This window comes from Hibiscus syriacus, unplaced genomic scaffold (assembly GCF_006381635.1).
Source record: "Hibiscus syriacus cultivar Baekdansim isolate YM2019G1 unplaced genomic scaffold, ASM638163v2 tig00117056_pilon, whole genome shotgun sequence".
NCBI lineage: Eukaryota > Viridiplantae > Streptophyta > Magnoliopsida > Malvales > Malvaceae > Hibiscus > Hibiscus syriacus.
The window spans coordinates 3688848-3757609 of NW_024063539.1; the positions used below are offsets into that span (position 1 = coordinate 3688848).

General features: G+C 34.0%; 7 protein-coding genes and 1 non-coding gene across 9 annotated transcripts; 3 read left to right on the forward strand and 5 right to left on the reverse strand.

Annotated features, from left to right (window-relative positions):
- Nucleotides 1-7313: 7313 nt before the first annotated feature.
- Nucleotides 7314-9526, reverse strand: LOC120197800. Its single transcript, XM_039199197.1, has 3 exons — nucleotides 8946-9526; nucleotides 8233-8580; nucleotides 7314-8136 (listed from the first exon to the last, which is right to left on the reverse strand). The coding sequence occupies exons 1-3, from the start codon at nucleotides 9345-9347 to the stop codon at nucleotides 7552-7554; spliced, it is 1335 nt and encodes a 444-aa protein (XP_039055128.1). The 5' UTR covers nucleotides 9348-9526; the 3' UTR covers nucleotides 7314-7551.
- Nucleotides 9527-12933: 3407 nt separating this feature from the next.
- Nucleotides 12934-19569, reverse strand: LOC120198536 (protein ASPARTIC PROTEASE IN GUARD CELL 1-like). The gene is made up of 12 exons (XM_039199846.1): nucleotides 19239-19569; nucleotides 19028-19148; nucleotides 18275-18702; nucleotides 18023-18179; nucleotides 16947-17029; nucleotides 16768-16864; nucleotides 16507-16576; nucleotides 16098-16304; nucleotides 14957-15081; nucleotides 14187-14288; nucleotides 13993-14090; nucleotides 12934-13399 (listed from the first exon to the last, which is right to left on the reverse strand). The coding sequence occupies exons 1-12, from the start codon at nucleotides 19484-19486 to the stop codon at nucleotides 13228-13230; spliced, it is 1908 nt and encodes a 635-aa protein (XP_039055777.1). The 5' UTR covers nucleotides 19487-19569; the 3' UTR covers nucleotides 12934-13227.
- Nucleotides 19570-22523: 2954 nt separating this feature from the next.
- Nucleotides 22524-23105, reverse strand: LOC120198223. Its single transcript, XM_039199580.1, has one exon. The coding sequence runs from the start codon at nucleotides 23103-23105 to the stop codon at nucleotides 22524-22526; it is 582 nt and encodes a 193-aa protein (XP_039055511.1).
- Nucleotides 23106-26550: 3445 nt separating this feature from the next.
- On the reverse strand, nucleotides 26551-29989 carry LOC120197902 (metal transporter Nramp2-like). 2 transcript variants are annotated; one of them, XM_039199298.1, is made up of 5 exons: nucleotides 29282-29989; nucleotides 28920-29056; nucleotides 28176-28828; nucleotides 27658-27735; nucleotides 27069-27151 (listed from the first exon to the last, which is right to left on the reverse strand). In XM_039199298.1, exons 1-4 carry the CDS (start codon nucleotides 29887-29889, stop codon nucleotides 27697-27699), a joined length of 1437 nt encoding a protein of 478 aa, XP_039055229.1. In that variant the 5' UTR covers nucleotides 29890-29989; the 3' UTR covers nucleotides 27069-27151; nucleotides 27658-27696. The 2 variants fall into 2 exon arrangements, with proteins under 2 accessions (XP_039055228.1, XP_039055229.1); XM_039199297.1 differs by lacking the exon at nucleotides 27658-27735 and having other exon boundaries at nucleotides 26551-27151.
- A 1661-nt stretch (nucleotides 29990-31650) lies between these two features.
- Nucleotides 31651-31724, forward strand: TRNAV-CAC. Its single transcript has one exon. It is a non-coding gene; the product is annotated as a tRNA-Val (tRNA).
- Nucleotides 31725-31875: 151 nt separating this feature from the next.
- On the forward strand, nucleotides 31876-32740 carry LOC120198251 (MFP1 attachment factor 1-like). Its single transcript, XM_039199602.1, has one exon. The coding sequence runs from the start codon at nucleotides 31975-31977 to the stop codon at nucleotides 32428-32430; it is 456 nt and encodes a 151-aa protein (XP_039055533.1). The 5' UTR covers nucleotides 31876-31974; the 3' UTR covers nucleotides 32431-32740.
- Nucleotides 32741-43932: 11192 nt separating this feature from the next.
- On the forward strand, nucleotides 43933-45920 carry LOC120198405 (F-box protein At1g47056-like). Its single transcript, XM_039199755.1, has 2 exons — nucleotides 43933-44050; nucleotides 44122-45920. The coding sequence occupies exons 1-2, from the start codon at nucleotides 43972-43974 to the stop codon at nucleotides 45708-45710; spliced, it is 1668 nt and encodes a 555-aa protein (XP_039055686.1). The 5' UTR covers nucleotides 43933-43971; the 3' UTR covers nucleotides 45711-45920.
- Nucleotides 45921-49123: 3203 nt separating this feature from the next.
- Nucleotides 49124-51721, reverse strand: LOC120198406 (cysteine proteinase RD21A-like). Its single transcript, XM_039199756.1, has 5 exons — nucleotides 51208-51721; nucleotides 50243-50478; nucleotides 50012-50152; nucleotides 49480-49941; nucleotides 49124-49409 (listed from the first exon to the last, which is right to left on the reverse strand). The coding sequence occupies exons 1-5, from the start codon at nucleotides 51680-51682 to the stop codon at nucleotides 49329-49331; spliced, it is 1395 nt and encodes a 464-aa protein (XP_039055687.1). The 5' UTR covers nucleotides 51683-51721; the 3' UTR covers nucleotides 49124-49328.
- Between the last annotated feature and the right edge of the window lie 17041 nt (nucleotides 51722-68762).

The window sequence follows — 68762 nt, forward strand, 5'->3', positions numbered from 1 at the left end:
AATTGCGAGGAGAATGGGAAACAAAAGATCCCAAATTGTTGGAATATCAAAATTTTACCCTCGAATTAGTAAAAGAATTTGAGAGAGTCACCTTCAATTATCTCCCTCGAGAAGAAAATCAAATGGCAGATGATTTGGCTACATTAGCCGCTATGTTTCAGGCAACTAAGAAAATTGATATGATGCCAATCAAAATGCAAGTATATGAAATTCCTGCACACTGTTATAGTGTGGAAGAAGAGGTAGATGGTAAACCATGGTATTCTGATATCCTGCAATATATCAAAAATCAAAGTTATCCACAAAATGCATCTGAAATTGATAAAAGAACCTTGAGAAGAATGGCTGCTGGATATTTTCTTGATGGAGAGATTATGTATAGAAGAAGAAATGATCAAATGCTATTGAGATGTTTAAATACCAGCGAAGCCAGAAGCATCATTGAAGAAGTACACAATGGAATATGTGGAACACATGCAAATGGTGTTTCCATGGCCAGAAAAATAATGAGATATGGATACTATTGGGCTACCATGCACACCGATTGCATTGATTATGCAAGGAAATGTCATAAATGCCAGATATATGCAGACAAGATTCATGTACCCCCATCTCCTTTACATGTAATGACAGCACCCTGGCCGTTTTCTATGTGGGGAATAGATGTCATTGGTGCAATCACACCAAAAGCATCGAATGGACATTGTTTCATCCTTGTGGCAATTGATTATTTTACCAAATGGGTTGAAGCTGCTTCATATGCCAATATTAAGAGGTCCACAGTCTGCAAATTCATAAAGAAAGAGATAGTTTGTCGGTATGGCCTACCAGAAAGGATCATTACAGATAATGCTCTGAACCTGAACAACAAAATGATGACCGAACTTTGTGCACAGTTTAAGATCAAACATGCAAACTCCGTGGCATATCGTCCAAAGATGAATGGGGCAGTTGAAACAGAAAATAAGAACATCAAGAGAATTATTACAAAGACCACTGAAACTTACAAAGATTGGCATGAAAAGTTACCTTTTGCTTTATATGCATACCGAACTACTGTTCGAACATCTACAGGGGCAACACCTTTTTCTTTAGTCTACGGGATGGAAGCAGTCTTACCAATTGAAGTTGAGATTCTATCGCTTCGAATTTTGAGAGAAACAAAATTGGATGAATCCGAATTGACCCAAGCTAGATTTGATCAATTGAACCTTATTGAGGAGAAAAGATTGAAAGCTATTTGCCATGGACAGATGTATCAAAAACGGATGATGAAGTCTCATGATAAAAAAGTACATCCAAGAGAATTCCAAGAGGGTGATCTAGTACTAAAAAAGATCTTGCCTATACATAAAGATTTCCGCGGGAAATGGATGCCTAATTGGGAAGGGCCATACGTTGTGAAAAAGGCCTTTTTCCGGAGGAGCATTGATCTTGGCAGAAATGGATGGAAAAATTCTGAGAAATCCAATAAACTCAAATTCTGTTAAGAAATATTATGCTTGAAGAAAATAAAGAAAGAAAAAAAAAGAGAAAAAGAAAAAGGGGGTCAAGATGAAAACCCGCAAAGGGCGTCTTGTAACCAAAGGGAGGATTTGAGTTGAAAACCTGAAAGGGCGGCTCAAATTCATGTTGATATTAGGCATCTGGCAATTGAACTCTCTTAAGATTTTGACAGTTTGGGAGAAACTTCACATCTACAAGCATTCTGACAACATTTGAGATCTTCCAGACAAAAGCTTACATCGGTACTCTAAATTATGTCAATTTGATAAATTTAGAAATACTTATGCTAATAACTTGTTGAGTCATTTGAATTTTTATCATTCTTATGCTTGCCATAACTTTGAGTACAATTCTATCTATTTCAAGTTCAATTTATTTGAGATTCAATTTTCGAAAATTCAATTTATTCTTCTATGAATTAACATAATTTTGAAATAAGTTAAAGATTTCTGAATATCACTTTATGTTAATACTTTTAAAGGCATGGAATACAAAGTAAGCAAAAAATCATCATAAAACCATGAACAAGTCATTATCTGCACTCTGGTTATATAGGGTAACATTGGTTACGGTATTCCAAAAGTTGAAGATGACAAGTTTTACTGTCAACTAAACTGTTCCATGATTCCAAAGAATGGGATATATTGGAGCAGCAGAAGAGACAATTTGTTGTAGCAATCATTGCAAGTAAATACACCAACAAAAATCTTCAAGCCCATGAATGATGTTTATTTTTTCCAGTAAGGTTGTTAGGCTGGATGCCACCGATAACAAGATCAAGACCGTTAAAACTACTCATCAATTGCTCCAACCGATCATCATTCAGTTCTTGCACATCTATTTTCAAAAGTATGCCAAGATAGTAAAAGGCAACCTCTGCATCATTAATCCCAGAGAAAAGAGACAGGACTTTGATACCACCATGGAACATGTCTCTATACAGATCCTTGTATATGTTTTTTTTAGGGAAACCTAGAAGTATTTCCATCTCATCAGATTCAAGTAGAACAAGTGTCGTAGACCCAATAGCATCTTCTGGAAGTGTTCTTTGAGTTATCTGATCTGGTTTGGTATGAACCCTAAAAACCAATCATTGAATTTGGAAGATGAATGTGCTCATATCATCTTCTGGAAGTGTTCTTTGAGTTATCTGAACTGGTTTGGTATGAACCACAAAAACCAATCATTGGATTTGAAAGATGAATGTGCTCATAGTAGAAATAAGAAGACCCAATAGCATCTTCTGGAAGTGTTCTTTGAGTTATCTGATTTGGTTTGGTAGGAACCACAGAACCAATCATTGGAATTAAAAGATGAACTGCATGATCGTCTTCATTAAGAAGCTTCTTTTTAAGCTTCTTCTACTTATTTCTTTCCCAAAAATCATAGCCCAAGTTTCGCCTTTTCTTGTAATTGGGATCATTGCATAATGGCTTCCTACCTTTTACCGGAAGAAGTGCGTCAGCAGCCTTAGCCATTTGAGCAGCACATATAAAATCTGTCAATTCTGCAATTGATGAATCTGGACCACATCTCTCCATGGCTATTGAAGCTTCAGCCTCTGAGAATCCCATTTTTGTCAAGTATAACAGTTTATTCTCCTCATCATAATCAGAATTCAAGATTTCTCGGTATTAAAAGAACTATCGATATCTGTGAAATCATCTTGAAAGATCACTTCATAATCAGATGAGTTGTTATCAGAATTAACATGTTGCATGAATGCAAGCTTTTCAAGAGCCTATACTATTGAGTTTTATTCTCAAGAGATTTTGTGACATTATATCTACATCTACATTTATGATAGATTCTCTGATTTGAAGAAGAAAGATTTATTGGGTTTCTACAACTGAAGAAATACTCAGTTCACCAATCTGAAATCAAATAACTTAACATTCATGCATCATATTTAGGCATTTGCAAAAATAGGTGCATTTTCATTCATTCTCATCCATGTTGAATTTTGACAGGAATTTCAAAGATTTTTAGCAAAGATTCAAATCCATCAATTGATGGATCAACATTACCAGTTCGAGTTCATAATAAGAAGAACTCATCTGAAGAAGGAAAAAGAAGTTCATAATGAGAAGAATTTGTTCCACCTTTTGCTCAAATCCATCAATTGATGGATCAGTATTGACAGGTAGAGTTCATAATGAGAAGAACTCGTCATCTGAAGAAGAAGAAATTCATAATGAGAAGAATTTGTTCAACTTTTTGCTCCAATTCATCATTCAATGGATCAGCATTACCAGTTCGAGTTCATAATGAGAAGAACTCATCTAAAGAAGGAAAAAGAAGTTCATAATGAGAAGAATTTGTTCAACCTTTTGTTTGAATTCATCATTTGATGGATCAACATTGCCAGATAAAGTTCATAATGAGAAGAACTTGTCATCTGAAGAAGAAAGAAGAAATTCATAATGAGAAGAATTTGTTCAACCTTTTGCTAAATCCATCACTTGATGGATCAGCTTTTCCAGAGAAAGTTCATAATGAGAAGAACTCATCTGAAGAAGAAGAAGTTCATAATGAGAAGAGCTTGTTCAACCCTTTTGCATAATTCTATCACAGAAAGAGATAGATTAGCATCAACCTTCTCAGAGAAAATTCATAATGAGAAGAACTCATCTGAAGAAGAAAGAAGAAGTTCATAATGAGAAGAGCTTATTCAACCTTTTAAAAGACTCTATCACAGAAGGAAATAGGTCAACATCCTCCCCAGCGGAAAGTTCATAATGAGAAGAACTCATATGAAGAAAGAGAAGAATTTATTCAACATCTCCATATTAATCAAGTGAATTCAAATGGATAAAAAATATTATTATCTTTTCATCTTTACTCTATTCTTGTTAACACAAGAATGAGCAAAGAGGGGTAGTTGAAGATACTATTTTTTTTCTCCATTTACTATTATTTATTATTATTATTATTATTATTATTATTATTATTATTTATTATTATAAACGGGCCAAGTCCGGCCCAACCAGTTAACCCAAATACAGTGGCCCACCTAAGCTAGCCTAATAGAAACCCTAAACCAGATTAGGGTTTTCCTCTTCTCCCAGCCGCCTCAGCTTGCTACCGTTGGATCTTGCCAGATCCAACGGTCCAGAGATACCCAACAAGGAAACCCTAGGGTATCATAACCCTAGGGACACGTCCCAGCTGCCAGTGCCACGCCACGACGCCGCCGCCTCGCTGAAGAATCCAGAAGCTTTGCTGCTTCAATACCCGCCGCCCACGTCGCAAGCTCTAGGGGTGAGTCACCAAATAGCTCGGTGACTCACCGAACTCCACCTTTCGGACCGGTCCGAGACAAGCGCCGGTGATGACTATAAAGCCATCACCCAACCTGCAAAAGAGGAGAAGGGAGAGGTAGCCAACAGAAAAAAAAAGGAAGAACGGAGAACAAAAAGACGAAAACCCCACAACACAGCAAGGAAAGGAATGAGAGAGACTTACCGTGAAAGCCACCGCCTTGATCGGAGTCACCACCGGCCTCTAGACGTCACCAAAAACCTTCGAAAACCGAAGGTATATTTTTTTAGATTTGCTCCGATCGGGAGCCGTTTAAAAGAATAGACCATCGGAACCGTCATTAGGACGGTCCGATCTACGTTTTAATGTAAAAAAAGTTATTCCGACCACCGAAGGCGGTGGTCGGCGGCGGGATCAACGCCGGCAAGCGGCTGCCGGCCGGAGAGCTTCTCTCTTTTTTAGAGAGAAGTGAGAGAATTTTTTTCTCTCTCAGAGAAGAGAGAGAGAGGGAAGAGAGGAGAAATGAAGCTGGCCCTTCGGGCCAGGTGATTTTGGACTTAAATAGCCCTCCCCAAACGACGCCGTTTTGGGGAGGGGTCTGTTTGTAATTAAATAAAAGTTAAATCCTTTCCGCAGTCATCCTAATTTGTAAACTTTACATTTTAGTCACTAAATCAATTTATAATCCTTTTAATTCGGTTCTTTAATTTTAATTTTATTTATTTAAGTCCTTTATATTAAAATAATATATTTAGGGTAAATAACAGATTTAGTCCGTTATTTTAAATAATTAATATTTTAATCTGAATAGTATGTTTTAATTTATTTTAATCTAATATCCGAATTTTATATAATTTTATTTTAGTCACTAAATTAATAAATAAAAAATATAGCATGTTTAATCCCTATAATTTTGATTAATTATGAATTAGGTATTTAATTTTAATTTTACTATAATTTAATCACTAATTTTAAATATTTTCATTTATTTTACTGCTTTTAAATATATAGTTCTAATTGTATTTTTATTGTTTTAATTTTACTTGTTTATATATTTAAATATTTTTATTATTATTATGTAGTCATAAATATATATATAATAAATAATAATTTATTTTTTTAATAAAATAATTTTAATATTTATTTTTCAATATCAAAGAAAAGGGCAGTCTTAATACAACTAGATGTCATATTCTGGTATTTTAAAAATAAATGCTATAAAAAATTATTATTTAATTTTATTTAAATTAATATTTATTAATATCAAAGAAAAGAACTGTCTTAAGGCACCTAGAAGTCCTTTTCTGATATTTTTAAATAAATAAATAAATATTTTTTATATAATTTTGAAATAATATGATTATAAATTAAATATATTTTGAATTTTTAAATTTTTAATAATAGAGATAATTTATAATTAAAAAAGTACCAATTTTGGGCGTTGTAGGGGTGCTAATCCTTCCCTAAACGTAACCGACCACAAATCCCTTTTTATTATTAAAAAGAACGAATTTTTGGTTATAAACGCAGATCAGTTCATCTTTTAATTGATGTTTTCTTAAAACTCTTTTAAAAAATAATTTTTAGGTATTCGACCTACCTGACCCAAAAGGTCGATGGCGACTTCCAAATTATTTTCAAAACCATTTATTCACATCAATTTTTCCGCCAACCAAATATTTCGTGCCCGGACGAAAACCGGTTACGACAAGGAAACACTAACTTCCAAAACCAACAAGCTGTTCAGAATGCACAGAAGCAAAAGCAGCGTTCGTCCGAAATGGAGCGAAAGCAACAGGGAGCTCTTGTTAACCATCTACCACCGCCAAAAAAAAAACCCCAAGATAATCGTCGTCTAGTAGCTGAACAAGTTTCAGCTCAGGTATTCAGATGACTGGGATTCAGACTACCGAGCGAAGTCCAATGCCACGTGGACTGGAGAACACCACATTGAAGACAGTGAATGATGACAGTATGCGAAATTACAGTAGATGAGTAATCAACAGGCCAGTGGAACAGAGCAGCCAAATAATCAAGTGAATCGAGGAAAACGGGTTCCATTTCCTGTGCTGTTGCCTTCCTTACTGCCCCGACTTGATAAAGACAGCGCAATGCTGCCTCGCACTCTGTATGGTAAACTAAAGGCAGATTTCTAACCTCAATCCATTTGCTAAAATTACACTGTTTCTTGAGTAACGGATGCAATAGCCAAGGATTACATTAGAGTCGGAGTCCTATCTTTTATTGTTTACTGTTTTATTAAGCGTGTACTGTTTTAGGAGTCTTCCAAGATTAAAAATTCCTGTTATCTTTATTGCTAGATAAATCTTATCTTCCAGCAATTTGGAATCAGTTCCCATTATGTTTAATCATATTGATTGGTAGTTAGAAGGTTATGTGATTTACATGAGCCTCGAACTATAAAAACTATGCGTGCATTGAACCTAACAGCAATAAGCCTTATATGCACAGATATGTTTAGTAATTAGGGAATTTGGTTTTTTATTCGAACCTATAGTCAAGGGACTACTTGATTAATTTACCCTAAAGAAGAATACAGATAACTAATACATTTTCATCCTACGAAAAGTACCAAGATCACCCTGCTGTATTTACAAATTTGAAAGCGGCATTATCCAATACCAAAATTCTTACAGACCACTACAGTTTCGACTTTACCTTCTAATTAGTTAGTCAAGTAAAAAAAACTATTAAGTCTAGTCAAAAGCTACGTTGAACTTTGCCAAAAGCCCTCTTCTTTAAATCTCCATCTTATAAACTGTGTTATGAACTTTTATCTAGTTTACCGAGTTTGGCTCTATATGGTGCAGCAGCCACGGTAGTTTTTACACTCCGACCCTGAGAAAACTCACAGGCTTCAGCCATTGAAGCCAATCTTATTTCATCTGGAGGTATGAAACAGTCCGCTGATAGACCTGGAACATTGAATGCCACTTCTTCAATTTCCCATGCTTCTTCCATCCTGGTGCGAGTGTGGTTCATTGCAGTATCACCGAACCGGAATAGGGTCACCACAGAGCGACCCGAGTGAGCAATCATTATTCCTTCAACAGGTTTGTAGTCCTCGAGAAATGAATTGATTGTAGTCTCCCAGTACACAGCGTCTCCACCGTTGTTTTGTATTCGGGTTAAATGCGAGTCTTCCAAGTGCACAAGAAGGCCTGTTTTCTGGCTGAAGTAGCCGAATAAAACATGTCTGATGATCTCAGCAGGTCCTTCACTCCTGGCCTTCAATGTCGCAGGATCGGCACAAAGCTTGAGGATGAAACAGTCCTCACCGTTGATATTCTTTTCACCACTACATCTTGCATTTGTAAACATGCTCGCTGTTGTTCTCGGATCAAGACCCTGAACAAGGAATACAGTTTTGTTCCATTGGATGAGTGATTATGCACAGTGAAACAAATTTAGAAGAAAGAAAAGTAAACACGACATTGAAGTTACTTGAAGTGCTCGACGGAGTGGCCTAACAGGCCCTCTAGCAGCATGTGCACCGAGCCAAGGAGTGTACCGCCACACAAGCTTCCCATTGCAACCTGCCTGAACCTTGCTAGCACCAAGAGCAAGTTCGACATACCACATGTCTGGATTCATTTGCCACAAAACAAACCCACCGGATTCTGCAACTTTCGAAGAATTCCGGTTCTTGTTGACCTTGTTGGCCGTCTCAAACTCGGAAGCTACCATTCTCACCCTACCCATAGCATAAGCATTGTGGATGGAGTTTTGAAGCTTTTGCCCACCTGAAGCAGCAGTATACTGCTGTAATATGTACTGAGCAGATGAAGATTCCTGAAAATTTTGAACATAAAACAAATTACAGAAAATTCCCTCCATGGAAATCTAGAGCAACTAATCAAATTCTTGGTATTATTTCTCCTAAAATAACCACCCCTGGCATGCTTACAAAATTCAATAGCAGATCTAGATTGAAAAACACAACCCCATGTAGCCAGCCATATTATAATCCATCAAAATCCCACCTTTCTTCTCCTTGATCAAACACTATGCAAATGAAATCATCTCATTGATTTCATTAAATTTTTTAGCAAATTCTCTGAAAATTTCACCTGACTTTAAAAAATTATAAATGAAGCTTTTAAAACCAACGGAATAAATGCAGCATAAGGAGAGAGAGAGAATGAGATAAGGCTCACAATTGGGGTGTCTTTAATGCTGAGGTGAGGAAATGGCTCCAACGCACTAACATGAACCGGAGCAAGCGGCGCACCTAAGAGTCCAAGCAACAACCTCAGATCGGAGCGTTTACACGTCGAAGACGAAGCGGAAGGACCGCGTGACAGTTGACCTTTCATCCACTGGGCCCACCTACCTTCCGTCCTCGAATCTTCGCCGTCTGTTCCATCCGGATCGGGACCTTCTTTCAACGGCGACAAAGCTTCCGCCGGCCTCAATCCCCCCGACCTAAAGAAAAACGGCTCCGAGTGGTGGCTGTAGTTCTTCCTCCTCCGCCGCAATAAGCTCGACATTGGCGATGCACTCCTCGCCGGACTTTTAGCTCGCGACCGACTACGGGACAACCCCTGTTTTCCCTCCATTTCGATGACGAAACCCCGAAATTGATCAGAGTTTGTCGTTAAGCTTTGTCACCGTTGTCCCCTTTTCTGGTATTAAAGTGCGCCAAGTGATAGTCCAAAAGTATAAAAGAGAAGAAAGATGGGAACAGGGAGAAGAATTGCACAGTGAAGAAAGCAGCTGACGATAATGAAGGGGGAAAATATAGTTTGTAAATAAAAAGAAAATTGAGAGAATGGCGTTAATGGGAAGGAAATATGCTAAAACAGAAAGAAATAAAAAAAAGGGAAGAAAAAAAAAAAAAACTAATTTCGCAATCGCAGGTTATTCCCGCGAGTCAAGGCTGAGTTAGGTAGGCCTGTCACGCCGCGGGTTACGATTCAAATCTATATATTGAAAAATTATTAAATTAATTAAATTTAACAATTATGATTAAAAATTTTAAATTGAATTTTGAGTCTTTTGATCATTATTACAAATTTGCTTCTTTTACAGTTTTACCTCAAGTTAGAATTTGATGAGTGTATTGGTATTATTTTAATATAATATTTTATGTATTACGTGTAGTGTAATTCTGTTTTATATAATATTTTAATTGATTTTATATTTTTTGTGAGAATGAAATTGTGAAGGGTCAGACAAATGATTAAAACTAGCAAAAAGAGATTAATAATAATAATCAATTGTGAGCATGCTAAGCGTGCGAGGCTGGAGTCCTCATAATGTTGGAAATAGGTTGTGATTACAACGCTTCCTTTTCTCTTTTTTTTTCTTAATATAAATTTCTTTAGTTTAAGCAACTTAGTTTTTTTTTTGCTCATTAAAAAATAATTTAAAAATATTTCAATTTCTTTATCTTTACCTACTCTAAATGTTCGAGGTAATATCACACATTAATCAAATATTTATTCAATTACAGAATATTAAAATTAGTGATTTATGATTAAAAAGTTCACTTTATTTAGAAATCAAGTATAATATTAACATATTATATATAAATCTTTTACCTTTTCATCTATAATTATTTATTTTATAAATATATTATTTTATTTTATTTTTCACTCGCGATGGGTGTTATAAGATATAATATAAATAATTCAAAAAATTATTTTACTAGCAGCATAATCTTATTTTTTGGACCTTTATCGGAATCATTTTTTAATTTTTATTTATATTTGATATATTTAAAGTATATACATTATACAATAAAGCAATGATGGTAAACCATTAAAAATATAATTGTTTGTAATTTTATTTTGAAATTACTTTTATGAAACAAAAGTTATATACAACAAATATAAACCTTTTATTTCTTATAATATAAAATAAAATATCTAAATTAAACAAAATTGCATTTTCATTAGATTTTATATTATTTTAAAAATTATATAAAAGATATTATTTTATATCTTAATCTATTTAAATATAAAAAAATAACAATCAACCATTAAATATGAGAAAATCAATCTGAATGAATAGAAACAGGAATAAGACAGAAAACAATCATCTTATTATTATTATTACCAGTAATTCGTTTATTATTTTCCAGCAAACGAAATAAAACTACAAGTTGTGATTATATAATGAAAAAAATATATGGCAATATGATGGGGAGTGACCCATAGCCATTAATCAATGATTATATGTAATGCAACTGCTTAATTTAGACCTTTCGTAGCCATTCACTCCCACTGATCATGATTTGCCTAAACAAGCATACTTGATACACTTACATCCATTGCAATCATGTTCATTTCTTTATTTTATTATTGCATTTTATTTCACGCACTTATATATATATATATATATATATATATATATATATATAGAAATTGACACATAATTTTATATCACATTGAGTAAATCTTTAAAATTTTAGGAAAAACGAATTTATAAATTTATATAGACTAAAACATGTTATTAATTAAAAAATATAAAGAAGCTAACGAGTATAGGTACAAGTGGTTAGGATTCAAAATTTTGAGCTTGCAACGTCAAGTTCGAATCCTACCACCGTCACTCTTGATGGGCAATCTGTAAATTCCTATGTAAATCTCAATTTGGTCTTAAGTATGATATAGCCCTGGACTGCGGGACCCACTTCTGACCTAAATTTTTATGTACAAAAAGAAATAAAAATCTAAAGAAAAAAATCTAAAATATATAATAATTTGAAATATTAAAAAAATATAAGATTTTGAAGATTTAGATTTTTTTTAAATAGAAAAAAATTGAGTTTTTTTAATAATAATATTTTATTTTTAAATAAAATATTCAAAAAATATAAACGCGACATGTCATTTAAAAAAATTAATAGTCATTATGAATTATAAGCGAAAAATATTTAAAATACCTAAAATAATAAAGATGTATAATTTGGATACTTTATTTTTTAATTAAAATGATAATAAGCATAAGAAAAAAAATGTAAAATAGTATGAAGTGTATGAGTTACTTACCATTGTACTACTCGTTGTATGTGGACCCAACAATACGAAATGATGTCAGGTATCGCTCATGTAAAATGAGATCTTCAACTTGAATACTTGATAAAGAAGGAAGATAAAAACCAATAATTAAAAATAAAGTAAATAAGTGATATCTAAAATAATTTTAATTCGTGTGAAAAAATAATAGAAATATTGATAAACAAACTATCATACGATGAATAGATAAGCACAAATTAATACATACACATTTATACAATTTAATCTAAACAAATATTGATGAATAGGAAACTGAGTATTTGTTTATATATTTGATCATTTAATTATACTTAATGTTTCAACATTTTTTCTTCTAAAAAATTAATTGTAATCGATTATTTCATGTATAAAAATATACTTACTTCTTTATATTAAGTATTAATATATAAATGTAATATATCAAATAAAATAATATGAGATATAATATATATAAATAAAAATTTAATTATATACAAAATTTATTTTTTTGGTTATTAAATACAAAATTCAATTTTGCTAATTTCAAAACTAATGCAAATTTAATTATGACAGCAAACAAAGACCGGTAATTGGCAACTAAAAGGAAGAAACTTTAAAGATTGGGATCTGAGTTTGGATAACTTTAAAGACTCATTTTAGGTGTCCTTCCTATTTTTCATTTACCATTTTTCACCCTCCAAATTGGAAACTTTGAACCAAAGCTTTTCACAAAATTTGTCCATTGAAACTCACTCTCCCAATTTCTGGCCTTGGTATTTTGCACTTTTTGACATTCCACCTTGAATGATATATATATATATATATATATAAAGATCCATTTACACAATGTAAAACTCTTTTATATGAGTGGCTGAGATTGATTCGTTACTTTTTTCTCCGGTGAATATATTCTCATTTCCTAGTGTTAATTTCGATCATTTATTTTCGGTCACCTAAAGATCCTAAATTTATGTAAAACTAAAAGAGTTTTACATTGTGTAATAGAATCATATTCAATCTTCTATCTTCATTCATCCAACAGTACTAAATCTAATTACAGTTTAGGTGAATCCTATAATATATATATTTAGGGCAAGGGTTGTTTAGGCTATTCGTGAAATAACCCAACATTCTATCTTACAGCATTTCGGAAAGAAAATAGGTAAAAAGAGAATAATTGATCTTGTATTACTCAATGTGAAATATTTATTGCACATATTGACATGCATCACAGTGAAAAGAATACATATATTATCATCTTGTCAAATCATATATTCCTTTTTTCACCTCTAAAAAAAGAAGATAAAAAGCATTTTACAACAGGGGTTAAAATATTTCATCACCTTGTCTCGATCTGGCTGGAATGGACCATCATTCTCGTTCTGAGTAACTCCAAATGCATGCATTCTCTATGCAAAGATATAGTATACAAGAAAAATTTGTAGCAAATGTTTCTGAGTTAAGATTGAAGAGGCTGAAGCTCTTGCTCCGGAACAGGAGAAGCAACCGGCTCATAAGCTGTGATTGATTGCTGTCTGAATCGAAGAACCAACCATATCCCAATAGCTGACAAACTAAGAGTTGCTATAAATCCGAGTACCACAGCTAGATAGTGATGTCCCCACCATGACCTGTGAAAGCTCCAGTAAGAACCCAATGTTATTTCTGAAACTTACCATTGGAATCAGTATGTATCGTAGGTAAGAAACATCCCCTAAGAAAAATTCGGGTTGCATTGCTCTCAATCTTTACGGAAGTACAGACTCCTATTTCTAATGTTATTGCATTGGACCCAGGTTCGACCTTGAATCCGCACTAACATGATTCTTAAGACCCTATTTTCATAAAATTCATAGTACCTAACCACCCGAGTGTTACTCGCCTGCCTCGGTTCAGGTAAATATAGCTTCATATCCTAAACTGGAACCTTGACAAAGGGAAAAAGGAACCCCAACTTGTAGACAGGTATTAGATACTACTGCAAATAAAACAGGCTACTAAAATGGTTTATAAACCAAGGGGTGCATAGCTGCATTTATGTGCCCCTCATAGCTGCATTGGCATAACCATCCCAACTACAACTGTATGGCCCCAAATGCTATTTTTGCATGGTCGAAAATGCTCCAAAGATTTGTTCATCACAATAGAATACTAGCCATTTTAATCCACAGTAGTAAAAAGCATAAAAGGAATAATGAAGGCGGAATGGCAAAAGATAACATACGACTTCCTTTGAGGTTCAGCATTCCATTCAACCAATTTATAATTCCTAATTCTTTCAGGAAACTGCATACGGTGATCCCTTAAGCGCAGGATGATGCTCTGCCCATGATAAAGGAAAATAAGACACATGCTAAATAGATGGGAAAAAATGAATTTCAACTCGCAAATATGTATATCTCTGAGTAGTGGTAATACCAATGCAGTGGAATTAGAAATATAATTAGCAGATGAAGAAGGAAAAATGCCCCATCTAACAAGGTATTCATTACCCTTGGAAGTGACATTCAGCAGCCGAACCTGAAAAATTGAACCAATACCATAAATACGATGCGACAGATAAAGGTTAATTTATAACTGTCAAACATAGAGCTGCATACAGAGAAAAAATGGGAGTTTTATCTTTGTGCTTAGGCTATGTGCATATAGTTGATCACTATATGCCCACTCAAGAGTACCCACAATAAGAAACCCACATAATCACAACCCACATAATCACACGGCAAGAAGAAAGAATAATTCCAAGTTTTAAAGTTAAATACTAGATATGTTCATGGCCTAATTAGAGTTAGGTTCAAGGTGGCTTTATGCATAATATCTAGAGCTCAGGTCAGAAAATCTGTTTGGGCCCGGATGTTTTCTATCAGGCCTACATTTTTAGTCTAAGCCCAGACCATCCAATTTTGAGTGGGCTAGTAGGCTACCTGACAGGTGAACACATCTACTTAAATCTGCAAGTAAAATGTATTGACAAAACTACAAGATTCCAACAGTGATTCAATATATATGACATCATGCTTAGAAATATGATTTAGATTACATTGCACCAATAATAAAAATAAGCTGTTTCTTCCTAAAAGAAGTGAAGCAATAAATAAAATATTTTAAAAGCACTCCAATGCACACCCTCAAATCTAATTCCCACAAGGCCTAAAAACCTGGCCAGAGTCAAGGCAATTCAGCAGCACCTGTGACTTATCAACTTCCAGTTCCTTGGAAATCAATTCTCCAAGCTCCTTGAAGTTGAGCTTCGATTTGGAATCATTAGTGCTAATTGACATATCAAATGTTATAAATCCAACATGAAATGAACCTGGTTATCAAATTTGGGGAGAAAATATCATCAGAGGAAATGTACATTTACAATATCAAATTGTATAAATGCTTGCATCATTATCACTAAAAGTACTAAGATTATCATCAGCCTTAAGTGTCAAACATTAAAAAAAAAAGCACCGCATCGTGCAAACACCATTATTGTAAAGCAACCAATAAGCTTATTCTGCTAGACAAAAAGGTGATCACAGACTAAACAAGATTGTAAAAAAAGGATGTGATACAAAATTAGGCCATCTCAACTATGATAAGCTTTAAATGCACGCACATAATTTGTACCTGACCAGAAACCAGATTATAAATGAGAAACATGTATATTCTGTAAAGGATTTATCTTGGATACCTTGCAATGGAGCTTCTTAACACTACAAATGGGGTTAAAAGGCTGCCACGTGCCCCATTTATTTATTTATTCTTTTAATAATACCCTGAGGGATATGTTTCATCCTTCCAACCCTGCTTCTGGAGTCTAAATACTCCACTGGAAGTTATTAAATAACTTTTCATACATATAATATCTGTGGGGTTGCATTTAATGCTACTTATCAATAACTATAAGCCCTTTTAATCTACAAGACAAATCTATGCTTATTAGGAGAACAATCAAACTTCATGAATGCACCATCAAGATTACAAAGCAAACGAGTCATCAGCCTCCATACAAAAGGCAACTTCTTTCTAGAAAGAAAATAAATAAAAAGAAAGAGATCACCGTATGCAGTTTACTGAAAAACCAGGTGGGTCTAATTAGCAGTTAAAGTTGACAGACTTCTTGCTGCACCGGCAGAAGTTTCAAACCAAGTACAGCATCTCTGTTTATTTTTTGTAGTTTTTTGTCTGCCTTAATTTCCCGTTCACGAGAAAAGAGCTACTAACTTATATAGAAGAAAGTACATAAATTGTGACCATGATACATCAATTCGTGGAATGGTGCAAGGGAAGAAACCAAGAACACGGGAAACATTGTGAGGAAGCAAGTAATATGCCATGAACCTGGAAGAACATTTGGTGGCGATCCACTTGGGGTTGGTGTTGGAGTAATTTCCCTGTTAGTATCATTGCTTTGGGAGACTAAAGGAGCTGGTGCAGGTGCACCCGATGACTGCACTCTCCTCCACAGTTCAGAACAATTAGTTTTCAAAAAGCCTATCCTGTCATTACTCCGATCATAGGTCACTAAGGTGTTCCGAACAACAATTCCTGCCGTAAAATAAAGTTAAAAAAGTAAGAGATTATTTCTGCAGTCATGCAAAGAAACAAGATATAATGAATTGGAAAAGCACAAGGTCCAGACATGTCCATGTATACTGCAAGAAACTTGGACCTTTTCAAAACTATATACTGTGCTATGCACATACATAGAGGGATAGGAGGCTTTGTGTTTCACAAATGAAGTACATACCTCCTAAAAGAGTGGTCGATTCTGTATTTGGGAAAATTCCCAAGCAATATGCACCACTAAGCTTTGTGTGCTACAAAGAATGCCATTTAAGAGACAGAAACAGAGATACGTGTTAGATAGCAATTTGAAAAGCTAGCACAGAAAATAGATGATTCAAGAATGTCTTATAATCACTTAAATTAGCTTTGCCACCAAGCAGGGACCCATTTTGGTCTTCAAGCAAGTCAAGTTTTTTTCTTTGGAAAAAGAAATATTAATTACCCGGAACAGGTAGTTTTCTGGAGACAGTAATAACTTATTTCCATTGTTAAATACCATCTCAACCTCTGGGAAAACTTTTGATAGGTTTGAAACATCCCTGTATTACATTTCAAGAAAACGATTAAGATGAATGGAATACAATAAATTTCAGTATTCAACAAAAAGGTCATTGACAACACCTTCCAGCACCGGAAATACATATGTCATCAAAATTAGGGTCAGGACCATGAACCCTTTTGAGGAAATGAACTTCTCTTAGGATCTGCATTAACAAAGCCAAGTAGGAGAACAGGTCTGGACATTAGCATGCAGAAACACAGATGCTGACATTTATGTTAATAAAGGTTAAGCTTAAAAATTAAAGACAATTACAAATAAACTCAGTTTCAGGGAATATTTTGAGTTAGCAAGTATAGAACACACCAACGTAAGTATTTTTCAAAAAAAATAAATAACAGATTAACCATAGTAGCTGCCATAATTTTTTTCAAGATGGAGGCATAGACAAAGCAACAGTTGATTGAATACTAGACCCTAAATGGCCAGACCACAAAATCAATCTCCAATAGTCATAGAATATCTTGATTATTCAGGGATTCTACAATAACTTAACAAATGTAAATTACACTAAGTCACTTGATGGTTTACCGGTACTTTATTTTCTCTTGACAAAGTGTAATGGCCAGTTTCCATCAACAATTTAAAAGATGGACCATATATGCTTAAGGAAACAATCATGCATAATAGACATGCTTCAAACTTCAGAAAGGAACAGAACCCGTAAATGAAAGATCCAGAAGTTGGATGATTACACAGATCATACCAATATTTAAGAAGTAGCAGCTCCAAGTATTTGGAAAGAAATAAATAAAGCATTTTTCATATGGATGGACGGGTTATATGACATTGTAATAACTCAGATATATGAATATTAATATGTATATGTACTCAGTCTCTCCATAGATCACTTGTCATTTAAATCCTAAATGGTAAATGCATTAATTTCCAACTCTATCTTCTTGAAGTAACAAAGATAAAAAAATGACAAAATGAGTAGTGATTCATCAATTAAAGAACATGTAAATGCAACAAAACCTCATTCTTTTAAATCTCCCATGCAAAATCAAAAACTTCTTCTAAACCTCAAACAATAATTCTGGCTTCTGTAACACAATATTAATCGGAGAATAAAAAGGAGAACTTGACTAGCAAACAAACTACACATAGCATGAAGCTCAAAGCAATTAGATCTTACAGCAGATCGAAATGCAACAAAAGCATCTTCCGGTAAGTAAGCATATGTTGTGCCACTGTCCAAGACTGTTCCATGCCTTCCATCAAAGACCCCAGCTGGTAACTTCAATGGCTTTCCAGCAACATGCATTTCCTTTAGCTCAATGTTATAGTAAGGGCTGTTGAGATTCAAAAACTACAGTAAATGAATAAGAAATAGATGAATTCTTAGGAAAAATGCATCCACCAATACAATACTGTAAGAGAAGTGTACCTGCGGAAAGGGTCTGAATGGGAGAACACCATTTGAGGGGGAGGAGTGATATTTCCAAGAACCATTGCACCTCCGCCAACATCCATCCCACCGTAACACAAAGAAAATGAATCACCAATAACATTCTTGTCAACAAGTTGATCCATGATACTAAGCAGCCCCCGACCCAAACCCATTATACCATCAGCCCTTTGGCTGTAAAGGTCACCCGTTTCCCTATTTTCACAACCAAAAACAGCACGCTGTGGAACAAGTTCACTTTCATTCCCAAAAGAAATAACATCCTCCCCAAGCACGCCGCTGCTGGAACTCATCTCAGCATAACGTCTATCATAAGTGCATTGCTTCTGCTCATCATCACAATTACAACTCGGATTGCATTTTACAGGTTGATAAGTGCTAGACAAATCCGGTTGGAACCTTGGATCCTGGATTCAAACAAGATATTAATTTTGCCAAAATAATCACCAGTTCCCCAAATAATTTCTAACCAACAGATCCGTAAATCAAGAAATTAGACAAAGATTCTAAATATAACAATGAAACATAACTCGCTTCCTTATGAGAACGATAAAAATCTAAGACTCAAAATTGCTTAATTCTACTAAACTATTAACTCGCTAATTTCAAATAGATCAAAGTTAATTAATTACCTCAATCTCAAATTAAAAAAAAGGCATAAATTTTTAAGTTGGTTAATTACAATTGACAATTAGTAAAGTTGAACTTTACGACTTTGATAAGGAACCGAACCTGATGCTTGCCGCAATGTGCACAACTGGAGCAAGGAACGTAAGTTACAGTACTACCGGTGTCGACGATAAGAGCGAATTCCTGAGGAGGCGTTCCTATCCATAATCGAGTAGTATAATAACTGCAAATCGCCCCCCAAAAAAACTCAATATTTCGAAAAATCAAAAAAGGAAAAGAAAAGAACTAATCATTTTATTTATAGGAGAGGGACCCGTTGGAGAGGAGATCATCGTAGAGTCTCATGCGAGCGTTTGGAGTTGAAGGAGAGAGTCCCGATTGCAGGAGACGGCGGATGTTGTCCAAGTGCCTTTGCTGTGAATGATTGCGTGAGGATAGTTGTAGAGGGAGGAGCATTGGCCCTCGGTGATGATGTTTTGCATCGACGGAGAAGAGATTGAAGCAGATCACGGCGGTGAGAAATAGAAGGGAGGATGTTAGGTGAAGGCAGGTTGGAGCCATGGCGCGTTACGGAATGGGGTCAACGACGACAGACCACTGTAAGCAAAGGACCCGATACATAGATTGCACCCCCCTTTAGAAATGGAAATATGTTCTTTTATTGCTATTATTCTTGTTATAGTGCTATCCAATCACTAAAATCCACTTAACCACATCTATTTACTCAAACATTAAATTTTATTATTACCTTTTTATAAATTAAAATGTATTATTTTTTATACAAATTAAAATTCAAAAATTATTTTATACGAATTAAATATTAAAAAGAATTATCATATATATTGTTTATTTATTATTTTTAAATATCAATTAATGATAAAACGATAATTTTTTTTTGGTAAGAAAATGAAAACTACCTAATTACTTAAACCTAATTACCTTTTTCACTAAAGAGTTGGCTTATATCAGCAGGAGCTCCTTTAGGATTCTGGTTTGGTTATCTTCGAAATTGACGTTTCTTGCTAGTTTATCAGCAATTTTATTCCCTTCTCTTCAGACATGTTACATTCTGACGTTCCAATCCCGGTTTATCAGTTCCCCTATGTGCGATATTATGGTAAGATTTCCTTCTTTGTTTGTGTTATTCTTCAGTGTCTGTATTGCTTCGAGGCTATCTACTTCAACTATGAGTTGTTGGATTCCTTGTTCCCATGCACATCTTAGCCCTGTATATATACTCCCCATAATTTTGCTTCCATTCTAGAACATATTCCTATGGATTTTTTGAAGCCGATCCTCCATTTTCCATTCATATCTCTAATTACTCCTCCACATGCTACTTTTCCATCTGTATTTCTACGGGTTGCATCTGTATTAAGTTTCTCCCATCCCTCTGATGGAGGTAGCCAAACCGTTGGACCAACCAATTCAATTGGCTGTGATTTGTTCGCATGGTCTTTTTCTCTATTTGCATTGTTTATCGAATTTGTCATCCTGCGGTTGCGTTCTAATATTCCTGTGTTATCTTCCATAGGATTGTTGAAGACAATCGAGTTCCTCATGATCCATATGTTCCATAATATCGATCCGAATAAGATTTCCCAATCTTTACTATCTTTAGCAAACATGTTTGGTCTTGTTAAATTCACTTCAACCCAATTCTTTATGTCCATTATTAGGAAATTATGTAAGTTTTCGTCGTTTTTTACCAGTGTTGTCCAAATAAGGGTCACGGTAATACAGTGCCGAAAAATATGGTTTATATCCTCTGTTTGCGTCACACAGATTGGGCAATTACCATCGATTGTAAGATGTCGTCGAAATCTTTCTGCATTTGTCAGGATTTTACCTTTGCAAACTAGCCATAGGAATGTTTTCACCTTTTGAGTTCCTTTGTATGCGTGAATTACCTTCCATATAGGTTCTTGAGTATCTTCCCTTTGTTTTATTCTAACTTTATATGATGTTTTGATAGAGAATTGACGGTCATCTCTCTTTAACCATCCAATTCTATCGTTGTTTGATGTTGTGTAAGGTCTTTTAATTGCTGCCAGTCTCAGAAGTATATGCAGTGGTAGAAGATGTTCAATCTGCCTCCAATTCCAATTACCTTTTTCATCAGTCATGCTTTTTATGGTTGATTTTCCCACCTGATTATGGTCTCGTTGATTGACCAAATTTATTAATGGCCCTGTTTCTGCAATCCAGTGGTCTCTCCAAAAATCGGTATGTATCCCGTTTCCTATTATCCTGGTTATGTTGCTTCGGACATCCTCTCATGCCATGCTTATCCCTTTCCATAGTTTGGAGCAGTTTTGGCTTCTAATGTTAGTCGATATCTCATCTTTACATTTGTACTTCGCCTTGAGAACCCAAACCCACAATGCGTCTTTCTTTGCTATTAGATTAAAAGCCACTTTCATTATAAATGTTTCATTTTGCTCGTTTATCTTTCTAAACCCAAGACCTCCATCTGATACTTTTTGGCATACTTCCTCCCATTTTACCAATGGTAATCCTCCTTTTCCATCTATTTTACCCCATACGAATTATCTGATGATTTTTTCCAGTTCTCCACAAATTATTTTGGGTAATATTGCTGTCTACATGGTGTAAGTTGGGATGGCTGCCAAAACAACTTTGGCAAGTGTAATTCGACCAGCTAGTGACAATGTTTTTGCCTTCCACCTGCTTAGTTTAGTTTGAACCATTTGTACCAAGTAATAATAGGATGTTGAGGTGGCTCGGTAGTGTAATATTGGTACTCCTAAATATTTCCCTAGATCATCAACCATAGTAAATCCAAAGGATGTGCTTATCTGATTTCGCAGTGCTGTTTGTACATTATTAGAGAAGAAAATTGTTGTCTTTGCAATGCTTACCTTGTGTCCCGAAACTTCACAGAATCTTTCTAGTACTGTTCGGATGATATTGAGTTGGTCTAAGGAGGCTTCTGCGAATAGAATCATGTCATCTGCAAAAAATAAGTGGGATATCTTTGGGCTGCTTCTTGATGTTTGGAATGGTTTCCATCGTCCATTTTCAGTTTCTATTTTAATTGCTTGTGCTAGTCTTTCCATACATAGAACAAAAATATAAGGAGACAATGAGTCGCCTTATCTTATCCCCCTTGATGATTTAAAAGCATCTGTCAATGATCCATTCCATGATATTTGTGTCGAAGCTGTCGAAACACAATGGTAAATAAGATTACATAGAGCATCTGGGAAACCCTAAGTCCGTAATGTGTCGTCTATGAAATTTCATTCCAGTCTATCATATGCTTTCTCCAAGTCGATTTTTATTGCCATCCAGCCTTTTTTCCAGATTTCCTTCTCATAGAATGTATTACCTCTTGGGTTATTAAAATATTATCAATAATGTTTCTACCCATAACAAAACTAGTTTGGTTATCTGATATCCATTCTGGTAACAGGGGCTTCAGACGATTTACTATGATTTTTGTGACCGTTTTATATAGCATTGAACAAAGGTTGATCGGTCGAAACTGGTGCATTTTTTCTAGTTTAGCTACCTTTGGTAGAAGTATCAGTATTGTCTGGTTGAGTTGATCTGGCATTATTCCTTCTGTGAGTATTCATCGGATCATCATGGAAACTGAATTCCCAACTAAGCTCCAATTTTTCTGATAAAATAACGCATGGATTCCATCTATTCCAAGTGCCTTAAGTGGTCCTATTCCAAAAATAGCTTCCTTGATTTTCTCATTGGTTACTTCTCGTGTAAGGCTTTCTTTTTCATGCTCTTCTATTTTTTGGAACTTGCCTCTTATTTCATAATTGTATTTAGGATCCCCACTGCTTGAAAATAGTTTGGTATAAAATTGGATTGCCATTTCTCTAAGTTCCTCTTGATCAGTACTCCAACTGCCATCTTCACGTTTTAAGGTTTCGATTTTGTTTGCTCTTCTTTTTGTTATTGTTGAGGCATGATAGAATGCAGTGTTTCGATCCCCTTCCAGTATCCATTTTGTACGTGCTTTTTGTCTCCACAGACTCTCCTCTTGGTCTAGTACAGTGTCGAGTTCTGACCTCAATTGTTTATCCAACTCTACCAGAAATTCTGAGTGTGTTCGTTGTAGGGCTTTGTCTATTATTCTCAGTCGTGCCAATAAGATTTTTTCCTTTTTCCTATGTGTCCAAAGACGTCTGAGTTCCATTTTTTCACTTCAGTTTTGAATGTGCTAATATTTTCGTTTAGTTCCCCGTTTTCTTTCCATATGGAATCAATAAAGTCTTTAAACTCAGGGTGTTCCTGCCATGCTGCTCTGAAGCGGAAGGGTCAATTTTTATGATCTTGTTTGTCCGTTGTCAACCTTAGGATAAGGGGTCGATGATCTGATCCAATTCGATCTAGATGCAGTACCTGTGAGTTTGGGAATATTGAAATCCACTTTGTGTTTCCGAGGCAACGATCTAGTCTTTGTTGTAGGTTCCCACAATTCCATGTAAATGGTGGACCATGGAATCCTAAATCTAATAATCCAATAGAATGCATGAAATTGGCGAATAATCGGCTTCCATTTATGTGTGCCGTTGCGCCTCCTCTTCTTTCATCTACGCATAATATCACGTTGAGATCTCCCCCCAGGATCCAAGGTATATTATCGTTTGGTGCTAGTGCCTCAAGTTGGCTCCATAGATGTTTTCTTTTAGACCCGTTTGGGTTTGCATAAACTACTGTGAATTGTGACCATGTATTAACTTCCTTAAGCCGAAATCTACCATTAATGAATTGATTTGATATGTGGGTAACCTCAATTTCCATTGTTTCTTCCTATAGTAGCCAAATTCCACCTCCAAATCCATGTGCTTCTACTCGAAGTGACTGTGTGAATCCTAGTTTATTGATTATTCTGTCTGCTTTTGTTCCACTCGTTCTTGTTTCGAATAATGCAACCATATTTGGTATATGTTCTTTAACAAAGAGATTAAAGATTCTTCTTAAGGTTGGGCTTGCAGCTCCTTGGCAGTTCCAAAACATGAAACTAGTCATTTATTTGAATTTGTGAGGTTTTGAAACCTTGTTGTTCTACAATTAACCGAGACTTCTCTGTGTCTCCCTTCACTTCACTGTTCTTTATCTGTTGATCCTTTATCACCATGTTATTGTTTATTGGCACATTAACTAGTGCTTGTGGTTTAAAATTGACATGTTCATCATTCGAGGTTATGGACAACTTATTAGATATTGTCTGTACCCACTCTTTGATCAGGTTATGATTTGCAGGGCGAAAAGTTGTTTGTTTTTTTACTTTCAATCCTTTCACATTATTTTCTTTTCTCATCCTTCCAGCTTCTTCTCCCCCTTTTGGGAATTTAGTCTCATGTATTTTTTCCCCATGCTTGGTTCTTTTATGGTTATGGTTGTGTGGTTTCCGTTCCCTGTTATGGTTATATGTTCCATTGCTTCCATGTTCTGTCCTTCTATCATTGGGATTACTTCTATTGCGTTTTTTATATTGTTCGATTCGTGCATTTTCTTTGCTGGTTTTGGTACCATGATGTTCATGTTGCGATTTGTTCCCCTTGTTTGATGATCTGGTGAGTTCCTTTTGTTGTTTCTCTATTTACTAGTCCGGTTCTGTTCTCATTATCTTCTTTATCCTCTGTCCTTGTTTCTATTTCAACCATGTGACCATTCTCATCTTCACTAAATATAGTGAACCGAGAGCCCCCTATACCAGCTTTTTGTTTCACATTGTCTTTCTCAGTCTTTTGTGTTGTCGTTGTTTTCCTTCGATGATTTTCCACCACCATCCATGGTCCAAATAGTGTTTCTTTTGATGTTGTTGCAAGGTTATGGTTGTTTTTGTTCCTTTCATTAAGCTCTTCCTCACGTTTAGATTCTATATGTACTTAATATGCTACACATTGCTCTCTTGTATGCCCATAAACCCCACAATGAAAGCAAATCTGTTGTAATCCCTCGTATTCTAGGTTTTGTGTGAATCCATCTATTCAAATACAATGAATTAGTGGTTGGTTTAGATCTACTAAAACCGTAATTCTTGCAAACTTACCTCTTTCCCTCGCCTGAGTGTTATAATCTATTTTAATTACTCGTCCGACTACTGAAGCAATTAGTAGAAAAAGTGCTTTTATGTAGTATCTATAAGGTAGTCCTGGTAACCTGATTCATACTATCACTTGTGATGGATGTTTTTCAGATGTTGAGAATGATCTACTCCACGGTTGAACTGTCAAATAGCTTCCATATATTGTCCATGCAAATTTGACTAAGAAATAGTTGTTTTCTAGGTCGATGAGTTGTATTTCTCCAATTGGTTTCCATAGTGCTTGGATCCGATTTAGCAGGGCTTTGTATCCTATCATCCGTCTTAACAGCCGAACGATGATGACATTCCTCATGTTTTTATCAATTTGATCATGAACTTTTTCTGAGAATCTTATTGTTGGGAAAACACCCGATTTATCGATAACGTAGTCCTCCTCCAATACCACAATTTCATCATCATTAATACCACAACCTGTATTTAGCGTTTTCCTTGCCCTAAATGTGTTGACTACCATGCTTGCGTAAGTTGCCTTCCCTCTTATCATCATTAATACCACAACCTGTATTTAGCGTTTTGCGCTTTCAATTTCTTCTACTTCATTCATGCCGGATGCTTCGGCCATGTCTCTCCCTGATAGATTATCGGCATCCATCTCTTCTGTTTCTGTAGCACTATCGTTGATATTTCCATCCTTTGTGTTCTTGATTTTCTTTGGATTTCCTTGTTCTTCCAGATTCGCCTGATATTCGGTTCTTTCTAAAGCTGGTTGTAAATTAATCTCTGTCTTCTCCTCCGGCGGTCTTCCCCCAAAAGTTTCGTATAGACTTTGTTTTTCGATAAGATTTTCTTGCGAGAACGAGGGAATTTTCCCAATTATGTTGTTAGGACAAAACGATATTTTAATCTCCTCTAGAGTAAAAATAATTTTATCTATTACTATTAAATATATATATATATATATATATATATATATATTTAATTATCACTCATAAAATAATTTTCACATTAATAAATTAAATTTTAACTTCAAAAAATCATTACAATATATTCCAATAATTATGTATACATTAATAGCTATATATTAGGCACAACACAAATATAATATGAATACATTAATATCTCCAAATCAATGCAATATATAACTTATTAACCTCTCAAAATTTATATAAATATTCTATTCAAAAAAATTATATAAATACAAAGTATTTATATTGCTCCAAAATAAGGGTTGTATTTGCTCAATATATCAAGAGAAATAAAGAAATATTATGATAAGTGTTGGCTTTATTACCCTTAAACGCATCGTTTTAATTAAATATTTTTTATGCTTCAAAACCTATATCGATTTTTATGTTTTGGATACATCACCGTTCTGGTTTTAGGGGTTAAATCCCTAAATTGTGTTAGGGGTTGTTTTATCGAATGAATTTCTGAAAACTCTTTTCTTCCTCAATCTACTTGTTCAATTTCTTTCTTCTTTCTGTTTTAGTCTTCATCAGATTACAAATCAATGAAAAACAAAAGAACAGACAGCAGAGAACAAAGTTCTGGAATAGAGTATGATACATATCCTAATAACACGATAATCGTAAAATTCATTTCCTGTTGTAATCTATAATCCCTTCAGGGAAACAACTATGGCAGTTTATGGTACACGGGAAACTGTTAATATAGAACAAACTTCATCAAGAATTAAAGGGAATTTCAAGAAATGTTATCCTTACATGATTTATGAGATGAAAGATATCTCTGTGCAGGTTTGATACGCATGAATGTAGATCTCAGACGGTTTGATCAGCTGCGTTCTACGGTTCGGATATGTGTATACAAGCTCATTGGTGTACAAAAGAATGCTTCACTATTCGAACTATTGATAGATTTCCATTTTGAGGCTTATGTAAGCTATATGATTCAAAGAATTCGTTGTTCCTTGTAGCCATGATTGCGGCTTTTCCTTAGCTCTTCTAACATCCGATGGAATGTCGCTTGAACAGTTCTCTGTCGAACCAAGTGGAAGGAAGAGCATCGCCATGTAAAATGAGATAAACAATGAATGCTATATATGCAGCTGTCCATATACAGATCGTTAGTCCAAAAAAGACACCCTTGACTTCGGAAACAAAGAAATCAAACAAAAGATAGCCATTGATTATCATTACAAGCGCAGCCACAGTCCAGGCCATTCTCTGCAAAATAACACAACAGCAACCATCAAATTTAGCTATGTTTTAAAGTGATACATGAAACATTTGTTGGATCTATTAATTCACTCGAGTATCATCAATCACAACAGTCCAAGCAAATGCAAATGAACTGCAGGCACCACAAACAAACTCAAAGTTTCCATTTTCATTTTCTGAAACATTGAAATTTGAAAGCTTGCTAAGACTTTTTTACGAATTCCGCATGAAGTTGAAAGATTCATTTTGAACCTTCATTTTCCTATGAAGGCCTACATTTTAAACCTTTGATTTGAGAGTTCTTTGGAAATCTCTCCAGAACAAATTGCCATTGTTGTCTCCTCCATAAAACTACTCAACTTAGACACACAATTCTCATAATTATGGTACTAAAATGTATTTTGCAGATTAACATCTAAATGGAAAAACCAAGGATAGCAAACATGTACTTCTTAAGGTAAAATGGGATTACCCTCCAACAAATGTCATGAATACCAGTAAAGCATACATACCACAAATCAGCCAGCTTTATTGCTTTTCACTGCATAGGCCTAGAGAGTAACATTGATGACAAAATGAGGGCAATGACCCTATAGATCAGTGAATACATATGCAATATCAGTAAAAGGAAATATTATATGGGTCCTTTGGTTGCAAGTTTTGCATTACTTGTATCGAAACTTGATAAACTTTTGGTTCCAGGTTAGAAAAGCAATTCAGGTTAGCAGTGTTTAAATGACAAATAACTAGGCACAAAAGTGAAGCAAGCTGCTACAGAGATAACAATAGAAACTTGTGGTGGGCGCCCAAGTTTGTTATCATGTTCTATTTGCAATCAAAATGTTTGAAACAACAAAAATATTTATACTATACTAATAAATATAAGATGACTCGGTGTTGATTTCAAACATGGTAACTGCAGATACTCTAGTTAATATAACTTGCATGCTGAACTAAACTACTGACAATAGCCGTTATTGTGAACATAAAGTACAGATGAAATAGAAGATGAGTGAAACAGAAAGCTTACCTCAAGAATAGGGCCAATCCTAAAGACCCCCATGACCTGCTCCTTGGAGACCAAGGTTAGAAGTGGTATGAGTGCAAAAGGAATCTGTATTGACTGAAGTACATTAAGCCATTCATTCAGGATATCCAATGAGGCTTCAGATGTATTAAAGACAATCGCTACAATAATTGTTGGCACAATTGCAAAGCTTCGTGTAATCAATGCCCTCGACCACTTCTTCAACCGAAGATTGAGAAAACCTCCCATTATAAACTGGCCAGCATATGTCCCAGTTATTGTACTACTTTGTCCAGCTGCTAGCAATCCGATACCCCATATGTATAGAATCGGGAACAGTCCTCCACCATACTTCTCCTCTAGATATTGCCCTGCATTAACTAGTCCTATGCTATCCGCTTGTTTTGTACCATAGAATCCCTTGGCAAAGACTGTTGTTACAAACAAATTGATCATGAAGGAAACCAGAAGAGCAACAGATGATTCGATTGAGTAGTAGTTTAGTGCCTCTTGAACTTGGCCTCTCTTCTTCGGATCAATCTTTCTTGATTGTACCAATGCAGAATGCAAGAATACGTTATGAGGCATTATAACACAACCCACAACCCCCACAGCCTGCCGAATCGTTTTTGAGCCAAGTCTGGGTACCAAAATGCCTACAACAATGGCAAACATAAAATAATACTAAAAAAATGAAATATTAACTTCATACAAAATGATTAATTTTATTAAAATGCAAAAACAAACCTATTAGTAGTTCTTTTCCACTAGGTTTTGTATCACCAAACATCCCAGCAAATGCTAAAGCCATAGTTGCAATTAAAACAGCAAAAACAGCTTCTAGTTTCCTGACTCCATAATTTTCCAGGAATAGAAAGAAAAAACTGTAAACAGAACACTTGTTAGAGGTGGAAAAAAAATAAAGTTGAACAGAATCTGACTAGATAATCCGCAGCTAGCTACCAGAAAACCTAGAAAGGCTTGAACTTTGAATTCAAACAATCTAAAATTATACCATCCGATCTAAAGAACATAAAATCTGAAACATGGAAATCAATTCAAATTCAAGGAAAAGGAAGAAGAAACCCGCAAAAAATAAGGACATTTACCAATCCGATGCGGTAATTAAGACACCAGCCCATAGCGGTAAAAACCCATTACTCAAAATTTGGATAGCTATAGCACTCCCAATAACCTCTTGAATGTCAGCTCCTATAAGCGCCAATTCGGCCATGAACCATAGGACAAAACGAGCCCAAGTCGGATACTCCTCCCGGCAGAGTTCCGCAAGATGCCTGCCAGTAGCCACCCCGAGCCGAGCCGATAACAATTGGATCAGAAGACCCATGACGGTGGCCCACATCAACAACCAAAGCAGAGAGTAACCCGCAATTGCACCAGCCTGTAGATCACCTTCCAAATTCCCCGGATCTAAAAACGCTATACTCATTAAAAAACCCGGTCCCGTAAACAACCATAGCTTCTTCCAAGAAAAGGGAGGGACGTAATCGACATTTCCGATGGATTCCGGCGTTTCCACGTCGACGATGACGATTTTCTCTCGAGATTCGTATGCGACCTCGTTTTCGTCATCGGAAGACGAGGAGGAAGGAGACTGAGATGATAAGAGGCGTTTGGATTCGGATTCCTCCGCGGTGTCTTTTATTTTGCCCGGTTCTTCTCTCGATGACTCCTCCTCTCGGGTTAGAGAATCCATCGTCGGAGGAGTGTTATACTTGCGTGTCTAGATGCCGCGGATACGGCTCCGTTCAGATGCGGGAGTAGAGATCTCCCGTCGTGTGTTGTCTATTGTTGAAATTTATGTCAGCTTAAATTAAATACAATTTCCTCGTCATCGTTATTTTTGGGAAAAGGACACCAAAATTGGTAAATTTCTTGGTCTAATTTTAAGATAATTACACATGATATCCCTAAACTATAACCACTATTCTATTATAGTCCATAAACTTTAAAACATTATATTAGTTCCTAAACTATCATCCAGTTATAAATTAGTTCTTAAACTTTAAAATATTTTATATCAATCCTCAAACTTTTTTTTGTTTACATACCTAAAATATTTTTTTGTCAAAATAAATCCTTAAAGTATACCATCTTTCACCTAAGAACCTAAAATATTTTTTAGTCAAAGTAGGAACCTAAAATATCCAATCTTTATCATCTATTTTCTTAAAATTGACACATGACATTGATTATAAATCACTTTAGGTATTTGTTTGAAAAATATATATATATTGAGGGTATCAAATTTGAAAAAAAAACTAAGTATTTAGATGAAAAAGATGATATATTTTAAATACTTACTTTGATAAAAAAAATTAAATATTTAAATTTAAAAATATATTTTTAATTAAACCTCTCATTTTCATTTTAGTAGTAATTTGTAATTAAATATGATAAAATTTGATAACATTTTCAATATTTTTTAAAAGATAAAGATATTTTTAATTGCACTCACTTATAAAAAAATATGTATTCTTTTTTAAATATAATATTTAATATATTAATCAATTAATTCTGATTAGATTTTATAAAAACTCATAAATACGTATTCTTTTATAAATATGATATTTAATATATTAATCAATTAATTTTAATTAAATATTATAAAAACTCATAAGATGTGATTATTACAATTTAATTATAATTGATATATCATTCACGATATGGATTCAAAATATAAATCTTATTAAAGAAATTTAGTGATTCAATCCACTAAAGCAAATGATAATTGACGTATATTCATCGTTATCGACTTATTTTTATCCTTTTTTATAATTGAGAGAAGAAATACAACCTGGATCTCAACTGAAAAATCAAACATATTTAATCATTCAAACACTAAAATTATCCATGTATTTTATCTATTCTAAATTAACAATATTGATGCAATTATCTTAGTTATTTTGTTAATATTTTCATTATATGCTCGTAATATATACTTAATAGTCTTGGAATTAAATAATATAACGATTAAAATTCATCAAGCGATCTCATGGTTAAAGAATTATTCTCTCTAGAAGCTCTATGTTTAAGTAACTATGTTTGTAGGTATGAATAAGTTGTAGATATATCAATTATAAGTAACTACTTTATAATCATTCTAGACTATTAAAAAAATCATTACAATAACTAAAAATCATATATATATATATATATATATATATATATATATATATATATATATATATATATATATATATATATATATATATATATCATGAAGGTGAATCTATGAGTAGAGTTTCGGATTAGCACAATAGTTTTACTTTATCTCAAGAAATTTTAATTTAATATCACCTTTTTCAACAACAACAAAAGAATCTGACTTACTGTAGCAATAATTCTAGCTTCGTGTTTGGCTGTAAATCCTGTTCTTAATATCACTTAACCTACTTATAACAGAACAAGATAATACTCGATATTAGTTAGATAGAGATTACTGTAGACAAGAGTCGTCTGGGTGGTGTAGTTGGTTATCACGCTAGTCTCACACACTAGAGGTCTCCGGTTCGAACCCGGGCTTAGACATTAGTTTTTAAAATTTTTGGCGCCTCAATTCCTTGCTGGTACCACTCGTGTAGCTGCTGTTGGCTCACAAACAAAAACAAAACCACACGAATGCTCCTCTAAGCCCATTTAATTCAGACCAAATGGAATTCCCTTTTTTTTACACGATTTATTTGTTTTCATTTTTTATTCGATTAAAAAAAAACTCCTCCCAAACTCGAAATCCCCCATTTACTCTCCGGTCACTACCCTCACTCTCTAAGCAAAAGAAATGGCCGAAACTGAATCCACCATCGCTCAAGACTCAGCCGCCGCCGCAGCGACGGAGCCTCAAGATCAAGTAGACGACACCGCCGCCAAGCTCAATAACCTTACGCTCCGAATTTGGCCTCCCTCTCAACGAACCCGCGATGCCGTTATCAACCGCCTAGTCGAGACGTTGTCTTCCCAATCTGTACTTTCCAAACGTTACGGAACAATCCCTGAGGACGAGGCTTCCTCCTTGGCCAAGTCGATTGAGGAGGAGGCTTATTCAGTTGCTGGAGCAGATTTCTCCCCCCACCATGATGGCATTGAGATCCTTCAGATGTATTCCAAGGAGATCAGCAAGCTTATGCTCGACACTGTCAAATCTCGAGCTTCTTCCGCCGCCGCCGATGCCCCGTCAGGTACGGAAGCTCCGACTGGAGAGCAGATTTCTTCTTTATCGGTTAAGGAAGAGGCTTGAATCTTGAGGATCCTTGTTTCTCTATTTCTCTCTTTAGGGCTCTTGTTTACATTTATAATTGGTATTGCTAGGGTTTGTTGTTGTGATCTCTTCGTAAGGCTATGGATATTTCGAGATGCTTAATTGCTATAAGACGATAATAATATCTTTAACTGTAATACCCACTGTTTTTTAGGGTTTTCTGTATTTTGTGAAAATATGCTTGATCTTTGTGAGTTGTTTGGTTTTTGTTGCTCTATTCATTGCGACAATGCAAAATGCAGCATAGAGGGTGCTAGAATTTTCTTCATTAATGATTTTTTCCCACCAACTCAACAGCATTCCTTTGTTCCTTACTATAATAATATCCTTAGTGTTCCTCCACCATCTGTTTCAACAAACGAAATTTTTAGCTTCACAGGAATTAGGCAATGTTGTTTAGAATTTTTCATCTCTTGAAAGCTAAACAATGGATACCAGAGCTATCAAGTTTAAACTCGGCCTTGTAATAGTTGATACTTGATGTGTAGAAAGAGCTGCATGCACTAGAAGTTTCTATATTTTATATGGTCTTAAATCTTAATAATTCTCCGGTGTGCTTTTATTGCAATCCTTTTGAGGAACGTAATTGTTGATTAAAATATCTAATGTGTTAGGAAAGGTTCTTAGGTACTGAGGTTTCTGCTGTGAATTAGAAACTGCATTCTTGTGAACTTATATGTATAGTATCTCGCTCATCTAAGCAAACAATTGATATGAATTGAATGTAGACACATGTTTATACTAACTGTTATCATGTGCTCATGTCAAAATAACATAATTCTTTGAGCGAAGCTTCTGTGCTGTTTAGAATGTAGACACTTTACATTATATTTCCTTGAGTGACTTGAATACCATTTTCGTTTTCTGAATGGTGGATCTTTTTCCTTGCTGCATTTCAATGCTGAGTTGCATTTTCTCCTTTCCATATTGTTGCTACCAGTTATCAAAACTGCATTTTTTGCATTTATTATAGATGTCATCAAGGTAGCATGTGTAAGATCATGTTGTCATTACAATCAGTCAGATTGCCGCAGGCATTTTTGGTCCGATACTTGCAGCTAAAATCTTGTTTGAAGGAATATTATATTATTTTGTTAATGCCAAAAGCCCCAATTTCTCTTTTGATTTCTACAGTTTAGGTGGATGACAATCTCAATGGTGCATTTTTGTATGTAAATTAGTTAATATTTACATTGTTTAGATCATCCTTCCCTCGTAGTTGGAGTTTTCTGGACATTTGATACAGAACATCTTACTATATAAACAAAGATTTAGTAATTGAGATAGCTCCAAGTCCTTACTCTCGTAAAGTATATGTTACACTTGTATTTTTTCAGTTCTTTTCTTTTGCATTTGCATATATATAAGTTTTTTAGGAAAGAAGGAAAAGTATGTGATTTCTTTCAACAATGAATATGGGCAAGTAGTCTGAGGTGACTACAATATAGTGTTTGTTCAGAGTTTTTTCAGCCAATTGACAACGGATGTGCACATACCTTGTAGACTTAGTTGCTCGAACTCGGGACTTCTAGGGAAAACATCTGAAAGCTACATGCTTGTTTATGGATTGACCATACTTAATAGATTGCTTAGTTTTGGCGCAGTGTAATTTAATCTGCATAATGTCTAGTGTTGACCACATTCTCAACACCAATAACATTGAGCTTCTACAACTACAACCAGCACAAATCAGACCCGAAGATATAATATAACTTGAGCGTGGTTCTTCTGAGGAAATGAAGTGACATCTTATTTATAATTTTATAGTATATTCACTTTTCTACCGAAATTAACAGCCAATTATATTTAGGAGAACGGGGAGACAATCATGTTCCTAGTTGCTCATCTGCTTAGTTTTACACTTTAGTGTTCAGTTGAAAGACTGTTGTCTTTCCAGCCAGAGGACTTTGGGTACTGCGAAAATGATTGTTGTCCGTTGCTTTCGGACATTTTCTTTTTAATTAAGAGATCTCTTAGAAATAATTAAGTGTTCAAATATAAATATAAAGTAAAATTTCCAGAGAATTTGACCCTTCCTTTGTTTGTTTGTTTGTTATGATCCTTTTGTGAATGTTTTTGAATTTGGGAAAATTGTTGGATATATGGATATAATTAAGTGATTTTATTTATCATCATATTTTTTAATTAATATTTAAATAAACAATCAAATACACATGGCAATGAATTAAATCTACTCGTAAAAAACAAATTTAACTACTATTGTACCAAATAATAAAGATATAATATAGATGTTAAATATAATCTCTTAAGATTAGTTGTACAAACCAATTTGGTTTGGGGGTTTTGATAGCCAAAATATGATATTGTAGCTAGTTTCAAATCATGTCAAATTTGATCCTCTACTTATTGTCTTGTACGCAACTCACTTAAGAACAATCCGAAGAACGGTGGCTTTATTTTCAAACTGGATTTTGAGACTGCCTAAAATTAGTTTTTCTTGATTATGTAGCAAACGTGGATGTTTGAATGTGTTAGTTCGACTAAGGTGTCTATCCTTGCCAATGGGAACTCGAAAAAAGGAGTTTCATAAGAAAAGATGTTCGATACGATAATCACTTACGAAAAATAATATTTTCTTTATCATTAAGATCAATCTTTATATTCAATATATCTAATACTTCATTTTATATTTGTATCCAATATTTATATTTGAGTCTAAATAAAATATATCAAAATTAAAATGTAAAAAAAAAATACATGCTCCCATGTAAAATTACGTGTAATCATTAGTGTTTGGTATTATAGAAGGGAAGACCTTGTTAATATTTGGTATTATCAATCGCATCAGAAGCGATTGAATTCAAGTTTGTCATTAATGGGATTAAAGAAAAATTATTCCCTTGTCAACGTCAACTTATAATCATTAATAGAAATTTTCCAATTTGTTTAAGTATTAATCATAGAATTTTAATAATAGACGTTTTCATATTCATATAATATTCAACTTTTAAAATGCACTGCACATCCTTAAATTACGACTTTCATTTCAAGTTAGTCATTAAATATTTTAACATTCTAATTTCATTCTCATACTATAACTCTCATTCTAAATTGGATTCTAAACTATTGAACATCCTAAATTTATCATCAAACTATGACCCTCAATCTACATCATTTCTCAAACTTTTGAATCTTCTAATTCCGTCCCAAACTTTTGAATGCTTAGGGGGTCGTTATTGGAATGTTCAAATGTTTGGAGATCACTTTAGAATGAGGGTCATATTGTGGAGATGATTTTAGAATTTTTAAAAGTTAGGGCAACAATTTAGAATGAAAGTCATGCTCCAGGGATTAAATCGGAATATTAAATGTTTATGGATCAATTGAAAATAACGATCATAGTTTGAGGTTGTATAGTGCAATTAACTCTAAATAAGACCATTTTCTCCGGTGTTTGCAACTGTTTTCCTCTCTATTTTCATCAATGGCCGTTAGACTATTCTTGATCATTTTCTCATCTAACAATTTAATGATCACTACAAGTATATTTGATTTTTAAAAAAATAAAAATAATTTTGTTGAATGAAACAAAATTTTATAATTTTTATATCATATAATAAATTTTAATCTTATATATATTATGCATAATATATAATGTGTAAATTCGTATATATATCATCAATAGAATCAAATTGAATTTTAGAATCATCATTGTGTTATCACACGCGAGCTTATGACATATACAATTTCTAGCCTGGTGATTTTTCAAACGTGCGAACTAAGACTCATACGAATTTTCAGACACGTGGAGCATATCCCACGAACTACCAGCAACGACCACATGTCAGTCACTTATTACCCCGCGTATACCTTCTGCGTGCAATCACCATAGATCACGTATTGATACACGTAATCTCTTTCGATGCCAAACAAGTCTACGTCATCATTTTCTAGTACGATCAATCTATATCAATACCTAATAACTCTTTATCGATATTCGTTCATAGCATTATAAATAACCATGCAATGAAATGGAAGAGTACGTGTACTCTTAAATAAACAAAAGCCAGCAGCACAAGAAATTAAACATAGGAACAAAACTTGTTTAAGAACCAAATTATACAATAATAAAAATAGGAATGGACCTTTAAACTTGAATTTTTTGAATTTTGAGAAACAGGATTTGAAGTTTGAATGCCTCAATCATCGTGAAAACAAAGGCTGGAATTCTATGTGATGATGTTACTATAATTGCTGGATCTTCTTTCGAATATGAATATTATGCTTTTGTTGATACTTATTTATTACGAAGTATTTATTGTTTTAGCTTATATTTAATTCCTTAACATTTTATATTAAATAATTTTAGGTAATTATAATATAACATATGTTTAAAATAATTATTAACTATTAATAATCCACATATCCTATATATATAATTACTTGAATTCAAGATTCCAAAAGAGACAACACTTTCTGTAACAATTAAAAATTCAATTGAAATATAATATTATAAATAATTTAAAATTTTATCAATATGAAAGAATACCTTCTAACATTACTCGTTATCAAATAACTTTAAAAAAATAGTCCATAACATAAAGATAATATAAATAACGGTGATGATATCCGAATACTCCTTGGGACTCCTAGAATGATTTGTCTATGTTAACGCAACTACAGCAAGCACTCTTCAATTTAACAAAATGGATCCCATCATCTATGGCTTATCTTTATATATTATAATCAAATTCATGTCGGCAAGATTTTCATGGAAGATGAAACATGTATTTAAGAAAAAAAATATTTTATTTTTCTTTTCATCTTTTAGATTTTCATATTAGGACTGTAGGATTATATTGTCTGATGTATCTTACACTTATTTTAATGAAAGTCTAATTTTATTAAAAATATATAAATTATGTATTTTTTTTACACTTTTAGTTGTTTTTTATACAAATAATAGTCACTAGTTTTATTAAAAAACAGAATATATTTAAAATTATAATAAAAATTTACAATCCTAAACTAAAGACATAATTAAGATATTTCCTATAATCATTGACACAATAAATTAGTTGGTAGGCCTCTGGAACTTGCAGCAAAGAAACTAAACAAGCTTGAATAAGAAAAGCGTTCAATTATTGAAAATGAATCACTCATTCCTTGATTGCACTTACATTTATAGCTCTCTAATAATAGACTTTAACAGCCTAACAACCTGAAACAGATTCCTAACAACTTCACGTGATGGTTAACCAATCCATCACCATTTATTAGCTCACATGCATGACATGCACGAGTACATTGATTCACATGCATTAGCATATCTCAACATTCTCTCCACTTCTTTTTTTTCCTCCTTTTTAACACGATAGAACCCTCAACTTCCTACGAAACTACTCAAATATAGGTTTAGTCAGTGGTTTGGTGAGCCAATCTGTAATTTGGAATTCAGCAGGAACGTAGCTAACCCGAAGTGCACCGGCTGCAATCTTCTCGCGAATGAAGTGAACATCAAGTTCAACATGTTTTGACCGAGCATGACAAATCGAGTTCACACTCAAAGCCACAACACTTGTGTTGTCGCACCAGATAACAGGTGCTTCTTGTAGCGATAATCCAAGATCACACAGCGACACGGTAAGCCAGGTCACCTCTGCTGCCGACTCAACAACACTTCTATACTCTACCTCCATCGTTGACTGAGAAACAATCTTATGCTTTTTTGAGTTCCACACAACCAAACACTCTCCGAGGAACATACAGTACCTAGTCATGGACCTGCGATCACTGGAATCACTTGCCCAATCAGCATCCGAGAATGCCTTGACACATAACCGAGCATCACCCTTTGAAAACTTCAAGCCATGATCAAGCGAACCCGCCAAATATCGTAGGATACGTTTAACAGCTGCAAAATGACTCATTCGGGGAGACTGCATGAATTGAGCAGCTTTATTGACTGCAAACGCGATGTCTGGCCGTGTATGGCAGACATATAAAAGTGCACCCACAATACTTTTATATTCTCGGGCATTTGTCATCAGATCACTTTGTTGATCAGTAAGTTTTACTGCAACCATCGGAGTACATACAGGTGTAGCTTGACTCATGTTTGTTTTCTTCAACAGATCACATATATAAGCACGTTGATTTAACAGCAGACCATCACCAACCTTCTTAACTTCTATCCATAGAAAGTATGATAGTTCACCAAGATCTTTAAGCGATAACCGAGAGCTGAGTAAATGGACAACCTGATCAACAATAGAGGATGAAGTTCCAGTGATGATGATATCATTAACATACACCAAAGCATATGTACTACAATCATCTTGAATTCGAACAAACAATGACACATATGCCTTTGATTCTACAAACCGAGCTCTAAAAAACATGCTTTAAGCTTATCATTCCAGTTGTGTGGAGCCTGTCAAAGGCCATAGAGAGCTTTTTGTAACTTACACACTAGTGGAGTATCATCTTCAGCACAACGTACAAACCCGGGTGGATGTTGCATGTATACTGCCTCGCTCAAATCATCATTCAAGAATGTATTATTGACATCGACTTGTCTCAAGACCCAACCTCTCGCAACAGCCACGGCTAGAAGAACATAGACAGTCGAAAATTTTACTACTGGGATAAACGTGTTAGTAAAATCGAATCCAGGGACTTGAGTAAACCCTTTTGCCACCAACCGCGCCTTATACCTGTGTACAAAATCATCTAGATTTTGTTTAATATTGAATAGCCACTTACATCATACGACACTCATTTCAGCATGTAGAGGGACAAGACTCCATATTTCATTTTGAATCAACGCCGAATATTCAGAATGCATCGCATCTGACCATGGAGCAGGCTGAAAAGCTTCTTCAACAATTATTGGAACAATATCATCAAACAATGTGGTGTACATTTTTTGTCTGAACACTCCACATTTACTCCTAGTTAGCATAGGATGTGTATTGCCAGTTATTGTTTCTGTTCTGGCAGCATGTGGTGGTTGTGCTTCTACAATAGTTTCAACGGCTTCAGTCTCCTCAGGTAATGCATCAGTTTCATTGTCTGTACCAGGCCACGCATGACTATGCACAGGAGTGTTTTCAGGTGAGTCAGCGGGCTCTGGTTGTGAAACAGTAGTAACACCCAGTTTATTAGTATCAATTACTATGTCAAGAGTTTGGCTCAGCTGCGGATAAACTCGCGTTTGTTCATCAGGACTAGTCTAAGCAAATGGAAAGCAACACTCATCAAACTTCACATGCCGTGACACCATAACACGTTTGTCAGGCATGAGACGTAAGAAGCCTTTGTGTTGAGGACTTATACCTAAAAATGTACAGGGTTGAGACCGAAAATCAAGTTTGTGATTGTTGAATGGTCGTAGGTGAGGGAAGCACCTACACCCAAACACTTTAAGAGAGCCATAGTCAGGTTTCTTGTTGAACATACACTCGAAGGGTGATTTTCCAGCTAATACCTTCGAGGGTAATCTATTAATTAAGTGAACAGCCATAACCACAACATAGGACCAGTAGTTTGTAGGCATGGTCGCTTGTGCTAGTAGAACTAGGGTCATTTCAATCACATGATGATGTTTGCGCTCTGCAATACCGTTTTGCTCGGACGTGTGTGGGTAGGTAACGCGATGAGATATACCCACTTCAGCAAGTATGCGAGACAATAGACGATATTCACCGCCCCAATCACTTTGAGCAGCCAAGATCGTAGACCCAAACTGTGTTGCTACAAGCTGTCGAAATAATTGAAATGTCTGAGTGGCTTGAGACTTATCCTTAAGAATGTATAGCCACTTATGTCGAGTGCAAGCATCAACGAAACTAACATAGTACTTAAACCCATTCGATACAATAGGCAATGTCCCCCATAAGTTAGTAAACACAAGCTGGACAGGAGATTCATACAACGTGGTTGAATCCGAGAAGGGAAGCTTATGACTCTTTCCCATGTAACAAGCAGTGCAACTTTCATTACTTTGTTCAACGTTTACATCAAGAGATTTTCATATTCGTTCGAAGATACCATGAGCAGGGTGCCCAAGGCGTCTATGCCATAAGCTATACAAATGACTCGAGGCAATAATTTTATTAGTTACAAAACAAGTACTTCTAGTAAAACTATCATCAACTTGGAACAGGTACAAGCCATCATTCTCCTATCCCTGCAGCTGAACCTCTCCAGTGGCTTCATCACGTACACAACACCGTGAAGCATGAAACTCGAAGTACACCTCATTATCCTTAGAAAGCTTAGAGATCGAAATAAGATTTTTAGTAACCTTGGGTACATGAAGAATGTCAGTTAATACTAAAGCTCGAGAATGAGAGGACAAGACTGATTTACCAATGGCCTGAAATGGAAGTAAACCACCATTACCAACCATTAATTTACCTGGTCCAGAAAACTCCTTTTGGCTATGAACATTGGTCGAGTCAGCAGTAGCATGATGCGTGGCCCCATAGTCCAGCACCTAATGATCCCTCGTACTTTTGGTGACATGGTCTGTGGTTGAATCAAATAGCACTCATGTGCTTCATCCACATTAAGATAAGACAATTGCACGCTAGAACAGTTCACAGAACCTGAACCACCATGACTAACAGCACACTCAGTTGATCGACCAGTGAACGACTGGTCGAACCTATACCAGCAGTCAACAACGAGGTGACCGTTTTTGCCACATAACTGACATTGAACCCGTGGTCGACCACGGCCTCGTCCTTCAGCTCGGCCACCAACACTGGTTCTAGATCGTTCTAACGATCGATTATGAAATGCTTGAGTAGTGTTCTTCGAGGTGAAACTAGACTGAGCAAAATTGGCACTCATAAGAAGAAACTCCTCTTGAGAATCAAATCCAGCGAGTTGCGTTTCTGCATCAATCAGCATCGAGCAGACCTGATCAAGAGACAGGGCCTCTTTCATGGTAGTTATAAACGCTATGTAAGGTTGATACTCCCGGGAAAGTCCCTTTAGAATGCTTGCAACATGCTCAGCCTGAGGTATGACACTATCACAAGAATCAAATGCATCACACATTTCTTTGATACGAGTGAGATATGTTCGCATACTATAACTCATTTTTTTAGTGATTGAAGTTTATAGTGAAGGCTGATAACAGCTGTGGTTGAGCGACTTGCAAAGAACTGCAACACCTTACTCCAAACCGCCGCCGCCGTCGTCTATGCTCCAACGAACTGGGACAGCAAGTGCGGGTTGATCGTAGAGAGAAGCCAAGAGGCTAGTGCACTGTCTTATGCAACAAACTCCTCATGCATATCATTTGTCACCATATTTTCATTCTTAATTTCGATTGTTGCAGGAGGAGGACGCATGACTCTTGTTAGTAACCGTTCCAGTCGGTGACTGCGAACTGTTAAAAGAATATGTTGCTTCCATAACAGGAAGTTGGCTTCATCAAGGATGATGTTAACCTTCTTGTTTGTGAAGGTCTTGCCAGCAGAAACTTCCATGAGCAAGAGATGATCACAGCGCGTATAAGGACCTCAAGAACGTCCAGCGAATGATACCATGTTAGGCATCTGGAACTTGTAGCAAAGAAACTAAACAAGCTTAAATAAGAAAAGCATTCTATTATTGAAAATGAATCACTCATTCCTTGATTGCACTTACATTTATATATCTCTAATAACATACTCTAATAGCCTAACAACCTGAAACAGATTCCTAACAACTTCACATGATGGTTAACCAATCCATCACCATTTATTAGCTCACATTAATTCACATGCACGAGTACATTAATTCACATGCATTAGCATATCTCAACATTAGTCACTTGAGATCATGTAAGAAAAATGTAAAAAAAAAATCCAAAAAAACTCAAAAAAAAATATAGATACGAACATATCTGACTGCATCGATAAACAAACCATAATATGAGATCAAATTACTAAAAGACAATCGAGAATTGCAAATGAGAGTAGAGTATTGTGAGCAAACTATTTTCGAACACAAATCACGTATCTAAATCCAATCTAATGGCAAAATCACCCAAGTGACAAGCTGAGAAAAAGTCTTTCTCAGATATTGCCATCTTCAAATTATTTTTGAAGTTGTGAGCTGGGCAAAATCACCCAAGTAGTGAGTTGAGGAAAAAAGAAGAATAAGAAAATATATGGATTATTTTTTATTTTCAACTCAAACTTTTGTTAATCGATTAACGAGAGTTAATGACCGAGGGACTAAAACTGAACGAATCAATAACGTAAGTGAAAAAAAAATCATTTTTTTAACTGATGGCTAAAATTGAACGGGCCAAAAACATAAGGACCGTTCATATAATACATCCACTAATTAATTATTAACAGACTAAAAAATTATTTTGACCACTAATAAATTGCTTTCTATAAAAAGTAATGCTGGAAAGTGGTTGTCCTCTATGCGCAACCTCATCATAGCCAGTTTAGTTCTTTCTTCTCATTGCATCATCACTGATTTATAACATTGTTTGACTTTGAATTTTCTCAAGCAAAACCAATATCAAAGAGTGGGCCGAAGACTATGGTTTTCAGAATCGGATCGGTTAACGAACTAGTCATGCTATCAGTTTATTGGTTCAATCGGTTAAATTGATTCGATCGGTCGGAAGAATCAGACGACGTCATAATTATTTAAAAAATCAAATAAAAATATCAAAAATATTTAATAAAAAATAATTTTTTATATCACAAGTCATATTTAAAGCAAATCATAACATATATAAGTTAAAAACCATAAAATTAAGTGAAACAAAATTATTCAAATTAACTATAACATAATATTTAAGGTAAAACATATTAAATAATAAATATAATTATATAACTATAATTAAAAAATAAATTTAGGGTTAAAAAAATAATAACAAAAAAATATTGTTTGGTTTAATTTTTTTTAAAACAATCACACATGACAAAGAAACATAGAAGAACATCCCAAAAATCTAAAGAGAAAATATGAGAACAAAACGATCCCACATGGCTAAGAAACATAGAAGAACATTCCAACTAACTTCTATAAATAATAGAGGTAATTTGGAATTCAAAATCATGGAGCCTTTTGGTGAGCATTGAGTGGACTATTCTTTCACTTTAATAAAGCTCGAATTTTAGGCTTCAATCGAGCTTCTAAATTTGTTTTAGTTCAAGCCTTTTCGAGTTCAAATTTCAATATTATATTTCGAGTTCGAGTTGAACTTGATAATTTTTAGCTCGTGAGTTTAAGTTGAGTTGAGCTTACTTTTAAAGTTTTCAAGTTCGAGTCGAGCTCAGCAATACTAGAGTTCGACATAACTCGTTTAACAAACAACGTCGTTTGGTTTAATTTAAAAAAAAAATTGACGATTTTTTCTAGTTTTCAGCCGGTCTGGTTCGAACGATGCAACAATTCCGATCGATTCACTAGTAACGGTTCAACCTGTATAAATTAAACCTGACTGGACAACGATTTTCGGTTGAACTGGCCGGTCCGGTTTTAAAAAAAAATGCGAAAGAGCAAATAAATAGTAATAAAGTTGAGAAAAAAGCCAAAATGAAATCCGATTTTGAAGTCCGTCGCTCTGGGCATTTCCAAGAAGAACAAAACCGAAGAGCCTTAAATCTCATTTATGGTTAGATTTTGAAATCCATTATTCCCTGTTATTGTTTTTCTTTTCATTATTGTTGTTGATGGGCCAATTAGTTTCGGCGGCGAAGCTGAGGAGCCGTCGAGATTGGGACCATAGCCAACGGTCAAAACCGAAATCAACGGCCCTGATCTGTCCGATGCAAGCTGAGGAAGATGAAGAGCTTGAGCGTAGTAGCATAGATGGATCCTCGGATTTCATCTCTGATCTTCCCGACGAGTGCTTAGCTTGTATTTTTCAATCTCTTAGTCCCGGTGACCGTAAACGATGTTCTCTCGTTTGCCAGCGGTGGTTGGTCATCGAAGGACAGAGCCGTCACAGGCTCTCTCTCAACGCACAAGCAGATCTGCACCCTCTGATTCCTTCTATCTTCTCTCGCTTCGATTGCGTTACGAAATTGACTCTCAAATGTGACCGTAGATCCGTTAGCATCGGCGATGAAGCGCTTGTTCTAATCTCCGAGCGTTGCCGGAACATGACTCGCCTTAAGCTCCGAGCTTGCCGTGACTTGACCGATGCAGGAATGTCCGCGTTCGCTAAAAACTGCAGGAGTCTAAAGAAGCTCTCCTGTGGTTCTTGCACATTTGGAGCTAGGGGCATGAATGCCGTGCTAGACAACTGTCCATCTCTCGAGGAACTCTCCGTGAAACGACTTCGGGGCATCACCGATGGCGCTGCAGCTGAACCGATTGGGCCTGGTGTGGCGGCAGCGGCGTTGAAAAATATTTGCTTAAAAGAGCTTTATAATGGGCAGTGTTTTGGTCCGCTTATTATTGGTGCAAGGAATCTGAAATCTTTAAAACTTTTTAGATGCTCTGGTGATTGGGATAAGCTTTTCCCTCTCATAGTTGAACGGGTCACGGGTTTGGTAGAGATCCATATGGAGCGGATCCAAGTCAGCGATGTAGGTCTTGCGGCCATATCCAACTGTTCAAACCTGGAAATTCTTCATCTCGTTAAGACTCCCGAGTGTACTAATGTCGGACTCGCAGCTGTTGCAGAGAAATGTAAATTGTTAAGGAAGCTTCATGTTGATGGATGGAAAGCAAATCGGATAGGTGAACGAGGATTAATTGCTGTTGCAAAATCCTGCCCCAATTTGCAAGAATTAGTTCTTATTGGTGTTAATCCAACCAAACTGAGTTTGGAAATGTTGGCTTCAAATTGTCTGAATTTGGAACGATTGGCCTTATGCGGTAGTGATACAGTTGGTGATGCTGAGATATCATGCATTGCCATGAAGTGTTTAGCTTTAAAGAAGCTTTGTATTAAGAGCTGCCCTATTTCAGATCATGGAATGGAAGCACTTGCTACTGGTTGCCCTAATTTGATTAAAGTGAAGGTGAAGAAATGTAGAGGAGTTACCTCAGAAGGCGCAGATTGGTTAAGAGCAATTAGAGGATCGCTAACTGTTAATTTGGATATCGGCGAACAATTAGATGCAAGTGCTAGTGATGTTGGGGCACAAGATAATGGAGTTGAATTTCCTCCTATTGTGGCTGGTCAAATTGGAGTTCCTAGTATTGCTTCAAGCAGCACAGTTCGATCGACATCGTTTAAGTTTTTAGGACTTTTGGGTGGGAGGAGTTTCGTGGCAGGTACTTTGAGGAGGTTGGCAAGTACTAATGGCAGTTCTCGGAGTTAGTTTGGATGGATGAAGCGAAATTTCAATGACAAAAAAAAAGGGTAAAAAAATGAAAGTTCTTGGTCTTGAAATGTTTACATCATTTTTTGTATTGTAGTTCTCCCTTGTTTGTGTATTTAATTCAATGCTGTGAGCTGATGATTTCCTTTTGAATTCAATCTTCAATTCAACTTAATAGTTTCAATTTATCTTCTTTAATTTCTGTTGGTTCTAAGTTTCTTTATTTAGTAATTAGCAAAGCTTTCTGGGGTTTTCATTCTTCACAACTGTAGTTATCCTGTACTGGAATTTAAACAACAGTATTCTGATGCACTAACTAGATTTCTTTAATGTTTAGCTTCCAATTCTTTTGTTGCATATTGATATGGTAAATATGATACATATGGCTATTTCTGTTACTGGATCGCCGGGCAGGTTAGTTTTCTAAAGTATTAGTGTTTGATACCTATGTTCGACACATATTTGAACATGAGTATGTGGTATGATCCCCCAAATATACGAAAAGAACTTATAAACCGAGTATGCTTGTATTGGATGCGTACTTGTATCCAATACTTTAATGCTTCATTGATAGAGATTTCTGCTTTATATTCAATTTATATATCGAGTTTAAATAATTTCAATCTTCTGTTGCTGAAAGTTTCAAACATGATCGAAGGTAGAGATCAGGAGCTGGAACTATGAAACCAGTTAGACTTTTTGATTCGTGATTTTCATATTTTTAATGCAAATCAAAGCCAGATTTAAACATTTATGTTTTGATTCTATGGAAAGTGTTTTTTTAACGTTATTTGTGGTTTGATGATAAAAGATTTGATGGAGTGAATCTTATCAGTATTGCTTTGCAATGACTTGTTGATCTGTGAAGTGGCTTAATTGGTTAGAAATTGGTTTAGGATCATTCATGGAGTAGGTTATGGATCTTTAACAGATGAGGCATTACCATTACGAAGTTTTAGGTCGGATTTCATTCTGCTTTACGTGTCGATTGGATCTTGATTTAGTCTGTTGAATTCGAAATATTGTTAGGTCCAGGGTGAGTATTGTACAACATCTTTAAGGTGGGGTATGCCTACCGACTAATAATTCTAAACTCTGGGTGGGCTATCTCTTGTTTGAATTTGTATATTCCATCTTTAAAAAAACAAACAAAATTCAAACTTGGCTATGAAGATTGAGGATGCTTTTCAATTGGAGCCTCTCGCTCCTGCCCCTAGTGTCATCTCTTAATTCCCGCCTTTGGAATACAAAACTTAAAAATTTCTGGATATTATTAATTAATTTGCTTCTTTGTTAGTGTTCATGTTGAGATTGTGGTATCTAATGCTTGGGTGAATAGGGCAAGTTGAATTGATAATGGAGATCGTCTCCTGCAAGGCATTTCCACAATCTTTTGTCGACTTCTGAGGTGTCTCAATCCCTGACCTAACCCAATAATGGCCAACACTCTATTCGGTATTCAACCTAAATTACCATTCTATAATACATGTTACTTAAATTTTATTATAAGGGGATAGGATCTAATAAAAGAGTGTACTTTTTTTAATTTTATATTTATTTATGATCCATGGATCAGTATGAATTGTGGTTGAGATTATTCATTTCTTTTAAGTATTTTTTTTTTTATTTTCAACTTCTAATTTTAATAATCAAATTATATGACTTTTTTATTAATATAAGGTAAGTATAAGGTAGTAATTGTTCAAAGAACACGCTCGTTTATGGTGTTCGAATCCGGGATCTCAAAGAATAACAATAATTTCTTTACCACTGAACTCGTTTGGTTCGTGTAAAATGAAAAAAAAAATAACTTATGTAATTAGATCTTATATATTAAGAATATTATTATTTTTAATAATTATTGTATTTGAATTTAATAATTATTGTATTTGAATTTAATAATTGATTAGTTTTGATAAGATATTACATAAAAGCATTATTGTGACAATCTTTTTTATATGTTTAGCTAAGAGTTTTACGTTGTCAAAAAGAATTTCAGAACTGGGACGTGTTGTGATCTACTGGTTTCAAAGGAAATAGTTTGGTTCTAAAGAGAAACTGAGCTTCCCAATATTACTCTGCATTCTGCAATGTTTATTAGATACATTATTGAAGAGAAAGTTGCAACTGAACTTCGAAAAGAATAGGATCAATTTGACCAGCCAATATATATACAAAAGGTAAAAGAAACCATTTCGTCCCCCCTACATTTGTATATTTTTATGAATTTGAACTTTGATGTTTAAAATTAACCAAATGTAGGGGGACAAAGCAAGCAATGTTCAATTAAAGCTCAATGGCGTATATAATATTATCAATGGCGTTGTTTTTCCTGTATTCTACCTTTGGTTGCAGGTGTGACTCAAGGGGGTGAACCAATTTGGAACAAGTGTGAAGCTGATGAACCATGATAATGGGGCTCCTTGCGAATGGAGCTTCCCTGTTTTGCTGCAGAAGGGTTGTTCTCGTCAAAGGTCGTCATGGGGGCTCGATAGTCGATATTTGGCTGTATGAGGGATGGACTTTCAAAAGCAATCCATGAACCTGGGTATTGGTGATTTGGGGCAAGCTTTGGGAGATTTTAGCTCTGTTGTGTTTCTCTGTGTTAATTCGGATGTAATATATTCAAAGCTGTATCGAGTATTAGTAATTTAATAAAATTTTATGGACACTATTTTCCTTCTTTCGATGTTTGAACGTAATTTTAAATTCATATATGGAGCTTTTTAATGAGACATACTTTTCTTTCAAAAATAAATTTATTAGAAATAGAGGATTAAGAAAATCAATCATTGAGTTATTTTGTGTTTTTGTAATTGTTAAATCAGCCATTAATATTAAAATTGATCAAAACAACACAAAAGGATTAAGATTTTTAAATAAAAACAGTATAAAGATTTAATGTCAAAAAATTTAAATATGAGGAACTTTGAAATAGTTTAGGGGGCTTTGGCATGTTTAAACTTTTTTTCAAGAAAATAATAAGGTCAAAATGTTCTATAAGTCCTTATAATAGTATAAATTATATATTTAGTCCTTCTACTCTATTTGGTATTTTTAGTCATGTCCTCAAATTTTATAATTCCAGTTCTGACTTAAACGATAGTTATTAAATCTGCTAAATCATATTATGCCAATAGTTTATGTAATATACAGAAGTTTAACATTTAATTTTTGTTTTTGTTTAATTAAACATTAAATCACTATAATTTAATTATATTATTTTCGTACCATTTGGATTATGACTTAAATTTTAAAACTCAAAAGATATAAGGACTAGGAGACTATATTTACAACTTATTTATAATACAGAGACTAATACGCAATAAAAAATACATAATTGAACAAGGATAGATTAATGAACCTGTTGAATCCATTGCTAAATGATGATGACATAATATACAGAACGTGGAAATATTCTATATATATCCCAAATACACACCACCGATAAACATGAAACTATATACATAACTGGCATCTAGGTAACTTGTATAAACCATCTGACACGAGGGCTGGCAGTGTTATTGAACCAGAGAGACTGTTAAAGCTCAGTCGAGCTTCCTTCATCTTCTCCCTGTAAGCCATCAGCCACAGCATTGTCATACCACAGGCTACAAATTAAGCGATGTTCTTTCTGCCGAAATTTCCAAGTGCCGGAGTGCGCTTCAGTGCCTTCACTGCCAACGGGTTGCCCTTGCTCTACAAAACAAGAATTAGTAACTTCCAACAGGAATAAATAGAAGGATCGGCGGTTTGAATATGAGCGTACCATCAAGCAGGTGCCTTGTTTGACGTTGCAGATGGGGTAGTCATGTGGGCAGCAGCTTTCGTGGTCGTCGCAGCAAGTGGCGGCGTCGAGCGGACAGCATCCCCAAACGAAGCAGTAATTGTCATACTCGTAAAGGCAGCAACAGGTATTCTTCCGGGGACAACTATAATAAAGGTCACAGTCGATAATCGGCGAAGGGGGAGACGGGGGAGATGGTGGGGTTGGACCGGGATTCGGAGGGTTTGCACTTGTTTTGATCGGATACGAGGGATCCATTGTGATTCCACATTTGCCGGTCACGGCGTTGGCCACATTTCTCGCCATCCTGACATAGCCAGCCTCTCCCCAGTTGATTCCCCATGAGTTCTTTACAAGCCAATAGTCTTTACCCTTTTCTGAGCCGTATCCAACAACAGTCACACCATGGTCTAGTTGTGTTCCACAACTTCCATCAAATATACCCTTCAATAAAACAGTAAACGCACTATGAATTGTGTTGAAACCAGTTATATTGATTGACTCTGAGTCTTACCGATTCATATAACTGGAAACTCCTGCCTCCGGATTCAATGGCGACACTAATAGGTTGATTCGAAGCCGCCTTCTGCAACGCTCTCTCGTTATTTACCGGAACATCCTCATAACCATCGATCGAAACGACATTAGCTTTTTTCTGCAAGGTGATTAAGAGCATCAAGAGTCGGTAAGTAAAATGAAATTCTCTCTCTGTTGCATGTTCCAACTTGAAAATTATAAACTCTACCCTGTAAGAGTCACATCTACCGTCACGACCGGTGTAAGGGTAGTTTTCTTCGGTGTCGATACCTCCGTTTTTTATGATGAATTCGAAGGCATAGTCCATGAGACCCCCATTGCAACCTTCATTGTAGGATCTATCACAATCTACCAACTCTTGCTCGGATAGTGAAATGAGTTCGCCTGTAAAAAGCTTGTTTATCCCTTCAACTGCTGCAGTAGCCGAAAAGGCCCAGCAACTCCCTGTATTTAACATTGAATGGTCAGTAAAAAAAAATTCCTATAAAAAAAATTAATATTTGTACATATAAACTACAAACTTCCAGCTGACATATCTTCCATGGTGCAATTTACAGTGGAATAAGCCGTGAACCTTCGTGCAAGAGCAGCAAGACACCTTACTCTTACCCCACCGTAAGAAGACAACTCAAGTACAGACAGAGACTAGACAGACAGAAATACAACAAAATCTTTTATTGGCTCAAATAATTATCATTTCACTGAAAGTTAATTGCTACTTTTGAAAGAGCAGTAGGGGTGTACAGAGGGGTTAGCCGCTCACAGTAAAAACATCCCTTGCAAATGAAATACAGATACTAAGAAATTAAGATTGTATGACAATAGTTAATATAATTAAAAAAAAATTAAACTACCCCATCTATTATTTAGTTTATGTTTTAGTCACTCAACCCTTATATTTTTTTTAAAATTATACTTAATATTAATATTAATTTTATTTTGGTCCCTCGCCATTAAAAAATAGCACTGATACTAACTTGTCACATAATATAATGTCTCATCAATATTGAAAAACACTACTCCAGAATCACCATAAATTTTTTAATGGGAGTGATTAAAATAAAATAAAAAAATAACATTAGTTATGATTTTAAAAATAGTTTGATGACCAAAATCCAAATTAAGTAACATGTGGTGACCAAATATGTTATTTCTACAAAAAAGGGAACTTACCGCAAGCTCCTTGATCTTTGATTTCAGCGACGGCTCCTTTTTCTCTCCAGTCAACAAAATCAGGCAGCTCTTCACCGAGAATCGGCGCGTATCGATCACTCGCCTTTGAAAGCTTACGTCGGGGTTTCTTGACTCCCAAGTACGTGGCTCGGTACTCCTCGTTGGTCAAATCGGCGAACCGGTTCAACCCAACCTTAAAGCTGTAACTCTCATTGGCGTTGTGTTCGTCGATGAACCTAAGGTTATCCTTAAAAATCTGGAACCTCTTCTCTTTCTCTCCCAACCCGTTGTATGTTTTGCCATGCTTTACTAGCCATTCCTCGTACATGGCCCTAACTTTATCGTCTGTTCTCCAACTGGATTTTGACTTGTCGGCATGAGTTTCATCGTAGGATACAATGGACATGTTCGAAGCTGATGACAAAGTGAACATCATCAGAAAAAGCATCGCCATAGTCGACTGCTGACAACCCATGTTTTCTGAAAAGAGAAAATAAGGGATCAAAGTAATCAGATTTTGATTGTAGGGTAGAAGAAAAAGAGACAGTAGGTTTATAAAGAAAAAAAATTATTCTAACTGTAAAAACAAGAACTTAATAAACAGTTTAAGGGTAAAGTATAGTAATGTTCACTAAACTTTTTTAAAGTTTTTATTTAGGTTCTTCAACTTTTAAAACTTGTAATACAGTCCTCTAATATTTAGTCCGTTTACAATATGGTCCCCGACGTAATCGGCCATTTGACATCGTTACACTACCGCTAGTACGTTTGCAATATGATAACTGAACTTTTCAGGTGCTTGCATTTAGGTCCCTCAACTTTTAAAACTTGCAACATAGTCCTCAATTTTATTTTAAACCCTAAATTCCAAAATAATTCAATTATATTTTAAGCCCCAAATTCTAAAATACTTCAATTTGGGGTTTAAAATGTAATTAAAATATTTTGGAATTTGGGGTTTAGAATGTAATTGAAGTGTTTTGGAATTTTGAACATGAATTTGTTATTTGACAGTGTTTACTTCAATATAAATTTGAGGATTGTTGTATGCACATCCAACGGCTGTCGCACTTTGGACATGAAAAGTGCACCTATCACGTTTATTGCATAATCCGTTGAAGTAAAAGTAACAATGCCAGTTTGTCTTGTTCATAGCTGTCACACTTTGGTATGACAATCTAACAGGTTTGGATGGAACTTGAGCATGCACATTCAATGACTGTGAAAATAGAAAAGAGTTTTAGTTCATAAGACTACAACATATAGCCAAACAATAACTAAAATAAACCAAGAATATCAATTAATAACTCATTCAAAAGGAGAACTTAATAAATAAAGGGAAAGAGGTTCGGTCATAGTCACTCCAAAAGCTAAGAAGTCAAATGAGTTGTTTAAGATAGACATTAGATGCCAAATACAACATTACCAGTTGCAAATGCATTAATGACCTACCCTTTTAACATATAATTGCTTCTAATGTTCCATGTTTAATGTTCCTCAATAGCCAAACATGATGAGAATCTAAAACAGATAGCAGAACTAAAATCATAGGACCTCATAATTCTTGTAAATTCATGGCATGTCAACAATAAAAGACATTGTAAAACATAGAGGACACTACAACAAACATATATGTGCCAAAAATGAATGTTCAAATGTGCAATGAATAGACAACATATCAAGTAGTTGCTCCAAATATATTACCCTGTCATGATGTCTTTCGAGTTACGTGCATACATAATTGTCTTCTAAAGCTATAATTTAATACAGATTCAACTGTAAAATTTCCAAAACATGTAAAAAAATTCAATTCGTTCGCGATATATCAGTCACATAATCAACATGAACTTATTAAAAAGAATACGAGATCACAGGACACCAAAAACCACAGGTCGAATCAATACAATTCCAGTAAACTAATACCAGAAGTCTCTCGGATTGAGCTTGGCGATTTCACTATGTCGATACTCACAGTCAATTCCCTGATTTAAAGAAAAACCAAACAAGAAGATAAAAAAATTTAGCCGATGACCCTCTTTCACTTCTATTCTGATGGACTGGATATATTTCACAAGGAGTACTAAAAGTATTGATTAAGAAGAGTGAAAGAAAATTAAATGGTTTTGGTTCAAAACTAACACTGAATATCGAGATCCTTGACATGCAGTTCCATAAACATAAAAATTTCAGCAAAAAAACACACAATGCGAATTGAAAATGGGAAAGTGCGAAAGGGGAAAAGCTTACTTCCAGATAGCCCAAAAGAGAAAATAAATACCTTCTTGCAAGTGAGGGGAGAGGCTAAGAAATAAACACAATCGGTGTTGCGTTCCAGTAATTCTTCCTCCATTTTTTTCTTTGTAAATAAAATGCTGAATGATTGGGTTTATAAGTTTACATGGCGAAAAATTGAAGAACAAAAATCAAACCAGAGTTCATGTGAGCGAAAGAGACTGAGAGATGAATGCGCTGTTTGGGATTTCATTATATTTGATCATCTGTTGGAAAATCTTTAACCACAAGAATTAAATGAATAGTTTCTTATATGCCATTTATACAAAATAATTCTAGCTTTGTGGGTGACTTTCAACAATGATACTTAGTTCATCTTAGTAGTATTTGTCAACTCTGTATTTTTAACCCTTTTTTTCTCACAAGCATTTCATCGAACATCTATGTTTCACCTAAGATGACTTGTATCTAACATTACACCTTGAATCGTTGATGGTCTCGATAGTCCCTTGGTCGGGTCTTCTCTCAATGGACCTTTATTCAAATTAACACCTCCATATAATTCAAAGTTAGATTGGAATTTCTCATGCATCCCCGACTGAAAAGTCACGCTGAAAATGAGAAGATAGAAGCGAAAAAGGAAATTTGAGATCGAAAAGGAATTTGGGGTTTAGAATGAAATTGAGGATTGTGTTGCAAGTTTTAAAAGTTGAGAGACCTAAATGCAAGCAAATGAAAGGTTCAATGATCATATTGCAAACGTACTAACGACAGTGTAACAACGTCAAACGGCCGGTTACGTCGGGGACCATATTTCAAACAAACTAAATGTTGAAGGACTATATTGCAAGTTTTAAAAGTTGAGGGACTTAAATGAAAGCTTTAGAAAAGTCCAGGGACGATTACTATACTTTACCTATAATTTAAATACAATATAAAGAAACTTACAAATTAATTTTATTGGCAGAAAAAATATTAGTTTTAATAAAGTTCATAAGTTTAAATTATTGCTTTATATGACATGTGTGTATTACAATAATTAAAAATTATATTGAACATACATTATTTTGTAATTATCTCAGATTATTTAGAAAAATATGGTATAAAGAAAATCGTTTTTATTCATTATTATCCTATCGATCATACTTTCTTTCTTATTTTCATACTTAATTTATTTATTTTGTACCAATTATATTAGAGGTGAGTGTTTAAACAAGTAAGAAAATTAGTTTTATCCGAAGAGACGAATATTGTTTTATCATTCAAATGTTATTAATTTTTCCAAGTAAAATTTATGAAATTTGAGCCGAATCAAATATATTTGTTAGTCTTTCTATTCAAATTTAATTTTAATTATATATAATGTTATACCACTGATTTATTTTAATTTAAATGATTTTCTCTAATCGTATATATATATATATATATATATATATGTTAGGATTTGTGGAAGCTCGAATTGACAACCGAAACGGTTTGCAAAGAGGGGTCGGAACGGTTTTTGTGTTTAGGGAGTAAGTAGATTGAAAGATAGAAAATTGCACAACGATTTATAGTGGTTCGCCTTCTCAACCAAGTCTACATCCACTACCTTAGCTCCTCACCAAGGATTTTCCAACAAATTCACTAATTTGTTCTTTCTTTTTCAAGGACAAAGAGATAATCTTTACAAACTCACTAGTTTTTCACGGGCTAAACTAGAACCTTTCCCTTTTAGTAGGCTAAGCTAGAACCAAAACCCCTTTACAAAGGATAAAAGAAGTAAACAAATAAACCTCTCAAAGGTAGGTGTTTACAAGAATTAAGCTCACAAGAGCAATATTTACAAGAGAGAATCAAATTAAGAATGAAAAACTTCTTCTCTTGTGTTTGAATGCTTGGATAGTTGTTTTCTTGCTTCTTCAAGTGTCATCAGCTTGTATTTATAGCTTGAAATGAGTTTGAAGTCGTATATAGCCGTTGGAGATGTTTTGGAGCCGTTTGGGGATTGTTTTTCTACAAAAATAGGTTGCTCATAACAAGGTGTATCGGTACACTATCAAGGTGTATCGGTACCCCTTCATTAAATTCAAATAAACTAACTGTTACTAGCTGTTGCAGGGTGTATGGATACACTGCAGGGTGTATCAATACACTAGTGTATGGATACAATCATAGGTGTATCGGTACACTATTTGCATTCGGTATTTGAGCAGTCATAGGTGTATGGATACACTTGCAGGGTGTATTGATACACTAGTGTATGGATACACTGCAGGGTGTATGGATACCCTTTGACACCCTTTAGCATTTTTGCTCAAATCCGAATTTAATGGACTTTGAATTATTTTTGAAACTTCTTTAAAACTTTAAATAAATTCAATTCAAGTCCAAAAACATTTTGCCTTAAATTTGTTATATCGAAACATAATTCAACAATCTCCCCCTTTTTGATATAACAAAACATTTGAAAAATTGTTTTTGACAAAACTCCCCCTTAATAAAATGTTTAATGAAAAAGGTTACCAATTGTTGGAAAATATATGAAAATGTTAAGTTCCCCCTTTTTTCATTAAGAAATTGAATTTTTCAAACCAAACTTCTCCCCCTTTTTGTTATATAAAAAATAATTCAATCTTTGAAGTTCAAAATAACTTTGGAGAGTAAGTAGTAAATTTAACATTTAAAAATCATTTGAAAAATCAAAGCTCCTCCTCAATAAATGTATTCCAAACAAAATTTAGCTTCTGAGATCTTGACACTTAAACAAAATTGAATTTCAACAAAGAATAAAAAACATGTTAGTAGCACATGAAATTCAATATATCTAAGTCTAAAATACTTTATGCAATATCAATTGTTGAAATTAAGTGCATATGCATAAAGCATTTTCAAAAATATTATGCATTTAAAAAAATTTGATATCAATTTTTAGAGAGATGTCTTATACAATTTTAAGTACATGCACAAACATTTAAATTTAGGTCAAAAATTTTAAAATTTTGATATCAATTGTTAGAGATGTATCATTTACATTTAAAATCAAAGTATTTGAAAAGTTGATATCAATTGTTAGAGAGATATAATTTGCATTAAAACCAATTTTGACCAAAATTTTATTATAATGAACTAAAAAAAATTCTGAAAAAATCATTAAAACTTTAAAATGTTAATCGTAAAACCTTTTTAACATACATGAGATTAAAACAATAATACATAATAATTGAAAAAAAAACTCATGCATGATTAATCAAATGAGCAACCAAATAACCAAAATTAAAAACATTAAGCTTAGAGGTTACTCATTCTTTTTTCATATGTGGCTAGAGCATCTTGAATATCATCACTTTCATCACCATTGATCCCACACACCTACAAGAGACATTTATTTCGATTTTGGTATCCAAATTGCTTTGGATCATTGAACGTTAGTTTCAATGCCCCTTGTTCCTTTCGGAACCCATACTTGCCTAATTTTAAAACGTTTTTCTTTCTTCAAAAGACAAGTATGCTCCTTATGACCATGTCAATGTGATCATTTTTCCATTTTTAAACATAATAAGTCGTTTTTAGAAATTAATACTTTTTCTTTTGTTAAGCTTTTAAGCTTAACTTCTAACTCAAAATTTTCTTTTTCTAAATCATTTATTTTGATTTTTGAAAGCTCTAAATCATTTTTCAAAATTTCATTTTGATTTTCAAAATCGACTTTTACTTTCAAAATCAATTCATCTTTAATTTTGAGTTTTGAAATTAATTTCTTATATTTGGAATTCATGATTTCAAATCCCAAATACAATCTATTATAAGCATCTTGTAACTCATCAAAAGTAAATAAATTCAATTCATTTGAGTTAGAAGATATCTCGAATTCTTTATGAGTGACCATTAGGCATAGGTTGACTACTTCATCATCATTGGAGTTATCTTCATCACTCCAAACTGCCACATATGCCTTCTTCTTAGACGATCCCTTCTTTCTTAGAAGGGGACAATCATACTTGACATGTCCCGTTCTTTGACAATTAAAGTACATCGGGGGACTCTTCTTCTTGATTGATTCATGCTTTACTTCCTTAGAAGTCATGAATCTCTTTAACTCTTTTAAGAGCTTGACCATCTCATCTTCTTGTTCATCATCATCTTCAGCTACCTCATCACTTGAATCTTGATAGCTTTCATTGGTGGATTTGAAGGCAATGCATACCTTCTTTTTCTTCTTTTCACCTTTTTCCTCTTCCTTCAACATCATCTCATGAGTGAGAAGGGAACCAATTAGATCATCGATAGTGAGAGACTTTAGGTCTATAGCTTCGATAATGGCGGTCTTATTCGATTACCATGAATTTGGAAGAGAGTAGATCATCTTCCTTACAAGCTTCTCATTAGGGATTACTTCTCCAAATCCCCTGAGACCGTTGACAATCAAGAAAAATCTATCCGTCATAGCTTTGATGTCTTCATCGGGTTTCATCTTGAAGTTCTCGTAGCTATTGTTGAGAAGACTTTTCTTTGATTCCCTCACTTCATCGGTTCCTTCATGAGTGACTTGGAGCTTATCCCAAGTCTCTTTGGTAGTAGAACAAAAGGATATTCTTCCATATTCATTTGGGCCTAAAGCACAAAAGAGAATATGTATAACCTTAGAATTAAGCTGGAACTTTTTCTTCTCTTCATTACTCCAATCGTCGTATTCACCAGTTCTGAATCCATAATAGGTATATCTTCAAGGTAATAAGCACATGAGGTTGAAGCCATTTCTTTGTCGATTACGTCAGGAATCGGTAGAGCTTCTTCGTGGATCGTCTCAAGGATGTTAAGTCTTCTAATGATTCAAGCTCTGATACCAATTGTTAGGATTTGTGGAAGCTCGAATCGACAACTGAAACAGTTTGCAAAGAGGGGTCGGAATGATTTTTGTGTTTAGGGAGTAAGAAGACTGAAAGATAGAAAATTGCAAATCAATTTATAGTGGTTTGACTTCTTAACCAAGTCTACATCCACTACCTTAACTCCTCACCAAGGATTTTCCAATAAATTCACTAATTTGTTCTTTTTTTTTCAAGGACAAAGAGATATCCTTTACAAACTCCCTAGTTTTTCACGGGCTAAACTAGAACCTTTCCCTAGATTTTAGTAGGCTAAGCTAAAACCAAAACCCCTTTACAAAATGATAAAAGAAGTAAACAAATAAACCTCTCAAAAGTAGGTGTTTATAAGAATTAAACTCACAAGAACAATATTTACAAGAGAGAATGATAATAAGAATGAAAAACTTCTTCTCTTATGTTTGAATGCTTGGATAGTTGTTCTCTTGCTTCTTCAAGTGTCCTCAGCTTGTATGTATAGCTTGAAATGAGTTTGAAGTTGTATATAGTCATTGGGGATGTTTTGGAGCCATTTGGGGATTATTTTTCTACAAAAATAGGCTGCCCATGTAACATCCTGAAATTCGGGTCAGTGACTAAAATGAGAATTTTTGAAATTTGGGATCAATTTGAGGAAATTGATAAGTTTAAGAATTTAAATAGGGCTATTTCAATATTGGATTAAATCATAATTATGGAATAAGTGAAGGGCATTATAGTAATTGGTTTTAAAAGATATTTTCTTTCCCTTATTAAGAGTGGGCACGTGGGATATGAAGAGTTATCTAGAACTCTTCTTTTCCTTCTTCATTTCTTCTTCCCGTGGGCTCAAGCTTAAACCTCAATGGTGAGTTTTAATCTTTATGATTAATTCTTGAATGTTTAAGTTGGGTTTTATTCCTTGAGTGTTATATAAGCTTAAGGAAAGCTTATATAAACTTAAAATAACCAGAAGAGAGAAATAGAAAGGAATTTCTCTTAAGAGTTTAGAAATGAACTTTTGTTATAGAAAGGTTTTTGAAGTTTTAAAGATGGATTTGACTTCTCAAAAGGTTAATTAAAAAGTTAGAAGTGATAGAATTGAATTTAGAACACATGGAAATATTGATGAAATTCTTCTATTCAAGAATTATGGTGTATTATGAGAGATGGTGAAGTGTTATAGTGTTATAAGAAGGTTTAAATATGTATAGATAAGTTTTAAGGTATAAAGAGGGATTAATAAGTATAATTTAGGGTTAAAGAAAGGATTTTCGTACTCAAAATAACATTTATGGGTTGTGTGCATCGATGCATATTGAATGTGTATCGATACACTCTCAAATAATGAACATCGAATGCAATTAGTGCATCGATGCATGATGAGTGCATCGATGCATGATGAGTGCATCGATACACCCACTTAAGATTAAAACATCGAATGTAAATTGTGTTTCGATGCACATGTTAAAGAGTGCATCGATGCACATGTTAAAGAGTGCATCGATGCACATATTAAAGAGTGCATCGATGCACTGTAGTATGTACCGATGCACTTCATTGGGAAATGAAATAAATCATTATTCAGATTATGAAATGATAGATTAAAGTATATCAATTGGATACTGATAGTATCAATACATGATTGTGTAGCCATTGATCGAAAGCAAAGTTCGGATAGGTTGACAGAGTAAGATACACAAGGAAGAACAAAAGCTTATGAGTGTTCATTGAGACTAGGTGAGTACATGATATTAAGAGTACATGATGTTTAGGGAATTAAGACTTGCGATGAGTCTAATTTCGATAATAGATAACATGAGTATAAGAAAATAAGTATAGTATGGTATGATGTTTAAGAGTACCTGAGCATGATCCTGTAATAATATGGTGCTAAATGTATATGAGTAAATGCATAGGTTTAATTGTCGAATGCATTTTTATATATGAACCTTGTGAATGCATGTATATGTAATAATAGGTTATATGATCATAAGAGATAAGATATATGATAAAATATATGTGAAAGTGATATGACTCATATGTGTTCCTATGAGGACGTTATACGATATGATATGTATGTTATATGAGCTATGTGAAAAAGAATACAAGTAAGGGTGGAAAGTTATGTGATACGTGAATGTAAATTACATGGAATTATGCTACGTGAAAGTAAGCTATGTGCTTATGTGAAATGATATAACCGATATTGCCCATGTCATATGTTATAAGAGCTATAGGTATAGTTAGCATGCCAAGAGTCGAGGGTTCTACGTGGTCCTTCGGGACATATGTGTTCTATGTGGTCCTTCGGGACATAGTGGTCCTTCAGGACATAGTGGTCCTTCGGGACATAGTGGTCCTACGGGACAAATTTCTACGCGCCCCTAGTGGGATTTATACGAGTTGTGGTGACAACATTGCACACAACCTCTAAGTACTCACATACCTTAAGTTCTCAAAAGAGTGCATGGGCTTCAAAAATAATAAATATGTGTTATGATAATATATGTATTCTTTATGAAATGATATTTGTGTTATATGTCATGTATGAACGATAAGCTCAGAATCATATGATAATAAAAAAGAAGATAATGATAATGAGTGCATATGTGTTTTGTGATAAGAAATGATATGTGATTATGTATGATATGACATTAGTATTTATTCATGTATTACTGTGTTTTAGATTTATATTATACGTTTATGTCAAATATATGCTTATATGATAGAATAGAATTAATGACAAGGAAATAAGTAATGATAAAGATGTTAAGGATTAGTTCAATATTTATGTAATAATGATTTTTATTATATGATATATGCATACATTTGTTAGTTTATATTGTGCATTAATATGTCTCACTAAGTCTATGACTTATCATGTAAGTGTCTTACGCGTAGGTTTTGGTAAGCAAGAGGATCAAGATTAACTTCAGCAGAACAACATATCATCACTCGAAGATCAGATCAGAAATATATTGTCAAGTATGTTTTATTATGCAAATTAGTATGTTGGCATGTAAACAAAGTCATTAAATATGTACACTCTGATGGAGTCTGTTATGGTTTTAATATATTTATGTAAAAGAATTTCTTTATAGAAGGGAAGTTTTAAATTTTCTATGGTTTTTATAAAAGTATGTGCTTTGACTAGTCAATGTGATACCTCGGATTTGTATTCGGGTCGGATACGGGTTGGAGGTATTACTTTTAATGGTATCAGAGCTAAGGTTTAGCCGATTCTAGGCTTAAACCGAAGTCAAAAGTATTTTGAAAAAGGTATACATGCCAACAGAAAGTGAAAGTTTCTGATCTGATAGAGTCATGAGTATGTTGTCTTCTAATAAAGTTATATTGTTATGTAATAGATGTCTGATCGAGAGAGTCCTCGCAGTTAAAGGAGAAGTAATAGACCTGAGGGTAGTAGCAATTCACCTGCCTGGCCAGGCATGGTGAAGAGCGAACACCTCCAGTAGTCCCAGTGAGAGATCAAGGGTTATTTTTCGGGACGTTAGACGCTATTTTATCGCGTTTTCAACCCTCTGCGCCTTCAGCTCCTCAAATGAATATAACTAAGGAATTGAAAAGGTTTAGGAGCACCTGAGTTGAAAGGTGAAGCTGAAGAAGATCCGGTTGTTGCGGATCTTTGGTTGAATGATGTCAAGATTATGTTGGAAGGGCTCCATTGTTCTGATATGGAGAAATTAGATGGAATAATTTCATTGTTAAGGGGACAAGCTAGAATATGGTGGACAAATGTTACCATGAGATTAAGAAGTGATCAAGTGACCTTGTTATTATTCTTGGAAGAATGCAATCGTAAGTATATTGGTGACCAATATATTAGACAGATGAAGCAAAAATATTTGAATTTGAAGCAAGGGAATTATACAGTGTATGAATACGAATGTGAGTTTAATAAGTTAAGTCGTTTTGCTGCTGAACTTATTCCGACTGAGAAGGATGTATGTGACTGGTTTGTAGAAGGTTTGCGGCCTAGGCTAAGAGAGTTATTGATTGCCTTGAATTTGTCATCGTTCCAAGAAGTAGTTAATCGAGCTAAAGCTGTAGAGAGAGCTCAAAATGAAAGATATAAAGAACAGAAAGTTCAGAAGTCCAAAAGAATGAGTGCTTCGTCGAGTTCCTCGCCATCAAAGAAAAATAGAGAATTGGATTTTCCAACTCAGGATATGTTGGAATCAAATGTTTTTGTTGATAGAAGATCAAATCTCAGTCAAGTTAGGCAATGTTCATATTGTGGAAATAATCATACAGGGGTATGTAGAGTAATCTCATAATCTTGTTTTAGATGTAGGGATGTTGAACATTTTATTTGAGATTGTCCACTTATGACTAAGGAGACAGTACGGAGAGAAAGATCTATTTCAGTATCTCAAAGAAATAGAGGTAGAGGTCGTAGAAGAAATCAATCGGAGTCATTTACTCAACATGATATGCAACCAACTACCCAAGTTTATAATTTAAGGACTGATGAAGATTTTGATGACCCATAGATATTGGCAGGTAAATTTCGATATTGTGGTAAAATAGTATGGTTTTAATAGATTTGTGAATCATCATAGTATTTGGTAAGTGACAATTAGAATTATAATTGAAAGATTTGATTGGAAGAAAGAAGTAATGAATTGTTAAGAATTAATAGAATATGGTTTCCAAGTGAATAAGTTGTGTTAAGTTTGTATATAGTATGAGTAAAAGCAATATGCATGGGGTAATGTATATGAGTATAAGATTAACAGTAAGAGTAAGCCAAGAATTGTTGATTATTATAACGGATTGCTTCATCTCGTGGTGAAGTGAAAATTCGAGGATGAATTTTCCTTTTAAGAGGGGGAGATTTGTAACATCCTGAAATCCGGGTCAGTGACTAAAATGAGAATTTTTGATATTTGGGATCAATTTGAGGAAATTGATAAGTTTAAGAATTTAAATAGGATTATTTCAGTATTGGATTAAATCATAATTATGGAATAAGTGAAGGGCATTATGGTAATTGGTTTTAAAAGATATTTTCTTTCCCTTATTAAGAGTGGGCACGTGGGATATGAAGAGTTATCTAGAACTCTTCTTTTTCTTCTTCATTTCTTCTTCCCGTGGGCTCAAGCTCAAACCTCAAAGGTGAGTTTTAATCTTTATGATTAATTCTTGAATGTTTAAGTTGGGTTTTATTCCTTGAGTGATATATAAGCTTAAGGAAATCTTATATAAGCTTAAAATAACCAGAAGAGAGAAATAGAAAGGAATTTCTCTTAAGAGTTTAGAAATGAACTTTTGTTATAGAAAGGTTTTTGAAGTTTTAAAGATGGATTTGACTTGTCAAAAGGTTAATTAAGAAGTTAGAAGTGATAGAATTGAATTTCGAACACATGGAAATATTGATGAAATTATTCTATTCAAGAATTATGGTGTATTATGAGAGATGGTGAAGTGTTATAGTGTTATAAGAAGGTTTAAATATGTATAGATAAGCTTTAAGGTATAAAAAGGGATTAATAAGTACAATTTAGGGTTAAATAAATGATTTTCGTGCTCAAAATAACATTTATGAGTTGTGTGCATCGATGCATATTGAATGTGTATAGATGCACTCTCAAATAATGAACATCGAATGCAATTAGTGCATCGATGCATGATGAGTGCATCGATGCATGATGAGTGCATCGATGCATGATGAGTGCATCGATACACCCCCTTAAGATTAAAACATCGAATGTAAATTGTGTATCGATGCATGGGTAGTGCATCGATGCACATGTTAAAGAGTGCATCGATGCACTGTAGTATGTACCGATGCACTTCATTGGGAAATGGAATAAATCATTATTCAGTCTATGAAATGATAGATTAAAGTATATCAATTGGATACTGATAGTATCAATACATGATTGTGTAGCAATTGATCGAAAGCAAAGTTCGGATAGGTCGACAGAGTAAGATACGCAAGGAAGAACAAAAGCTTATGAGTGTTCATTGAGACCAGGTGAGTACATGATATTAAGTGTACATGATGTTTAGGGAATTAAGACTTGCGATGAGTCTAATTCCGATAATAGATAACATGAGTACAAGAAAATAAGTATAGTATGGTATGATGTTTAAGAGTACCTGAGCATGATCCTGTAATAATATGGTGCTAAATGTATATGAGTAAATGCATAGGTTTAATTGTCGAATGCATCTTTATATATGAACCTTGTGAATGCATGTATGTGTAATAATAGGTTATATGATCATAAGAGATAAGATATATAATAAAATATATGTGAAAGTGATATGACTCATATGTGTTCCTATGAGAACGTTATACGATATGCTATGTATGTTATATGAGCTATGTGAAAAAGAATACAAGTAAAGGTGGAAAGTTATGTGATACGTGAATGTAAATTACATGGAAATATGCTACGTGAAAGTAAGTTATGTGCTTATGTGAAAATGTGAAATGATATAACCGATATTGCCCATGTCATATGTTATAAGAGCTATAGGTATAGTTAGCATGCCAAGAGTCGAGGGTTCTACGTGGTCCTTCGGGACATATGTGTTCTATGTGGTCCTTCGAGACATAGTGGTCCTTCATGACATAGTGGTCCTTCAGGACATAGTGGTCCTACGGGACAAATTTCTACGTGCCCCTAGTGGGATTTATACGAGCTGTGGTGACAGCATTGTGCACAACCTCTAAGTACTCACATACCTTAAGTTCTCAAAAGAGTGCATGGGCTTCAAAAATAATAAATATGTGTTATGATAATATATGTATTCTTTGAGAAATGATATTTGTGCTATATGACATGTATGAACGATAAGCTCAGAATCATATGATAATAAAAAAGAAGATAATGATAATGAGTGCATATGTGTTTTTTTATAAGAAATGATATGTGATTATGTATGATATGACATTAGTATTTATTCATGTATTATTTTGTTTTAGAGTTATATTATACGTTTATGTCAAATATATACTTATATGATAGAATAGAATTAATGACAAGGAAATAAGTAATGATAAAGATGTTAAGGATTGGTTTAATAGGTATGTAATAATGATTTGTATTATATGATATATGTATACATTTGTTAGTTTATATTGTGCATTAATATGTCTCACTAAGTCTATGACTTAGCGTGTAAGTGTCTTACGCGTAGGTTTTGGTAAGCAAGGTGATCAAGATTAACTTCAGCAGAACAACATATCATCACTCGAAGATCATATCAGAAATATTGTAAAGTATGTTTTATTATGTAAATTAGTATGTTGGCATGTAAACAAAATCATTAAATATGTACGCTCTGATAGAGTCTGTTATGGTTTTAACATGTTTATGAAAAAGAATTTCTTTATAGAAGGGAAGTTTTAAATTTTCTATTGTTTTTATAAAAGTATTTGCTTTGACTAGTCAATGTGATACTTTGGATTCGTATCCGGGTCGGATACGAGTTGGGGGTGTTACAACCCATAACAAGGTGTATCGGTACACTATCAAAGTGTATCGATACACTATCAAAGTGTATCGATACCCCTTCATTAAATTCAAATAAACTAGACATTGCAGCCAGGGTGTATGGATACACTGCAGGGTATATCGATACACTAGTGTATGGATACACTCATAGCTGTATCGGTACACTATTTGCATTCGGTGTTTGAGCAGCCATAGGTGTATGGATACACTGCAAGGTGTATCGATACCCTTTGACACCCTTTAGCATTTTTGCTCAAATCCGAATTTAATGGACTTTGAATTATTTTTGAAACCTTTTTAAAACTTTGCATAAATTCAATTCAAGTCCAAAAACATTTTGTCTTAAATTTGTTATATCGAAACATAATTCAACAATTTCTTCATATTCTTTTTTGTTTGTGTTAGTAAGATTTATAATGTTATTTAATAATTCAAATATCATTTTAAATTATATAATATATTTTATGATATTTTTCAATTAGAAATTTTGAAGATAAAATATTGATGGAGGTATAAAAGGAGTCAATGAATTGATGAGAATAATAATTTGTAAAAAAGTTATAGTTAAGGGTCAAATTAAATAAAATATAAAGTTGAGAGTTTAGATTAAAAAAATATTTTCGAATAGAGTAATAAAAGTTATTCATATTGGTCAAAATAAACTTACAATGAGGGAGAAACTTAATCACAAAATAATCAAATTTCATAACTTCATAACTAAAGCTAAAGACGAAAAAGTATGTAGTTTTAATATTCAATTTTTTAGTTATTTAAAATTCAAGCACGACTCGAACTTAAAATTTAATTCATTATTTGAGTTAATTTGAATAATTAATTTTTTTAAAAATCGAGTTAAATCAAAATTTATTCACCCTTAAATAATATTAATGATATTTTATAAATACAATAAAACTAAAGTTGTTAAAAAATGATAATATAATGCATCATATATTTGTTTGTTTAATATTATAAATTTTATCAAGTTGTTTAAAATGATAATATAATATCATCGATCACATATCATTTTATGGATTACTATTATTAATTTTATAAAGTATCATTAACTTGTTAGTGTTGAAAAAATAGATATTCCTAAGTGTTGTATTTGAAGAATTCTATCTCATGTTTAGGGGTTTGATACCAAGTATCGTTTGGGCCATGTGATTATCAAAACATAAGGCTTCGAAACTAAAAGAATAGGTATCGAAATATATAAATGAGTAAAATGGAGGATACTTCAAGAATTAAACCAAAGAAAAATGGGAATTCGCCACAGTACAGCAAAATAACATGTGTATTTGATGTGATTGGTAGAGATAAATCGACTGACTTTGCAGAAGCCCACGAAAATTGGAGCTTTAATATATATACTAACGCGCGCGCGCACAATGTTTCCTGTCAAAATATAAGATAATGTTACATAATATTTTTTTCTCTCAGTTATTATAAGTTTAAAAATGATCTCTTAATAATATAATTTTTTTATTAAGTCATTAACTATTAAAAGTTATAAAATATCACCCAATTATATATTATGTTCTAAATTCATCATTTTTTTATTAAAAATTTAACGGTTATTTGAGTTGGACGTTAACATAATGATTAAGATATAATAGTCGTTTGAGATTATGTGATAATATTTTATCATACTTCAATCAACATATTAACGTTAAGCTCATACAATCATTATTTTTTAACGAAAATGATGAGTTTAAAATATAATTTATAATTGAGTGATCATTTTATAACTTTTAAAAATCGATGAACTCAACAAAACAATTTTCTATAATTAAAATATATTTTATATCTTTTAATAGTTAAAAAATTTCGTAAAATAATATTCTATAGTTGGTACTTTTTATACTTTACCGAAATATATAATTGTTTCTTAAGTTAGTGGGAATCTATGATCGGGATCCCGGAGGTTATTTGAGGAATATCGCCCGCCCAGCTACCCCTTACATTTCGCTTTCAATATTTGATCACGATGGGCTCCATCTAATTGAGTTATTCACGCCATCTCATTTTCTTAAATATTACTATTAACCCTAATTCAACTCCCAGATGTCATTAAAATAATCTTTTTACCAAACCCATAATTTATCACTCATAATTTTCAATTATTTAAATTTAATTACTTAAGGTTTATGGTCTTAATCTTATCAAAATCAAAACTTCGTTGACAAGTTTTATATCTTTTAATATTATTATTATATTTCCCCCCTAAAAATTATAAGTGCTATGTTTATATGTGGTGTTTACTGATTTTTATACGTATGTATTATTATATTTAAATTATTTATAATTATTTTTATTTTTAAAATTAAATATAATTATTATACTTAAATTCACGTTATTCAATATATTATAACAATTATAATTATTGAATTATTGTCCAATTAATATATTTATATATAATATGAGATTTAATGATTCATATTATTTATATTTTAATTGACCCCAAAAGTGATGCGGGACATAGGATGTTATCGTTTCATCAAAGCCGTTGTACCGACCATATTTTATGATGGAGACGATTTTAAATTGAACATGTTGTGGATAACTTTTATATATTTATTTATAAAAAATAATCCAAGCAAGTTGCATAATATTATCTATGTTGATTTTTTATATTGTAAATATGTATCTAAATAAAATTTTGAGATTATATCTATCAAGTGATTTCAGTGATAACAGAGAATTTTGATTTATTTAAAGGTCTTTAATTTGAGCAGTTGTATCTATAATGAGTGTATAAGTTTCATGATTTAAAAATTTGTGAACAAATACGACTTTATAATCTCCATAGACTATTAAAAAATAAACTTGTTTCGAACTTTTCACAAAATAAATGGAGAAGTTATTTACTATTATAGTCTTAAAATAACATTAATTATTGAAGTAGGTTTACTTGAAGAACAAGCTTGATTATCGTGAAATTTTTTTAAATAGTTTGAGGTGATTATAAGATAATATATATTTAAAATTTTCTTAACCTATTGAT

Coding starts and splice junctions, on each gene's coding strand:
- LOC120197800 (XM_039199197.1), bottom strand. CDS start 9,347: ATGGAGGGAAAACAGGGGTTGTCCCGTAGTCGGTCGCGAGCTAAAAGT. Junction 8,581..8,945: donor GCATTAAAGACACCCCAATT/GTGAGCCTTATC, acceptor CAAAATTTTCAG/GAATCTTCATCTGCTCAGTA. Junction 8,137..8,232: donor CACTCCGTCGAGCACTTCAA/GTAACTTCAATG, acceptor TTCCTTGTTCAG/GGTCTTGATCCGAGAACAAC.
- LOC120198536 (XM_039199846.1), bottom strand. CDS start 19,486: ATGGCTCCAACCTGCCTTCACCTAACATCCTCCCTTCTATTTCTCACC. Junction 14,091..14,186: donor TTTCTAATTCCACTGCATTG/GTATTACCACTA, acceptor TATCATGGGCAG/AGCATCATCCTGCGCTTAAG. Junction 13,400..13,992: donor GCTGAACCTCAAAGGAAGTC/GTATGTTATCTT, acceptor GAGCTTTCACAG/GTCATGGTGGGGACATCACT.
- LOC120198223 (XM_039199580.1), bottom strand. CDS start 23,105: ATGGAACTCAGACGTCTTTGGACACATAGGAAAAAGGAAAAAATCTTA.
- LOC120197902 (XM_039199297.1), bottom strand. CDS start 29,889: ATGGATTCTCTAACCCGAGAGGAGGAGTCATCGAGAGAAGAACCGGGC. Junction 29,057..29,281: donor TTAATTACCGCATCGGATTG/GTAAATGTCCTT, acceptor TTCTGTTTACAG/TTTTTTCTTTCTATTCCTGG. Junction 28,829..28,919: donor TGGAAAAGAACTACTAATAG/GTTTGTTTTTGC, acceptor CCATTGTTGTAG/GCATTTTGGTACCCAGACTT.
- LOC120198251 (XM_039199602.1), top strand. CDS start 31,975: ATGGCCGAAACTGAATCCACCATCGCTCAAGACTCAGCCGCCGCCGCA.
- LOC120198405 (XM_039199755.1), top strand. CDS start 43,972: ATGAAATCCGATTTTGAAGTCCGTCGCTCTGGGCATTTCCAAGAAGAA. Junction 44,051..44,121: donor AGCCTTAAATCTCATTTATG/GTTAGATTTTGA, acceptor TGGGCCAATTAG/TTTCGGCGGCGAAGCTGAGG.
- LOC120198406 (XM_039199756.1), bottom strand. CDS start 51,682: ATGGGTTGTCAGCAGTCGACTATGGCGATGCTTTTTCTGATGATGTTC. Junction 50,153..50,242: donor GTAGATGTGACTCTTACAGG/GTAGAGTTTATA, acceptor ATCACCTTGCAG/AAAAAAGCTAATGTCGTTTC. Junction 49,410..49,479: donor AACAAGGCACCTGCTTGATG/GTACGCTCATAT, acceptor CTTGTTTTGTAG/AGCAAGGGCAACCCGTTGGC.